This window comes from Venustampulla echinocandica (genome assembly GCF_003357145.1).
Source record: "Venustampulla echinocandica strain BP 5553 chromosome Unknown scaffold_9, whole genome shotgun sequence".
Lineage (NCBI taxonomy): Eukaryota > Fungi > Ascomycota > Leotiomycetes > Helotiales > Pleuroascaceae > Venustampulla > Venustampulla echinocandica.
Window position 1 is genome coordinate 1 of NW_022474214.1, and position 70,240 is coordinate 70,240.

At 46.8% G+C, this 70,240-nt stretch overlaps 16 protein-coding genes across 16 annotated transcripts in view; 12 read left to right on the plus strand and 4 right to left on the minus strand.

Annotated features, from left to right (window-relative positions):
• Positions 1–508: 508 nt before the first annotated feature.
• On the plus strand, positions 509–1,631 carry BP5553_08796 (Uncharacterized protein; the record flags this gene model as incomplete). Its single annotated transcript, XM_032017419.1, has 2 exons — positions 509–774; positions 839–1,631. 2 exons carry the CDS (start codon positions 509–511, stop codon positions 1,629–1,631), a joined length of 1,059 nt encoding a protein of 352 aa, XP_031866062.1.
• A 2,812-nt stretch (positions 1,632–4,443) lies between these two features.
• Positions 4,444–6,075, plus strand: BP5553_08797 (Uncharacterized protein; the record flags this gene model as incomplete). Its single annotated transcript, XM_032017420.1, has 1 exon — positions 4,444–6,075. The coding sequence occupies one exon, from the start codon at positions 4,444–4,446 to the stop codon at positions 6,073–6,075; it is 1,632 nt and encodes a 543-aa protein (XP_031866063.1).
• Positions 6,076–9,507: 3,432 nt separating this feature from the next.
• On the plus strand, positions 9,508–11,660 carry BP5553_08798 (Uncharacterized protein; the record flags this gene model as incomplete). The annotated part of the gene is made up of 3 exons (XM_032017421.1): positions 9,508–9,582; positions 9,627–11,374; positions 11,432–11,660. The coding sequence occupies 3 exons, from the start codon at positions 9,508–9,510 to the stop codon at positions 11,658–11,660; spliced, it is 2,052 nt and encodes a 683-aa protein (XP_031866064.1).
• Positions 11,661–12,050: 390 nt separating this feature from the next.
• Positions 12,051–13,159, minus strand: BP5553_08799 (Clavaminate synthase-like protein; the record flags this gene model as incomplete). Its single annotated transcript, XM_032017422.1, has 3 exons — positions 12,051–12,713; positions 12,774–12,947; positions 12,998–13,159. 3 exons carry the CDS (start codon positions 13,157–13,159, stop codon positions 12,051–12,053), a joined length of 999 nt encoding a protein of 332 aa, XP_031866065.1.
• Positions 13,160–14,061: 902 nt separating this feature from the next.
• Positions 14,062–17,335, plus strand: BP5553_08800 (Acetyl-CoA synthetase-like protein; the record flags this gene model as incomplete). Its single annotated transcript, XM_032017423.1, has 9 exons — positions 14,062–14,317; positions 14,863–14,882; positions 14,929–14,980; positions 15,308–15,588; positions 15,667–16,035; positions 16,095–16,340; positions 16,418–16,580; positions 16,636–16,961; positions 17,024–17,335. 9 exons carry the CDS (start codon positions 14,062–14,064, stop codon positions 17,333–17,335), a joined length of 2,025 nt encoding a protein of 674 aa, XP_031866066.1.
• A 452-nt stretch (positions 17,336–17,787) lies between these two features.
• BP5553_08801 (Clavaminate synthase-like protein) lies at positions 17,788–18,836 on the minus strand (the record flags this gene model as incomplete). Its single annotated transcript, XM_032017424.1, has 2 exons — positions 17,788–18,456; positions 18,519–18,836. 2 exons carry the CDS (start codon positions 18,834–18,836, stop codon positions 17,788–17,790), a joined length of 987 nt encoding a protein of 328 aa, XP_031866067.1.
• Positions 18,837–19,468: 632 nt separating this feature from the next.
• Positions 19,469–20,566, plus strand: BP5553_08802 (Clavaminate synthase-like protein; the record flags this gene model as incomplete). Its single annotated transcript, XM_032017425.1, has 3 exons — positions 19,469–19,630; positions 19,685–19,849; positions 19,907–20,566. The coding sequence occupies 3 exons, from the start codon at positions 19,469–19,471 to the stop codon at positions 20,564–20,566; spliced, it is 987 nt and encodes a 328-aa protein (XP_031866068.1).
• A 685-nt stretch (positions 20,567–21,251) lies between these two features.
• BP5553_08803 (putative branched-chain-amino-acid aminotransferase) lies at positions 21,252–22,525 on the plus strand (the record flags this gene model as incomplete). The annotated part of the gene is made up of 4 exons (XM_032017426.1): positions 21,252–21,294; positions 21,352–21,384; positions 21,459–22,228; positions 22,292–22,525. 4 exons carry the CDS (start codon positions 21,252–21,254, stop codon positions 22,523–22,525), a joined length of 1,080 nt encoding a protein of 359 aa, XP_031866069.1.
• Positions 22,526–23,536: 1,011 nt separating this feature from the next.
• On the plus strand, positions 23,537–25,506 carry BP5553_08804 (putative 2-isopropylmalalate synthase; the record flags this gene model as incomplete). The annotated part of the gene is made up of 3 exons (XM_032017427.1): positions 23,537–23,704; positions 23,799–25,352; positions 25,411–25,506. The coding sequence occupies 3 exons, from the start codon at positions 23,537–23,539 to the stop codon at positions 25,504–25,506; spliced, it is 1,818 nt and encodes a 605-aa protein (XP_031866070.1).
• A 759-nt stretch (positions 25,507–26,265) lies between these two features.
• BP5553_08805 (3-isopropylmalate dehydrogenase) lies at positions 26,266–27,708 on the plus strand (the record flags this gene model as incomplete). Its single annotated transcript, XM_032017428.1, has 5 exons — positions 26,266–26,340; positions 26,412–26,483; positions 26,568–26,663; positions 26,771–27,410; positions 27,473–27,708. The coding sequence occupies 5 exons, from the start codon at positions 26,266–26,268 to the stop codon at positions 27,706–27,708; spliced, it is 1,119 nt and encodes a 372-aa protein (XP_031866071.1).
• Positions 27,709–28,490: 782 nt separating this feature from the next.
• Positions 28,491–29,455, plus strand: BP5553_08806 (uncharacterized protein; the record flags this gene model as incomplete). The annotated part of the gene is made up of 3 exons (XM_032017429.1): positions 28,491–28,629; positions 28,681–28,856; positions 28,943–29,455. 3 exons carry the CDS (start codon positions 28,491–28,493, stop codon positions 29,453–29,455), a joined length of 828 nt encoding a protein of 275 aa, XP_031866072.1.
• A 695-nt stretch (positions 29,456–30,150) lies between these two features.
• Positions 30,151–31,909, minus strand: BP5553_08807 (Cytochrome P450; the record flags this gene model as incomplete). The annotated part of the gene is made up of 3 exons (XM_032017430.1): positions 30,151–30,927; positions 30,984–31,607; positions 31,664–31,909. The coding sequence occupies 3 exons, from the start codon at positions 31,907–31,909 to the stop codon at positions 30,151–30,153; spliced, it is 1,647 nt and encodes a 548-aa protein (XP_031866073.1).
• Positions 31,910–32,912: 1,003 nt separating this feature from the next.
• On the plus strand, positions 32,913–34,596 carry BP5553_08808 (Cytochrome P450; the record flags this gene model as incomplete). Its single annotated transcript, XM_032017431.1, has 3 exons — positions 32,913–33,134; positions 33,188–33,557; positions 33,623–34,596. 3 exons carry the CDS (start codon positions 32,913–32,915, stop codon positions 34,594–34,596), a joined length of 1,566 nt encoding a protein of 521 aa, XP_031866074.1.
• A 784-nt stretch (positions 34,597–35,380) lies between these two features.
• Positions 35,381–36,398, plus strand: BP5553_08809 (uncharacterized protein; the record flags this gene model as incomplete). The annotated part of the gene is made up of 3 exons (XM_032017432.1): positions 35,381–35,651; positions 35,701–36,209; positions 36,264–36,398. 3 exons carry the CDS (start codon positions 35,381–35,383, stop codon positions 36,396–36,398), a joined length of 915 nt encoding a protein of 304 aa, XP_031866075.1.
• Positions 36,399–36,632: 234 nt separating this feature from the next.
• Positions 36,633–37,705, minus strand: BP5553_08810 (putative 2OG-Fe(II) oxygenase family oxidoreductase; the record flags this gene model as incomplete). Its single annotated transcript, XM_032017433.1, has 3 exons — positions 36,633–37,295; positions 37,348–37,414; positions 37,470–37,705. The coding sequence occupies 3 exons, from the start codon at positions 37,703–37,705 to the stop codon at positions 36,633–36,635; spliced, it is 966 nt and encodes a 321-aa protein (XP_031866076.1).
• Positions 37,706–48,638: 10,933 nt separating this feature from the next.
• The window catches only part of BP5553_08811 (putative nonribosomal peptide synthase like protein), a gene marked incomplete at both ends in the record, with an annotated part of 21,693 nt that continues 91 nt past the window's right edge, over positions 48,639–70,240 (plus strand). Inside the window, one exon of the mRNA XM_032017434.1 lies at positions 48,639–70,240. This exon is cut by the window's right edge and continues 91 nt beyond it. Within this exon, the coding sequence (XP_031866077.1) occupies positions 48,639–70,240 (21,602 nt within the window).

The following is a 70,240-nucleotide window of genomic DNA, read 5'->3' on the forward strand; positions in this document are numbered from 1 at the left end:
TTGGTAAGCATTTGAAAAACGTTTTATAAATGTTCTATGTAGAGTCACGTGTGGTCATCGGAGCTCGGATGACCGGTCATATGAGCACTGCCTAGCTGGTCACGACGGTTTATTAGGTAAGCGAGGAACGGCATATGCGGTTCCAGACAGGAACACCATATGCGGTTCCGAGTCTCGTGTACTTGCGATTCAGTTTCAACGACTCCCTCCGGTCTGCTTCGAAATTCCTTCTGAAATCGCGTTGCTGGTTGCAAATCATGTCGCTGGTTGGAAATCACGTCCCTGGTTTCCGCCCGTGATTGCGGCGTCTTCATTCGCATCAGACATGTGTATACATGCCTACTGGTATATAACTACATCATGCCTTCCGTGATTCCTATCATCATCCAGCCAGCAATATCTGACTACCTTACATTGTCTGAACTGCTTTTTTCTTCACGCCACGACATCAATCCGCAAAAGCATTTATCCGTCCGACTTGACACTCCATCTCCCGCCCTTCTCTACTATGGCGGCATCGACGAACCAAGCCGCATGGCTCATCAAGGCCGACACTCCCCTACAGGTGGGCGACGCCCCATTGCCCGCGGCGGGCCCCGGCGAGATCGTCGTGAAGAATGCCGCCATCGCCATCAACCCGCTCGACTGCCATATGCAGGACTCGGGCGTCTTCGTCCAGCAGTGGCCGGCGATCTTCGGCTGCGATGTGGCCGGCGAGGTATATGAAACGGGACCGGACGTGCAGCGCTTTAAGAAAGGAGATCGTGTCATCGGGTAAGTTGGTTGATGTGTTCTCTTCTCTTGGGAAAAGAACCGCGGACTGATATTCCCATTGTAGGCATGCCATCAACCTGGCCAGCGGCCGCCCTCAGGATGGCGCTTTCGCTCTGTACACGGTCATTCCTGTGGACAAAGCAGCAATCCTCCCTGATGCCATCTCCTTCACTGATGGTGTTGTGGTGCCATTTGCGTTGGAGGCGGCGGTCTGCGTGCTTTCCCTCAAGGAGCCCGGCGTGGCCATGCCCGGCGTCGCTACACCGGCCCTCAACTTGCCGTACCCTTCGCTGGAACACCCCGTGCCATCCTTAGGCAAGACGCTCGTCGTGTATGGCGGCTCCTCATCCGTCGGCTCCATGACGACCCAGCTGGCCACCGCCGCCGGAATCCACGTCATCTCCATCGCCGGCGCGCACAACCTTGACTTCAGCAAGAGTTGCGGGGCGGCCGAAGTCTTTGACCACAAGAACCCTTTGATCGTTGACCTAGTCGTTAAAGAGGTTAGCAAGTCTGGAAACGAGTTCATTGGCATCTTTGACGCCATCTCCACCCCCGAGACATATGCCCACGATCTCGCCATCCTCGCCGCGCTAGGTGGAGGCCACCTCGCCTGTGTGCATCCTCCTCCTCCCGCCACCGACGTGCCTGCGAACGTGAAGGCGGGTATGATCTTCGCCATCAACGACGTCGCGGCCCCCGTCTGGAGGGACTACGTTACCCCCGCGTTGCAGGCTGGAAAGCTCAAGTGCCTTCCGCCGCCATCCATCGTTGGCAATGGCTTGGAGCATATCCAAGAGGCACTAAAGAGGTCCAAGGCCGGTGTTAGTGCAACGAAGCTGGTGGTGGGATTGTAGAATCGAGTATTTGCATAGTTCAGTTATATAGTTTGAATATGAAAAATATTTGAAACGGAAGTAGAACGGTATTATAAGCATTCTATATATGAAACGTATGGCCGACGGCTACGCAAGACTTACGAAACCCCCGTTCTAACCCTTCTTCAAAGATGACATCACCCCGATCATGATTCTCAGGAGGATAGAAACTTTGGTCGTTCTCATCGCCTCCTCTTCAGCCCCCGCGCTATGTCTCGCAGCCAGAATGTGCCGTGTATGGGAGCTCGGCGAGGGTGACTTCAGCTCATTCGAAAATTGGAGCGATGAAGGTGGGTAGGAATGAGACCCAGGAGACGGTTGTACCGAGGGATGGGATCATGTTGACGCATAATATCAGTGTTAGGCTTGAGAATTCCAAGGGGATTAGGAAAGACCATGTACGATATAGGTATACAGTATTGATTGAATACCCTGACATTACACCTAGTCAACTGTTCTAGTTTACACTTAGTCTATTAGCTACAAAGGCAGTTTTTAGAGGACTAACGATAAGGGCAAAGTTGAAGAGTAAGTTCTAGAAACAATATTAGTAACTAGCCGTCGCTCTTCTCGAAGTGACTGGTCATTGCCCTCTGACTAGTCGTCACCCTTCCTAACTAGTCTACACCTGGGTGACTGGTCTACATTCGGCAAGTTGTCTTTCCATCTCTCAGGGATAACGAGGACACACGTTGTAACGCGAAGAATCATACGTGTGCTTCTACTTGCTATGTCCGCATTGAAGACCTTTGGAATGTCTCTTTTACCTAATTGTTAATAATTTAATATGGGCACCTTTTCATTTAGGGGTACCTATCCAGAAAAGCACCTACGAAAGAAGTGGCACATTTTGTAGGACTAGAAGGGCATTCGCCCACGTTACGTGGCACAAATTCTTATATTCGGGCTGGATTTTAGGACGAAAATAGAAGTTTGCTTGAAAATTACACGTAGGCCGCGCGGAAAGACTAAAATACCCAAACCTTCGGCCATGATCGACTATCGACGCCTGGATCGGTATTCCTACGTGCATTGTGTCGCGGGTTCCTCACTTCCGAACGAGTTCACTCAAATCAATCGAATATGGGGAGTACTTCTCGGCGAGAAAGACGCAAGTGAGGGGCATCTGATGTCGAAGGAGCTGCAGGGAGTCACAGGGATACTCCACTAGAGGATGATGGTGGTTGTGTCCCCCCATCGATCGGTTTATTAATCATCAAGTCCCATGCCGCACTAACCAGACAGACTAGCATTCAGCTTCCTGCAGATATTAGATAATGGTAGGCCAAAATCACCGGGATGATATCCACGGGCCGGCCTCAATGTAAGCCAGAACAGAGATATAACTGGATACATGAAACTGAACAAGGCCGTTGATTGAGTCCTGAGTGCTTGAGAGGCTTGGAAGAAGGTAACTACTCTGTTCACGAGTACCCAATAATTCGTGAATAGTACTATCCTTTGGTGCCTGTATGCAGCAAGAGTACAGCGTGGACGGGAGGCTGTACCAAGAAGGCTGAACGTCCAATGAGTAGGGGCGCCCTATCGTGGTTAGCGATATTGTTGATAATTGGGACCGAAATCGGTGCATGTAATACAGGCCGGATGCGTAGTCAGAATGGGTCATGGAATAATGTAATTGCATTAAGGAGCCTAATACTCCAGGGTGAGAGGCTCCTATATATATGCAACCTAATGGAATAAGTCAAATGTGCCACTTGAATGGAATGTGCCGCTATCCGAGATGTCCAAGCCTTGCCTGACTGAACCAAACATCTGATACCAATACCAACTACTAGTAAAACAGGTGCTTAGACTAGTTGAAACTAGCTGATCATACGTTTGAGTCTTTGCATTAGATGACGAGTTTTCAGTGGTTTGGCAGGAGGCCTAAGCCAAACTACATCTGGGAGCTCCTATATTCTAACGGATATACAGTATTTGAGTATCTCTGGAGGTGGCCCAGCCAGACCGTATCAAAATGTTGCTACTCCTATGACAGCCGTGGTCGGGACTGAAAAAGAAATTTGGCAACCTCCGGGGCCTCAAAGGACACGACCGAGATAAAATAAAGATCTTATTGGAATTCATCCCAGCTACAAGCCATATTATGCGGGGAAGGTGATAAGGCCCGGATCAACCATAACGAAAAAGGGGAACCGGGCGCAGCCTCAGGAACCAAAGCGAGTCCCCTTTAGGTTTTAACCGGCGTCAATTCGGTTAATGGCGTGATCTTGAACCAGGAGCCCTGCAACCACTACTAAAAGCTCCGAGGCCCAATTGCCATCTGTCCGTCTGTGAAACGTCCGCTTCGTCTTTTGGGGACTCGTGGGACCTTTCAGTTCGATAAACTGACGATTTTGTGCGTACGACTTGAGGCGACTAGACCTGCGGAGAGCGGACGACTCTTCGGATATCGACCAGGGAGCCGGTGGTTTAGTGCCAGCAAGGTGATGTTTTCCCATGATCCCTAGTTCCGCCCGTGTTTTACAGACAGCTGATCGACAGGGCCAATGTTGGTTTTTTCTCAATCTCCTAGCGTCCTCTGTAGAGAGAAGATATGTCGCCCCTACCCATCGTTGGTGATCTATCACGTTCATGCATATGGTAACCTAACTACGATAATTTCTCACATAAATCACGACACCGAGGACCTTACCACAAATAGTAACAACCAACAACCATATATATATGCCTCGCCTTCTAGCAGTCTACCGACCTGAAATACCTCCCCTTAATCGACATCAGCCTCCACTACGCATCGATAGTCCACATAACACGATCTTTCATCATGGGTGAGCACGTCAGTGACCAGGAGGATAAGGTCGACGCTACTACAGGAGATCCTCTGGACAGCGTTGAGTTCACCCTGTGGGACAAGAAGCCGCCGATCAAAGATCCAAACCTTGCTTTATTCCACACCACCTCGACACCCATTCCCCCATACTTTTGGGGCGGTCGTTTCTCGTCTCGGAAGGGCGACTCAGTCTTCCCGACTCACGGAGGATACCACGAGGCGCGCAGTCTCATCGGCGATGGAGGTAATCAACGACTGGACGAACTGACATGCAAGGCCATCCAATACCTCTCCGATGTCTTTGGGGCCATCGATCAACCCGAGGTTGTCGCATCGAAACATCTTGCCCGTCTACGCCTTTCAAACGACCTTCAGCAGTGGAGAGAGGAGCAACACAAACAAAACAGAGTGCTTCCGAGCAAGGGCTACGGTCTGAAGCCCGTCTCCAAGGAGGTCTGCAAGCTTCTAGGCGCAGAGAAGTGGCCGGCAGCCCTCGTGACCCACGGGGCGCTCTTTGGCTGCGCCAACATGAATTTGTTCATGGGAGCATACGACGCACAAACACTAATGTCCAACTACCTGAACGACCTGGGATTCTATTATGAACATGGGTACCACAAAATATTTCCGGAATTTGAGAAACTTATCAAGAGTTCACTCACCGACAACCACGCTTTACAGACCCCCGGTGGTGCCGAGCGGAGAGTTGCGGCGGAGATTGGAATCAGGTATATCAAGGCCAAGGTCGAGCTGGAGGAACAGCACAAGGCCAAGGTCGGCAACCGCTCCGCGATCATGGACCGCCGCACTGCGCAGATCGTGTCACTCTGCGAGAGCAGCTTACTTACTGTGGCCGGAGAGGCCGTTGCACGCGGATATGACCCTGCTGGTGTCATGGCAGACATGGTCTTTAGCTGTCCAGCAACCGACGTCGTCGACGTAGGGTGTGACCTGCACAACTCCGAGATCATGAACTCGTTTTTGAATACCGCCGACTTCACTGACGCCGGGATCGTCACCGAGGAGAAGCTGCGGCGTGTCTACGATGCCTATTCTCACACCGGGGCTCGCACATTCGTCGACCGGTGGGCGGAGCCGTCTGCTCGTATGGATGCGCAGCTGTATAAGTGGCACATCCTTAACGATAGACATAGGTTCTATAGGCTTGCAGTGCTCGGCTACTCGAAGTCGCGCAAGGTCGCCACGGAGCAGCGCGAGGCAGATTTCGATGAGGCTTTCGACGAACGCCTCCACACGACAGGATTCAGTAGGCCTTTGATGTCTGCATGTGATGGTGGCGATCCATGCAACGCCGTTAGACGACTGGCCGAGCAGAGCGAGCTCTCCTCCCTGGTGCACGATGTATGGTGGTACTTGGTGACTGGTCCGATGGAATATGTTACCAGTGGCCAGGTAGACAAGGAACGCGAGGACGAGCTCGTCGACAAGCTGGGATGGATGTTAGCTTTTGCTTACTCCAAGGGCCTTTTCATTGAGTTGACCTGGCTATGTTCTCACGCCAGTCATCACGCATGGCAAGTCAACTATATGTTCGAGGCAGCCATGTTCGGAAGTCTCCTGGACGATGGGGCATTGGGTGGAAAGCTGGACAGAGTTGAGGCGTGATTTCCCGGCCGATCTCCACCGCCGATTCTTTCGTCAGGGAAATAGTGGATCAATCATGTTTTGGCATGTTCATGTCTGACACTGTGCTGTGCCACTTGGAGGAGCCGGCTTTGCTCAGCAATTCAAGAGCAAAATAGCATATGATAAGCACGGTCTAGGTCACGGAGTAGTCCTCCTATTTGTTGTGGTGCTATGCCTAATTTAGCCTAGCCCTTCGCTTATCGTGCTTCTTGTCCACATACGGCCGTATCTTGTGCGAATTTGGATATCGAGCTTTCTATACTATTTCTATACAATCTAGATTTCGGTCAGATATTCACACAACTTGAATATCTCAATTTTGTCTGTGCTGCGCGTTCAGTGGTCCTTCTATAATCGCGCAGCCTGGTATCCCCTTCATTTTCACCTTTTTGTACATATATAGACTAGATATAGACTAGATAGTATTTGAAAGACTCGTTATCAAGGCTTATCAGCTGCAAGCCTCAGTGTTACAACGTTTGAACTTCTGATCTCACTTGATATTGGAGCCACTGTAAGCTATCACCTTCATTACTACAAACGTCTTTCGACCGGATACCGTATTACTAATGATCTTGCTTAACTAGAAAAAAAAGCATACTAACGCGGTTGCCATAGTAGAAGTAGTTTACAACTATCACTCGGATGTCACTGTTTTCCTGCATTGGTCTTGAGGAAGGTTGAGTTCTGTCACGAGTCGCGGAGCTTGGAAAAGATTAACACACCTCTAATTCTGCGTCAATGGCTAGCGGCTAATTTTAGCCACACTAGCCTGTAGAATTTTGTGAAGTAGACGTAGCACTCACTATCTGTAGTTGAAAGAATGGTCTAAGTTTGCTTGCGCTTGCGAAGGTTTGTCTTAATTTCTCTTGCAAGTCACCCTGCTCCATTCTCCATTCTGTGGATGTGGCTGTGGTAGGAGGACTCGACGGGCTGCCTTCGGCTGAAACTGCCATGCTATTCCAGGCCTTCTACACTATATACTAATAAAAAATGCAGCGAATTTCCATATATCACCTTCTTCCCAGGTTTCGCTTTTAAATGTATTTCACTAAGAGACTGCGTTTTCGCGGACAGAAGACATACTAATTCGAGAGAGCGGGCGAGCCAATGTGAAGGACCCGGCGATGATTACTAGAATTGCAACATTCTACAAGGTTAAGATAATATCTAAATGTAATGGATCATCTGCAACCCAAATCTGGCAGGACAATCTGGAAGAGCCTTGCCCTCGTTCACCTCCTTGAGGCTTTTGGAACTGCGACTTGGCTTAAGAGATCTATCTTCAAGGAACGTCGAGAAATATTGTCGAGGAGCTAGGAGGACCTTTAGGAGGATCATGAGGAAGCATGGATAAAACATCCAAATGATCGCACTCAAGGTAGGGGGGTCAATTCAGCGATTGTCGCGTTGCAGGATTATTGTCAGGTGGCCATATATCCGGAGAAGATTAAACCAATAGTTTAGTGTTCTCAGAGAAGGTAAATATTCAGAGCGCACTCAAGCAGTAGTATTCAGGACGACTAATAGTCTCAAGATCCAGTTATTAATATAAGTATTGCAAATTGAGTTGCATTAATAATTAACTAACTAGCCGGCTTCTCCATGGTCTAGCTGTCAAGCTACAAAGTCATGATCTAAGTAGTAATGTGTGAAAGAAAAAAATGGGGCCAGGAGCTTATATACCCAATTAATCCCACTTATCTACGTGCCTATTCTAATATAAATGGGAAGTCAAAAACAGAGTAATAACTGAGTGGGTTGAGTCGCTCTGCCACAATATTTAATAAGTAAATATATAAGGTACTTATAACTTTTCGAAATTATTTTTACCTTTGTACTTATAGTTATCAATTTCCTTTCTCTAGTAGAAGAGGTTCAAGATAATATCTGCGTTTTTGTAAGGCATCATTTTGACCAAATTGACGAATCGCTATTTTGGCTTATGTCCATCATTTTCGCAGCGTCCGATATGAATCTATATCAAATTTGAGGCGTGTCGGCGAATTACATCAAGGTTAATAGTATACGCGCAGATCGCATTAAATTAGCTACTACCTAAGCAAACGCAAGCAAATAGACCAAATAGATCAAATAAAACAGTTTTATAATATAGTACGATTTATTCTAGTACAGTAATAGTATTATACCTACCTACCTGCCTGCCAGCTTGCGCACCTCAATTACCTGTATTCCTATGTGCTAGATCAGTCTCTACCGCTATCATTTGTATAGGAGGAGCCTGCCTTTGTCATAAGTGATTTTTTTAATAATTAGCTCTAGATAAGCCTTATGATTTAATTAATTTAATATCTTTTACTTGTAAATTAATTAAAATACATAATTAGTAGAGACTCCTTTTTTTTTTTTTTTAAATACCTACGAAAACGTATATAAATAAGATACTTAGATATAAAGAAAGTTTATCTGGAGAAATATTATATAAATAACTTCAATTTACGTGTCGTGGGCCGTTGCATTTGTATATATAAGTATAAGGTTTAGTCTGTTTTGGATAATTATACTGTATTCGGTATAATATAAAATTGCATAGTAAGCGAGGTGATTCAGTTTGCCGGGGAAGCCCCGAGACATCTCTTGCATATATGCGGTAGATAGACATCCTCCCCTGTAAGTGTAACCATTTTTTGTTGAGCCGTTGTCTCAAGAAAAGACCCATAGAAATGCTCCATCAAAGGATCAGATTGTGGTCTATACAAGACGGCACAGGCTTACGTCTCCCCTGCCTAGTCCGCTGCTATAGACGCACACTGGCGTGACGCTGACTATCACCGCATCTATGATAGATGCCAAGTACAGGTACAGCAACCGATAACGAACTTCTAATTGGCAATCTTTTACCATCTACAAGCTGCAAAGGTTGTATGCTAGTATGTATGCAAGTAAGATGAGTCAATTTAAGTGCAGGAGCTACTAATCGCGCGTTTCATTCTGTGTCATATGTAGAGCTTTTCCGCTGCAGATAGGATTTGTGTTAAAGGGCTTTATTAGATTTAGAGTATTACCTAGAAAGTGCGCACGTTTAGAGCTAATTCTTTTTTTACGCACGTGGAAATCTTGCGGTTCGCATGTTCTACCAGGTTGTAACGGTTACCGGGTTGCTTGGGGTAATTTACCCGGACTAATCTGAGTCCCGCAATCGTATTACTCTTGGGTTTTACCTCCGCATTGGCGATACTAGGGCTGAGAGAGATACCGATATAATTAGCTTGCTTACTGAATTACCCTGGTATTTAGATAGCAGTTGCATACTTTAATACGTAGTACCAGGTCAACTTTCTAGGGAAAGGGTCTCATATAAAGATTCCTGCAATGCCTATACTTCTACCCTGGGTGAGAATCCTAAAATCGATCGGGGATCTGTAGCCTTTTTGTTGAGGCCTTGTCACAATGGACCTTTCCCGAAGCCCTGGCAGAGCGCTTATACAAAATGAAAATGAAGATGGTGTAGAGATCATCGAAACGGTAGGATTGTCCGAACGGTCGTTAGAGCTGAGCTAACGAAGAAGCTCTGCATTGATTTTCGAGATCGGTTGTTAGTCGCTCTTTCTAGTACATGTCAAAGCGACTTTAGCGAAGCAAAGAAGGTTGTCGAAGAGAGACTCAGAGACATATTGGATGCAGCTTCATCCCTCTCCTCCACAGAAATTGCTTATCACGACGCGAATACGAGCTCTCTGTGCAGCTCAAATGTCCCCGAGGAGGCTATTTCAACAGTCAGCATCGATGTTGGGTTTGATCAACCTATGTTGGACTGCTCACAAAGCCCGCAGAGCACGCCATCAGTTACCGATGGCACTGTACCGACCCAATATGAAGACTTTGGTGGTACTAATCAGATGACTGTGGAGAATCCTGCATGCGTAGATATGTTTGGAGCTGAGACACAAAATACAGGTCATATTTCTGGCTCTTGTTTACAGGCTTCGTCATTTGGAGATGTTTCCATGAACTCTCCTGATCTGATTGATTGGTCTTCACAAAATCCTAATTTCCCAATCACCCAGGATCATGAGAATCTTTTTGCTGAATACTTGGCCCTTTTTGAGGGTGAACCGAATTTCGATGATTGGTTGTCCACGATGCCGTCGTCTAGTTCAGAATCGCAGCCTAGCCCCAGTGATGGCCATTCAGCAGGTGATACTCTCCAACTCAACCAAATGCACCCGGTTTCAAATAGCCATGTTGCTACAAGTGTCACTTCAGTGTCATCGCCGGATACAAATTCAAGAAGCTCGCGGTCTATGAACAGTGACTTACTTGGGCACACCCCATCGAGTCAGTCATCAGTTTTTGAAAGCCCCAGTAGCATTCAAGAGCCTACACCTGCGAAGTGTTCACAAAGAAGCCCCAGAAAGCAAGTTTCAAGACGGACCACAGACACCGCGCCTCGTGACCAACAAATCAGACCGCGGGTCAGTAGAGCGAGCTCACAGCTTAGAGAGAGGTGCAATGTGAGCATGGTTCGGAACGAAGCGAGAGCTAGGCCATACACGTCGCCAAGGAATTTGAGGCGGATAGATCCCCAAGCAAATACTATATCATTAGACTCGAGTTTGGAATACGCCTTCGGTCGCTTTTCACACGCGGAAGAGGTCTTCGAAATTTTCCGACAGCGATTGAGCGAAGATAGGAAGCACTTGGCCTCATTGCTCGTCCGGCTATTCTACGCTGTTGGGAGCCCTGATGCCTTGAGGCAACTCCGAGATGCTCTGGATCTTGCTCGGAAGAATTGCATCATCCCTGCTTACAATGATGCCAACGACCTGGCCTCTACGGTCAGTGTGCTGGATCAGCTAGATTCCACGACGACACTATCACATATCCTTCGACGTTATCATCTCGTACGACTACTAGATCATCGCTCGAAACTAGAATCAAACCACAAAGCCGCCAAACTGGCCTCAAAAGGTACCAAGAGGAGACTGAAGTACGACTGCGCAAGGATAGAGATCATGAAAAGGGGGGCAGAAGCTAATTTCGATGCAAATACAAGATCTACCAAAGATAATCAGATCAAGTACCGATCAAAAACTCATGCTTTAAATGACCTTATGCGGACACTTTACCCGGACCTTAAGCCTGACTCAGAAGGCAGCATAACTGCTGCCGGGGGTGAGTATAACAGAAAGTTGACAAAGCTACGGAACCGATTGTCATGTGCAAGAAATTGGTATCAGTTCGAAGAAGAGTTTCCCGGAGCTATCCTCGCTTTAATACCGTGTGCTACCGGAGACCTCTCCATAAGTATTGACCAGTAAGCCACCGTTATCACCTTGCAGCTCATTGCATGCCGTATTCTGACCTCCTACAGAGTTGAAAAACTGCCTAGCGACGTCGTGAGGATATTGTTAGACTACCTCAAGGAACAACGTGGAGCCTTCTTGTGCAAAATGAGCCAAGTACTATCCAAAGACTTGTTTGATATTTTGACAAGAAGGAATGTCACACAAAAGTACAAGCTCGAAGAAACAGATGAGAACTCGTTGAAAGACTGCTTGTACGACGATGATCAACTGCTCGAGCTCTGCAAAACGATATGAAAGGAAGGGCTTGCATCAAAAAGCCGTGCTGGGATAGCGGAGGGACCCGGCCGTTGACTGGGACGGAATTCTCACAATTCTGTATAATCCTTGGTAAGATAGAAAACGTATCTAAACCGAGCTGGGCCATGTCTAACAAGATTTGTTGTAGTTTCAAGCAAATGCAAGGAAATCTTAAGATTAGACAGACTCTTCGAGCATAGTCCACGGCTATGGTAGTATATACAATGAATTGCTACATAATGAAAGTTATTGCTTTTTTAATTGTGAACCTATTCAGAGAAGCTGGACATTCTAATCAACCACTGATGGTGCCAAGCATCTTTATTGCCCTGATCGCGCCGCGAACCCAACCTCAGTTCATATTCAACATCTTCAATTGACTGTTATTCAGTAAACGATCGCAGTCCTCCTCTGTTGATAAGCCAGGGCGGTTATATCTTCATACTTTGCAGGTGTCTTCTCTGCCACAAACTGAGGTAATGGACCCACCGACATCTGTCTGTGAGCCTTGAGAAAAAAAGCAATGGATCGTCTTGGAAGCAGGTTTTCGTTACTCCGATTCAACATCTCCCGCGGTGCCGTTACCTGGTGTAGTCCTGCCTGCAGAAACCCATTCGTCCACCGTTCGAGGGTATCACCGATGTTGACGATCAACTCAGATAGGTCCTCTCTCGGTACAGGTACAAAGTTTGCTGGGTGATCCTTATCTTGGATTTCGAGTCCTCCCACATCATCTTGGGAGAGCAAAGTGATAATGCCAAAGTCGGTGTGAGGCCAGATACGACTTGTTCTCCCTTCTTCAAGAATCTTGACGGCTATCCCTGGGTAATGATTAAGACGGAGTTCACTGGCATGTCCTTGACACTTTTGGACGAAAGCGCCTTTCGGGAGATGCATAGAGATTTCTAAAGCTTCCATCAATGCGAGAGTGATACACTGGCTCCTGTCGAAGTAGGACTCCAGCCATGATTGGAAGCCAGGAATCAATTTATCGTCCGGCCATTTGTTAGGAAATTCCGTATCTTCTGATGGACCGATGTCAAAGTGTTCCTGAGGATTCAATTAGATTGTTGTGCAATACTAACTCTTGGAGACGTCAGCTAGGTGTACCTTCGCGTCTTGACGGCTTTCAATGTCTGGTTTGGTGAGGTTGGTCTTGCCTCCTGTGTTCAGTAGGCCAGTCTTCTCGGCGCCAAGTGAGCTCCATCCTCTTTGAGGTTTTGGACCATCTTCGTTGGCGATTCGTGCTTTCACTGAATCAGTCAGTTCAAAAAAGCGTCGGTTCTGTTACAGTCAGTGATTCGAATAGGCTACTATTTTGAGTACGATCCTACCTCTTCAAACATCCGTGATATCTCCTCTCGTGAGAACCCATGATTAATGAGCTTCACGAAGCCTGTACTTGCGAAACCTGCCAGTAGTGCCTTTGAGAACTCGTAGCGTTCGGCATCAGTTCCAGCATGAAACTTTGAAAAGTCAAGTGTTTCTATCTGCATGGTGAATATTTCTGTCTTCTAACGCGGAAAAATATAGGATATCTTCTAGATGAGCGACACTGTATCCTCGTATTTTATATCTACGAAGATGGGATATGTCTAGGGTGGAAGGGTCCAAACCAGTGCTGTGGATTTTGTCACGCCCGACGACCACACGCCAATACTGACCTGCTACATATCCACTAGGGTCGTGGTCGAAGTCAACAGTTGGGATAGCGCAGATATATTAGTTAGCTGAGGTGTATGTGTATTACAGGGCCCCAAACCCACGTTATGCTACTTCGTACACAACCTCTACCTCTTTACATTTTCACATTTCTACTTCGTAAGTACAAAAGTACCGTGTCTTGGGGCGTTCCTCCTGGAACACCGCGTTAGAAGTCTAAGCCCGGAACGGCAATATAACCCACTGTAACATACCTGCAAGGAGTACTTCTGTTCTAACTAATATAATCGTTATAATGAAGTCTAATGCGTAATTAAGTCCGAATTTTTTAAGTTCCTAAATAATTTGTCTCATGCTCGGGAGCTTTCAGATCCGCTGCGCTGTGCCTCACGTAATTCTCGATGATCTGCATCTGGAACCCTGGCACCGCCTCCCGTGCGGGAAAACCGAGCCGCACGTCGCGAGTGCGGGAGGGCGGCGCGGGCCCCATTTCACAGGCACAGGTCGGTTAGGGCGCCGCCACGGGCGGGCCGACGAGTTTACCGCCCGATAGCGCACGGGAAGTAAGCAGTGAAAAATATCTGCTCTATCTCTACTATAGGTCCCTATAGGTAGAATTATAAACAGGCATAACTATTATATATGATTTTAGTATATAATTAAGAACGTATATATAATTGTATACATAGGTTTATACCGTATATACATCCCGTGTATAATCACATGATAACGTCACATGCCCTATAGGCACCACTTGAAAAGTCACCCCCCACGGGGCCGCCATGGGTTGGGTCATCAAGGTACGCCTCCAAGCCATCGGAGGGCCGAGTGGCTTGCCATCTCCACACCCACTCATGGAGACCCATGCTGCACCCTTGCCAGTACGGGACAATACTCCGATTCTCTTGACGATCGAGAGAGTACTCGTATCCAGCGGACCAATGCGTGGTACGGAGGACTGTCGACCGCTTACGAGGAAGATCTTTTCGTTGGTTCGTGCAGCGTCGCACTCCGATTTCCAAACTTGCTTATTCAGCCTTACTCCAAGCTCTTTAGACTATAGGTACATTGAATAAGATGACATGACGCTACTGTGTATCAAGCGACCATACGTAAAAAGCCCAAATGCGTAAAAGCGTATTTTTACCAAACTCTCTAACCCTTTTATCTATTGGACATAACCGTACGACTACATTGCATCCTGCTGCGGACTGATCGAGGCGAAGTCTAACTTCCAATGTACAGGCACGTAGGAAGATCGTTAGTATAGCTAATGATCGTGTTCGTCCTAAAACGTCTAGATATAGTACAGGGTTTCTAGTAATATATAAGATTTTAGTAAGAACACAGTCAGCCCTTGGTAGCTCAACCATCTGTAACCTTTGGGACCATTAATTGGTCAACGATGCAGAGCTATGTCTTGTATAAATCCTTGAAAGCTGGTAATGCCGATTTTTGTACCGATTAGACGAGGAACCGATCAAATCGTCAAGACGGAAATAATGTTGCACAAGAATTCGTAATATATGCTTGAAAGGAGCACCTGCATATGGCCAGGTCAGTTCTATTCTGCAAATGGAAATCTGATATTTTAGCTTGATAGGTTTACATCGTATCGCCAGATAAGAACAGTCGCGGATCACATTCTACACTAAGTGAGCCTTCTTTAGTTAGAGACCCCTAAGGCACCTCCCACTAATGAGTGAAGCGCAAGCTGAAGCTTGTCGTGGCCGTACAATACCCTCTCAGGTTTCACTACTAGCGCATATCATAGTTGTCGTAATTATAGTTGCCATTAGTTTGTCACATCCTGCTATTAATCTCTGCATGTCCCCGAGTGATCCTCAATTCATCTGCATTCCAGACATCTACCCGCATCAAAATCCTTCTTTCTAGAGAGAAAACTCACATTATTCGCTTGGTCTGATATACGTTTCAAAACACCAGACAGAAAGTCTCTCCTACTATTGTCACAAAACTAGCGATGGTTTTTACATCGCCATCATGGTGTCGAGACATTCTAATGCCCATTCCAGACAAGGAGCTGGTGGGCGAATTTGCTATGAGAAGAGGGCATGGTCTCAACGACGTGTCTGAAGATAGCCCAAGCGCAATATGTGCTTACACTGGCAGGTCATACTCGATAAAGGATATCAGATACAACGTGAAGTGTCTATCAAAAAGCCTAGGTCAGGTGTTAGGTTGGGATTTCAATGAAGGTAGTCCCGAGGACAAAGTTGTCGCCATCTGTTCTTTGAACTCAGTATGTGAAAACTCCGGCTTGCGAAGAAGCGCACTTGATCCTCTCAAACCCGTGTATTATTGCTAAGATATCGGTCAGATTGATTATGTCCCTCTCACTTGGGCCATTCATCGAATTGGTGGAACCTGTCTGCTTCTTCATCCAACATCGTCGGCGGCTGAGCTTGAGAGTTTGATGAGAAAGGCAAATTGCAAGGCCATGTTTACTTGCAAGCCCTTGTTGGGTCCTTGTCAAACTGCCTTTACCGCGATAAACGGCAATCTTTCCAATCTTTTCTTGCTGGAATTGCCAGAAGAGCCGCCAGTCCCAGTATCCAACAGAACAATTTCCCAGCTGATCGCAGATGGGGAGCAATTGCCTGATCTGCAGCCTCTGAACTTGGAGGGCTTTAAAAGCAAGGAATGCCTGGCCTATCTATGCCCAACCAGTGGTACATCCGGGTTTTTGGTACGTACATATAATATAACTTGCGGATTGAGCTGCCAATGTCTAATATTATATCTTAGAAAATTGCAAAGGTATCGCACGCGAACGTAATGGCGAATATGCTGCAAGCAGTAACCATCGACGCTTATACGTTTGCTAGGCAAACGGATGTCAGCCTGGGAATATTGCCGCTCAGTCATGCTTATGGCCTTATGCTTCAGCATCTTTTGACTTGGAGAGGAGATTGTATCATCTTACATCCAAAATTCGATATGCAATTAGCTTTGAAATCAGTTCAGCAGTATCAAATTCGCAGGATGTACCTGGTAAGACTGACCACATGACCGCTAAGCCTAGATCCCAAGTCTTGCGAAGGTGGAGGTGATGGCTAACGAAGTCATAGGTGCCTACTATTATTGGTGCACTTGTCACGAACCCGATATTGTTCAAATATTTTGATCTATCTTCAGTGAAGCGTGTTATCAGTGGCTCTGCCAGCCTACCCGAACAGGTTTCTAAGGCGATTCTTCAAATATGTCCGGAATGGGAAATAAACCCTGGATATGGTACGCACTACGACGTGATCTTGCCATTATAATCCGTTCAGCTCACATATTTCAGGTTTAACCGAGGCATTTGTTTGCGTGTCATGGACTAGCCCCAATAGCAACTATCCTGGGTCTGCTGGTTGTCTCCTCCCATTAGTGGAAGCCCGACTTCTGGATGCTGATGGCACAGACATCACTGCTCATGGCCAAGCAGGAGATCTCCTCGTGCGATCTCCCAGTGTTATGCATAATTATCTTTGGGAGGACTCGACAGATACCGGAACTTTCGATTCTGATGGATGGCTGAGAACTGGTGATGTGGCAACCTTCCAAGAGAACGCCAAAGGCGACAGTCATCTCTTTATTGTGGATAGAAAGAAAGATATTATGAAGGTGAAAGTACAGCACTTGTCTACATACCTATCGGAACAGATCCATTCGCTAACGAATACCTTTTACAGGGCATTCAAGTTCCTCCTGTTGAGATCGAGGGACACCTTCTAGCTCACCCCGCTATAGATGATGCAGCGGTGGTGGCCATACCAGACGAAGATGCTGGAGAACGTCCATTTGCCTTCGTTGTACGTTCTCTGAAGGTCATGACAGACGTTGACGAGAAGACTCTCAAGCTGGCTGTAGCCAAACACATTCAAAACTCGCTGAGCGAGCCTTACTGGCTGCGTCAAAACATTAAATTCATCGAGGCTATCCCTAAGAGCCACAACGGGAAAGCTTTAAAGTTCAAGTTGAAGGAGCAACTCGTCACTGCTTAGATAAGGTTCTCCTATACTTTACAATCTGGATGTATGGGAAAATTCTTTGTACTAGAGTTCACGTATTAAATATAGCTCGAGTAGTACAGTTGCTTCAGGGTACGTGATCCGGATTAGAGGAAGCTGCAGTGCAACAAAAAATGCGTCTTATCACTCCTCGGTTCCTGGTGTCGTCCACATCAGACACCACTCTAAGGCTTCCCAAGTTGAAAGTGATTTAAATTCACCCCTTTCTTGAGAATTGTAAATGTCCCAAATAAGGTTTATGTGTAAGCTTGTCAAGCACTTGCACTCTGTTTTTAATAGCAAATCACTACACTAAAATAATCGTCCTCAACCACATGATCCAAGAGGACAGGATTATGAAGCTTCAAACTGACACCAAGCACAAAGATATACTCAATTGTTATCGCAACAGCATTATGGGGTGTTATTACTGCTAAAGTCTGGATCTAAGCCTGGAACTTATACTGTAAGAACTTCTGATTATCCTCCATACCCCCCATCAAGATGGAGTCATTCTTCTGTTGGTCGTGGGATTCTCTGAAATGGTCGAACTTGCGATCATGCCATGATCTTGCACTGATCAAATTCCCATGACAGTCCTCGAACACTGCCTCATCTTCAGGGCGCAAGAAATATGCCAGTGTGTATCTGTCTTCAGTTTGATGTGGGCCGACTGGCAGTACTCTGTGTATGATAGACGACAGTACACGGCCCGAAAGAAACCTCAACGAGTCACCAACATTGACAACTGCAAAACCTGGACGGGGCTCTACGTGACACCAACTCTCTGATGTGAGTCTTTGCAGACCAGACTGCCCACTGAGAAGAAATGTCAAGGTGCCAACGTCCGTATGCCTGTTGTGGCCTACGCCGTGTTCTGTTGTATCCTGCTTTGGGTATTTGAGAAAAGTGAGGTTCGTCCTGGTAACACTGCTATCTCTATGACAAGCTTCAAAGCGTTTGTTACCATGGCGACCCATCGCGTCCGACAGACGTGATAATATCATCAGAAGCATACTGTGGACATACTTCGCAAAGCGATCGAACACATCGACATTAGTTTCGACAACGGCGGGGATGTCTGGAGCGCCATCTCTGAGTTGATTCCACGAGACCTGAAAGTCATCAGTATCCGACAATGTGTAAATATCAACCCTGCAGTGGAATAATTTGGTACCTTGAAAGTCTCGTAGTAATCTGGTAATCCATCTAGTACTCCGGCAGAGGTTGCGACGGGTTCATAGCCGACAGTATCACTTTTGCGATCGTCGTTCATCTTTTGATCCAGAGGTTGGTCAAAGTAGGTTTTCATGATTTCAAGCAGTGCGTCATAGTCGTCCAGTAATTGTTTGTGATTCCGTAGATCCAAATAGAAGAAGCCATCATTCACACATGCTTCAAAAAGTCGTTTCGATTCTTCTGGATTATTGTCCTCGAGTCGAGATAAGGACAATGAAGATAGCTGTGAGTGTTCCGACTGCTTGATGCAATCCATTGTGTCCGCCGATATGAGTGAAGATGAACTTAGTCAAAGGAAGTCATACATCAAAGTAGTATTTGTATTAAAGGCAGATAGCTATCTGTCAACCTGAGCTACTGTTATCAATGGCATAAAGGCTTTGTGTAGCTAAGCTGGACTACCTTACGGATATCATCCCAGGCGAGCGTGGGTCAACTATGCATTTTCACAATTCGCACTATTAAAATCCAAAATAACTGTAAGATTTCACACATTCAAGCCACGTAGCTTCCTCGTCGTATCACTCAATTGACTATCGAAGAATCCTGTGCACCACTCAAATTGTAGCGTTTGACTAAGACTGCTGCAAGTGCGACATCGGTGGGTGCAATTGGATGATATAGGCATACTTTAACTTAATTTAGAGCCCCATACTAACATCATACTTGGCACCTGGTTCATAGAGTAGTGTAGCCCGGAGAAAATTCGAGACCTTCCCTATTTTGGATATCAGGGGGCGGGCTCATGGTCTTACTCCAGACGAAGTATCTTACCAGCCCTTGAGATATAAATTGGGAGCGCTGATACAATCTTCGCATGATCACTCTCATGCCTAATTCAAGTCCATCATTAGGAATTACCGAGTAAGAGTTATCATTATCATTACCATGGCAATTCAAACACTCGACTATCGAGACTTCCAGCATGGCAGTCCGGAGCAATACAAAAAGTTTTGTCACAACCTTTGTGACACTTTGTCAACCTGGGGCTTTGCTAAGATACGAAACACATCTATTCCAAACGCTGTCATAGACGAGCTCTTTTCATATGTGAGTCTAGCACGATCACAATTTCATGAGACCGGCACTCTAACTTATCTTTAGAACAAACGCTTCTTTGCCTTGCCCGACGAGATCAAACAGAAGGCGCGTCACCCTGCAGCACCCAATCCGCATCGAGGTTGGAGTGCTGTCGGGCAAGAGCAACTCTCGAGAATCGCTGGTTTTGAGAAAGACGAAGAGAGCGAGGGTTTCGTTCCAGAGTTCCGGGTAGGTCAATGATCGATAATTGGTTCATGGACCGATGAGTGCTGACTTTGGGTGCAGGAATCTTTTGATCAGGGTGCAGTTAATGATGAGCTTTTCCTCAATCGTTGGATCGATGAGGGTGACTTGCCAGGGTTTCGAAAATTTATGGAGAATTACTATGATATGTGCTGCAACTTCCACACCCAGCTCCTTCGAGCAATCTCGGCCGGGTTAAATCTTCCTGAAGATCTCCTTCTATCAAAACATCAGACCGATGCTAGTGAGCTTCGCCTAAATCACTACCCTTCTATACCTTGCGAGGACCTGAAATCCGGTATGAGGATTGGTGAGCACTCAGACTTTGGAACCCTTACACTCTTATTGCAGGACTCTGTTGGTGGTCTACAGGTTGAGGATCAGGAAAATCTAGGCACGTTTATCCCAGTGGAATCGAACAGTATGTACGAAGTTATTATTAATGTCGGCGACTGTTTACAACGATGGACAAACAGGCAATTACGATCGGCCAACCACCAAGTTCATTTGCCTGAAGGCAAAAGCGCCAAATCGGGTGAGATGTTGGCTGATCGCTATTCGGTGGCATATTTTGGCAAACCAGACAGAAGCGTGCTGGTTGACTCACTCCCGGAGTTCTGCAATGGCGGGGAGAGCAAGTACAACGATCATATGAATGCGCTAGAGTACAACCAGACAAAACTACTACGTACATACGCGTAGAAATAGGACGGAATATATCTTATATACCGCATTTTGCTGCACATGTTTCAATATATACCACATATTTTGTTGCTTTATTTTTATATATTATAGTTTGTGTGAGTGAAGTGTATTATAGTATAAGATAGGGTCTAATAGAAAACTCTACTATTTTAGATATAAAACCAGCTTTTATACATCGTATATAATAAATAAGTTAACAAAGCGTCTTGTATATAAGATTATAAGATATATTAAAAGTAAGGTGTGGTATTTGAGATATATGCAGAACTCTATAGTTAATAAATATGCGATGATCTGTTAGACTCAACGAATGCTGTAAACGTTCAACAAGGGCCATTAAGCCTTGTCGGAACAAACACATGTTCCTTGAAGTTTTATACTTATTACTTCAAGTATATTACACGAGTAATTCATACCAAATATGGCGTCATCCATAGCAGCGCTTCTGTCCGCCCCATATTATTTTCGTATGCCACGCGATTAGAAACAGTTCAAAAGACATACTAATTACCAAGGCTTTGAAATCAGTTTTGATTCAATAATACCTGGGCTATATTGTAGAATGCGAAAGTCTACTCAAATTTCTTATACATAACACACACATCCATAACTGTACATCAAAATTCACCCAGCCAGAGTGAACAGAGAACACCCAAGGACGATTGAGCAAAGCCCACAAACTATGAAGGCAGCAAATTTCCCTCTCCCACCACTTCAGGGGGTAGGTGAGTTACTCGCCTCACATACGTTGATTGACACTTCTAAATTGACGTACCTTTCAGATTGGGATCACCTAGGATTTGAACCTGTTGAAGGTAAGAAGATGCTCATAAGCCTATGCTATAATATGTGTCTTTGTACTAATTGAATTGCATTTTGACTCTGACAGTCAATGGCCATGTCGAATGCACCTTTTCAAGCAAGACAGGCAGCTGGACAGAACCAGTATTCGTTGCCAATCCATATCTTCCAATCCATGGCCTTGCACCAGGCTTGAACTATGGGCAACAAATCTTCGAAGGAATGAAGGCCTTTCGAAATCCGTCTGGAGAAGTTCAATTATTTCGACCTGATCAAAATGCTCTGCGGTTTGCACGCTCTGCCCGTTGTGTCTCCATTCCACCGGTACCTACCGATTTGTTTCAGCGAGCTGTAAACATCGCAGTTGGCATGAATACAGAGTACGTACCGCCTCACAGCACAGGAGCGTCATTGTACATACGACCCATAGCATTCGCCTCAAGCCCGACTGTGGGGCTGTTCCTAGCGACTCAATTCATGTTCTGCGTGTACGTACTGCCTGTGGCGCCTCTTCACGGCAAGGGCATCGACAAAGGGGCCGACGTGCTCGTGATCGAGGATTTTGACCGTGCAGCTCCCCTAGGCACAGGAAGCGTGAAAGTGGGAGGCAATTACGGACCTGTGCTAGGATTGATTGACGATGCAAAAAAGCAAGGGTTCAATCTTACCTTACATCTTGACTCTCTCAGCCACAGTTTGATCGATGAGTTCTCCACGAGCGGATTCATCGGCGTATTGAACGATGGTGAAGTTCCAATACTTGTGGTATCAGACAGCCAGCAGGTCGTGCCAAGTATAACCGTCGACAGTATCTGCGAGGTGGCGAGAGCGTTCGACTGGCATGTTGAAAGGCGACCTGTGAGTAGCATTTACCCAATAAATCTGTCTGCAGACTATTACACCCCACTGACAATCTCATAGATCTCTTTTTCGGAAGTGGCTCGGTTCTCGGAGGTGTATGCCGCTGGCACCGCCGCGGTTCTGGTACCCATAGGATCGATACTTCAGCGGTCAACTGGCGAACATATCATATATCCCGTTGAGTACTCATCCTCGAAATCTTGCTTTTCACGATTGTCCAAAGCGCTCCGAGACATACAGCAAGGCCTGGTATCCGACGATAGAGGCTGGATAAAGTTGGTCAGCAAGCCATAGAAGTCGTTCTCAAAGCTAGCAATCGACAGCATTATAATAAAACGATGGGAGTTTTGTATAGGCTCAAAGAATCGTCATTGTACAGAAGGCTTCGAGTACTGATGTTGTGTGTGAAAGAAGCTCGAGTTGACTAAGCGCTTGCTTGGCTGTGCATAGTCTACATCAAAAAGCGACTGAGCTTATTCATCACAATGATACCAAATGGGGTTGTAATCTGAAAAAAGTTGCGTACTCTTGGAGGCTACTCGCTGCATCTTTGTAGGTACTGTAGTCACAATTCAACAGAGACCGATCATATATTTAACCCCTGCGCCATAAATTTGACATGTGACAAACTCAGCGGGCCGTCGGCTCCTGTCAGACCATGTGACCTCTAACTGCTTACTCAACACCGCCCTGGCCTAAATCTCTGCTCTCTAACAGTCTTCTCCTGTTCAGGCTTCTACCATCACATACTTGATCTTACCAGCTCCACTATGGCGCCTCAACGGACCCCGTAGGACCGCTGATGATCTCACGCCCACAGGTTGGACGTTCTACAGACGCCACGCCTATGACCGCCCTGGAAATGTCACGTTCCCTAATTGAAGGGATGGGCTCCATATCTGGCCGGGTGGCCCACTCCGTGAATAGTATATGTAATCACCTATCGTTTCAGACAACACTTGATCCTCTGCTTAGTAGTACCCTCCCAGAGTTTGAAGACCATGCTTGTTTAAGATCAGACTTACTTAGTGCCTTGCTTAACAAAAGCTGTAAAACAGCTACATATCTGAGGTATTGACCTGGTAGTAGTAAATCATACCCACCAACAAGACTAAGAAGGTCCATTCGAAATTCTAAAGATTACTTGGATTTTGCTAAGGTATCACAATGTCAAGACCATCGATGTGAAGTGACATCTTGCCTCGATCACAGCCATTCTACTAGCCCTTTTTTGTTTTGGAAATTACATTTAAGCCCTAATCCATATTGTGGAGTAATATGAAGTCCGCAGACGGAAGATACAGTATGGCGACTTGCTGTGCAGGTGGACAGAGTCTTTATAGCAAATATGGCGAACGAGCGCCCGACATTCAGCTTCCAGACCGACAGTGGCCATCGAAAAAACTGACCAAGTCTCCAATCTGGATGTCTACAGATCTCAGAGATGGAAATCAAGCGCTTCCAAATCCGATGGTTCGTACCTTCCCTAATAATACCTGCAATACGGATCCATTCGTTCTTTACCGTTTAGAAACACATCATACTGACTGACCGTCCGACAACTTAGACATTGCAGCAGAAATGGCGAATGTTCCAACTTCTGGTATCAATAGGATTCAAACAAATCGAAGTTTCCTTTCCTTGCGCGTCACAAACCGAATTCGACTTCACTCGCCAGCTCATAGAAACACCAGGCGCGGTGCCAGACGATGTGATACTTGAGGTCCTTTCACCATGTCGAGAAGAAGCTATTGCGACTACAGTGCGAAGTCTAGCGGGCGCCAAACGAGCAATCCTGTTCCTCTATTTGGCCACCAGCGATAATTACCGCGAGACTGTACTTCAACTAAGCGAAGCAGAATGGTTGGAACAGGCAAGAAGATGCGTGGAATATGCTCGTTCAATCACGAAAGATGACCCCGACAACCGCACACTGTGGTCTTTTGGTTTCGGGTTTGAGGATTTTGCCAATGCCCGTCCAGAAGCAGCACTACGCCTGGGAGAGATAATCAAGACCGCCTGGGGGCCATCAAACGACAATCCTGTGATATTGGGTCTCGCTACAAGTGTAGAAGCAGCGACACCAAACGTCTTTGCAGATCAAGTCGAGTACTTCTCGCGGAACATTACCGAGCGAGAGAAAGTGTGTATCTCTATCCATACTCATAATGATCGTGGTGGAGCTATCGCTTCTGCAGAGCTGGCTTGTTTGGCCGGTGGCGACCGTGTTGAAGGGTGTCTTTTTGGTAATGGAGAGCGTGCTGGCAATCTTGATCTCGTCACCTGCGCTATGAATATGTTCACTCTAGGCATTGAGACCGGCCTTGACTTTTCTGACTTACTCGAGATCCGTCGGGTCTACGAGGAGGTCACAAATCTTCCTGTTCATCCACGCCAGCCGTATGCCGGGGACTTCTACTTCAGAGCTTTCGCTGGGGCCCATCAAGATGCGATTCGAAAAGGCCTAGCAAGACGTGGTCGCTTAGCAGCGATGCCATCTCAGACCACAGAAGGCATGATCAGCAACAGGACATCAAAATGGCTAAAAGCCAGTGGTACCTGGCGAGTGCCTTACTTACCTCTGGACCCAGCAGACCTGGGAATTTCCTTTGACTGCGTCATTGGAGTGAACAACCAAAGTGGCAAGGGTGGCGTAGCTTGGCTGATCCAGCAAGGATTAGGCTTCAACATACCCAACGAATTAGCTGCTCATTACAGTCGAATGGTTAAGAGCAAATCAGGCTCGCTTGAACGTGGCTTGGCAACAGAAGAGATCTGCGATTTGTTCCTGGAAGTCTACGATCTGAAAAGCTCATACAGTACTCAAATGCTCGAACGTCTTCACAGCAACTTCAGCCAGATTCCTGGTTTGCAACAAGAGCTCGAAGATGCTACAGCACTTGCCAACAACGCAGCCATGGTTCTGTCCGAGACATTGGGCATTGACGTCCGTTGCACCGTGGCATTATCACATGTCATACCATCTCATGATGGAGGACAACCCTGGAATGTAGCTTTTGTGCAGTGTGAGATTGGGAAGACTGCCCACGGTCTATGGGGCGTCGGTGTCGGCCTCAATAGAGACGCAGCCGTGAATGGGTCTCTCGTCTCAGCGGCGCGAGTAAGTCGAATCTTTCGCTTGATCTAGGGCTAAACGTTTGCTGATGATCATCACAAAGTCATATTCCAACATGGATGAGGCCACGACTAGGTATATAGAGACTAGGGACACTAAAACAAGTGTTAAAGCTATGGTGCAACCGCTTTTACTTTAGGTGGTTGTGGTCAGAAAGCATCAAGTCTTTTCAAGAAAGGCGTTAATACCATGAAATCGCTATAACGCTAGCATGATAGGCGCACAAGTATACCGCAATATTGTAGATTTATATTGGTTGTGGGCGTGAATTCAGTGATTATTGTCTAAAAATGAATGTAGCCTAATTACCGTGGTTTCTAACCTGTTCATGTGCGGAGTTTATATAATCTCCAAGCAACAGAGGTACAACCCGCTACGCTTTATAGATGGGGCATGTCATAGTAAATAACTAGCAATGTCTATAATATATAAAGTCAAATATTGATGATAATATTTACAGCTATTTACTAAGGCCCCTAACTAAATACGACCAATACAATAACCTTTATAAACTATATTTAATTACTAGAACACGCTAACTATACTTTTTAACATCTTAATTCACTCCATACTTTACTTGAACCTAACCATACATGGGGTGCGTGGCACAGACTTCTCACGTATTGCAGCTTGAAGAATATCACGATGGTAGTACATAAATGTGATTACTAATTTAAATTCTAAACTTTGTAGGTCCGGGTGTCATAAAGTGGAGCTCCGTCTACCTGCAGGGTCAAAAAAAGGATTAACAACCATATACCTATCCTATCCACAGAGGATTATACATTACATATATTTATTACATTGTCGAGTATCTGACCACTTCCATCTATACACATAGCAAGATTTAGGACGAATTCCCACTCGAAACTTCTCTTCTAAATCGATATCATCGACAATGACAAAGGAATTTGACATTGTTGTCTTCCCAGGAGATTATGGAGGTCCTGAGGTTATGGCAGAGGGTCTCAAGGTACTGAATTCTCTTTCCGATGCGGATGACAAAATACTGTTGATGAAGCATCACTCACTGATATTTGCTAGGTATTAAGCGAGATTGAACGCCAGTATCACTTAGATGTGTCCTTCAACCTCAAATATCATTTGATTGGCGGAGTAAGTCTACCAATGTGGGAGCCATTTGTCTCGCCATAGCGCTTTGCTTCCCACTCGACTCCAGTCGACGCTAACGCAAGATAGGCTTCATTTGATACTCATGGCACTCCAATCACAACAGACGCTCTTGACGATGCAAAAGCGGCCTCGGCTGTTCTCCTGGGTGCTGTGGGTGGTCCAGTAAGTTCTTCTTCGCAACCAACCAGCACCTACAAATTCATATATATTCATATATGAGTGAGATGTATGTTGCTGTCGACATGTGTTGACTTGTCGTCGAAACATAGAAGTGGGATGGAACACTAGTCCCAGTTGAATCTGGGCTCGGTAGACTTCGAAAGTTTTTGGATGCCTTCGGAAACATCCGCCCAGTGAATTTCATTGCGCCCTCCCTAGTACATTGTTCTTCGTTCAAAGAGCACATCGTCAGTGGTGCAGATATCACCATTGTGCGTGAGCTCACCGGCGGTATCTATTTCGGTGAACGCCAAGAGCATGATGGCTCATTCAATTCAGCATCCGATCTCGATCACTATGATCGTGACTCGATTGTACGAGCGGCACGTCTAGCGGGAAAGCTGGCGATGTCGAAAGAGCCGCCCTTGCCAGTGATAAGCTTAGACAAAGCGAACCTGCTCGCAGCCTGTGGCAGGTTGTGGCGAGGCGTGGTGAAGGAAGTGTTCGAAACTGAATTTCCGACAGTCAAACTGAGCCATATGTTGATTGATACTGCTGCAATGAATATGGCGCGTCGTCCAACAAGTTTGAATGGCATAATATTGACCAGCAATATGTTTGGAGACATCATTAGCGATGAGGCGAGTGCTATTCCAGGGAGTATGGGTCTTCTTCCAAGTGCTAGTCTATGCGCGATTCCGACTATGCTTGATGGCAGCAAGGTCCATGGCATCTACGAGCCCATCCATGGTAAGTACATGTAGTACCTGTCACACAGTTGATATGTGGACACGATGCTTATCGTGATCTAGGGTCGGCACCTGACATAGCAGGTCATGGAATAATAAATCCGACAGGTATGATACTGTCTACGGCTATGATGTTACGGTACTCGTTGGCGATGCCGGAAGCGGCTGATTCTATCGAAGCCGCGGTTAGCAAGGTAATCGAAGAGGGCTGCCGAACTTCTGATATAGGTGGGAATGCCTCCACGGCAGACTTTGGAGATGCTGTGGTTGCTGCTCTGAAGAGTTACACTTATAAGTAACATTGTTTTCAAGCAAAGTCCTACTGGCAAGTCTGATTATATAGCGACTTGTTAAGGCTAGGGATCGAATTTTATATTTTATATAGTTATATAGTAACGTCAAACCTATATTGTTATTATATAGAAATGACTTTATATAATTATATATAATTCAGTATAGTTCTTATGTAGCTATATATAAAAAGAATAAAGGTTAGAGTAAAATTGGAGTAAAACTATATAACTATATACTTTTAATACTTTGTGATTTTTAGCTATCTAAAGTAATACTTCTTTTTAATTATTAAGATATCTTTATAATTTAATTCATACGTTTTATATTCTTAAGAATAATAATTTCCTATTTGTAAATGGTCGAATAGCCTGTCGAATAATTGGGTAGTGTATACTAAGTGGGTTGTAAAGTAGCTTGCGCAGGTCAAAATTAGATGGATTCTAATGCCCGGAATAGAGTTACATTTGACCGGTGGCGTATACTACGAGCTTGGCTTGTATGCCCAGCGTTTCAATTTATCGCGATATGTTTAAAGATTGAAACCTGGCTATGAGTAAGACAGTGTCTCGCGAACGTGCGCAGCTGGGGACCCGGCTAATGGCCTAGGCTGAGTGAGCCGCACGGTAGCATTCCGAAATTAATATTATAGTTGTAGCATCACGACATTGACAGGGTCCTGTGATTGGAATGGATTAAGAACCTGTCCTTCCTCTCGATCTTAAATTCTTTTATTTACCCAACATGATCCCTTAATACAATATCACAACTTCCACCATAATTATCTATGATGGCTTCAGACCTTCAGAATGGGCAGCTCACGACTATGGGACTTTTAAGACCGAAGACGAATATAGATCGCCGATCATGCAAAAGAGTTGTCCCTATGAAAGTTATCTGTCTAGGTCTCTGTCGAACTGGCACTTCCTGTTCGTACCAAACACTGACTTCACTCCGATTCCCTCGCTGAACACTTACAGCATTACGCGCTGCTCTCTTTGAGCTGGGCCTTAACGATGTCTACCATATGTTTAGTGTGACCACAGAGAACCCCCTCGACGCGGAGCTGTGGAAAGAGGCCTACGATGCAAAATACAAGGGGATTGGTAAACCCTACGGAAAGGAGGAATTTGACGCACTCTTGGGCCATTGCATGGTATGAGCCACCTGATTCTAACTACTATTTATAATGCACAATTTACAATGCACAAAATTTCTTCATTACTAAGACAATGCACATAGGCAACTACAGATTTCCCCGGCATCTCCTTCGCCCCAGAACTCCTAGCCGCTTACCCCGACGCAAAAGTGATTCTCACAGTACGGGATAACGGTGATGTCTGGTACGACTCCGTCTTCAACACAATCTGGACAGTCTCCAACTTCCTTCGCGCCCCCCCAAAAACTCTAACCCAGCGACTCGTCCAAGCCATTCTTCCCAAGCCTCATTTCAATGTATTCGAGCACACTCCTCTTGGAAACTTTCCCGTCGAAGGCCGCCAATGGTACGATGACTGGAATGAAGATATAAGAACTCGAGCCAAAGGGAGAGAGTTCTTAGAGTTCAATGTCAAGCAGGGATGGGGTCCACTCTGCGAATTTTTAGGGGTGGAGCAGCCGAAGGCGAAATTTCCGAGGGTCAATGATTCAGCTTCATTTAAGGAAACTCACAACAATGACCTGCTGCGTGTAGGAGCTAAGGTTGTCGCAGCTCTTAGTGTGCTAGGTTTGGCTGTTTGGTTGGCCAAGAAATAGATGTACCAGGCGATTTAGTTAGGATTTGAACTCATCGCTACTGTGGGCGCAGAATAATACAGATATGTCTATTAGCCCGAAGGCTACAGAATAATAACATTCAGATATTATTTAAAGAGTTTTAAGTAGCTTGAGAAGGAATATACAACGAGATCTAAGCTACATAAGAATAAGATGAAGCAGTTGCTAGTAGTTTTACAGCTTCATAGTACTGGTATGTACACTTATGTCTTACCTTCGCGATCTAATTGTACGCTCCTCTAGACTCGCCTACATTACAGGCTATATAGTTTGTGGTGAGGCAAGTGTTCTGACATTTTATGCGGGCTTTAAAGCTGTGTAATGGCTTGAGTTTTTAATATCCGCAGACAGGATTAGAGGTATACCAATTTTTTCTAATAAGTAAAGGGTTCCGATATAATTTATTGTCGGGTCACTTAAAGCGAAAAGGGGTTGGTATAATTTGTAAAAAGGGGAAATGAATACCATAGAATGTGAATGGAATCAGCCACATCTCACCTATCTCAATATATTTAGAAAATAATTAGGGCCAAGGATGAAATAATCCTGAGTTCAAGCTGATGGATGATGGAGCCACACTCAGTAAAGTTATATATAAAACCTCGGGATTTAACTTAATATGATTCCATCGTACGATGAGCTTCGCCCGAAACACAAACGGTAGACCTATAGATTCATGCGTAGCCCTTCCGTCTTTTCACCCTGACCTTCAATTTGGCATCAGGCGTCGCGGTCCCCACCATGACTTTGTTTTCGACTTTCGTGGATAACTTCTCCACATCGTAATTTTGCACCAAGTACGCCAGCATTAGCTTCATCTGTTGTGCGGCAAAGAAGCGACCAGGACATGCGTGACGGCCATGGCCGAAGGGCAGAAACTTGTCTGTTGTGGTGACGATGGATACCTTGGGCTCGGAAAGTTTTGTTTCTCTTTGCCCATCCTTCTCACGAGACTTGGCAAAGCGGAAGGCTTGAAATTCGTGAGGTGAAGGGTTGAGTGTAGCATCTCGGTGGATTGCATGCGCCGGCACACAGACTCGAATGCCAGGAGGTACGGTCAATGGACTGCTGCTATTTATGCCATTGACACTGAATTGAGTTCCATGGGGATCGACAACCATACGGGTCAATGCTATGTATCCAAGGTCCGAGTATCTCATCGACTCGCGGATTGTTGAGTCAACGCATACAAGGTCATCGAGTCCACTCTTGGTCCACTGGCCATCATTTGCTTCAAGCACAGAATCACATTCTTGGCGAAGACCAGCTACAAATTCGTCGGAGTTGGGCGAGCGGTAAAGGTCGAGAATAGTATGGGCCATGGACATGTGGGTGGTCTCGACGGCGACAAAGTTCAGCTTGAGTAATCGTTGGGTGATCATGTGAGCATCAAGCTCTTTAGGGTCATTACGCTCAAAGCATTCGTCGATAATCCATTGAAGTACATCGACCTGAATCCCGTGTCAGTCTACGTTTCCTGTTGACCAATACGGAACACACGACTTACTGGTGGCTCCCACAGATATCCAGCATCGGCTCGCTTCGCAGCCGTATGCTGCAGCCTATCTATTATCACTGGGAGGCAGACTCTCATGCAAATATCGTGGTGTTTGCGGTTCGAGTAGGTGATAAGTGGTGCGAGTAGCGGTTGTAGCGGCCGTGGAAGCATGCGCACAATAATTGCACTACTGCCGACCCCTTCGGAGTACAGTTTGGAGTGTTTCAAGAAGTCCTCATCCCGACAGATCTCCTGGCCTGCAAAGATCCGGTTCAAGGCTTGAGTGATGATTTTCCCACAGGTCGCCGAGACTCCTACCTCCGTATAAGACATGTCAGTACCCCAGTGTTGTCTGAAGCTATGATCAAGCTCATCGTAAAAGGCATCTATCAAAAGAGGAAGCTTTCGATTCACTTGACGATGGAGAATATCATATTGTATGGGCACATCGACAACGTGACGGCCGAGGGAACCTGTTGTATACTTATGTAGGAGTTGCTCCTCGTGGATAATTTTCATGTCGACCTCTGAATCCGACTTCGCGAGAAGCTCAGGAATGCTAGAAGGAGGTAACACGAGCCATGGTTCCTCGGCGATCATTGGCAAAACAAACGCTTTCTTCTGCTTTGAAAACTTTTGACTTGTTAGCTGGGATACTACTAACAGCTCCATGTGTCTCAAATTCTTACACCCTCATAGCCGTCGCTTAACATCTGGCGTATGCCGCCGATGGAGCGGAATTTTGCTCTTATCTTGGGAAGCCATTCCTTACGAACACCTGTCCATGCTTGAGCATTCCAGAATCGGCCATGGACTGTGAAGTGTGCAAGAACAAGCTGAGCGATGAGACTTATGAATAAAAGATTGAGTGCGCCGCTGAATAAAGTCTGTTCACCGATGACACGCTCTATGTGAGAAATCGTGTCTGAAAGCATTTTGAAATGTATATGAACCAGTAAGCGCCAAAATTGAGTCGCTGATTCAAATAGTGCTGAGTATAATAGACTGCAAAGTCGTCGATAGTCAGATAGGCCGCTAGAGTCCTATGGCGTTTGGCGGCGACGGGACGGAGCACTTCTGAGGTCAGATTTATGCAGGTGAGAACGTAAAATGATCTGCCAGGCGGATACTAAACTTGGTGACTTGAAGTTTGCGGCAACTGCTGTTAGAGCGTTCGACATATGATATCTATGGCGTATTTTTGGTAGGGTTTGGTTGTTCTTTTTTCATTCTTTCATTCATTCTCGAAGGTTGCGCTATAGTCGGTGGTTGGCGTAGGCTACAGGGCCTGGAGGCCCGGAGGCCTGGGGGGAAGAACTGGGGAGGGGATGTGGCTAACCGCGCCGCTGAGTTAGATGGCTGCAGTTCCCCAGGCCCTGGATACAGTGTACCAAGGCCTATAGCGAGGCCCTGTAGTAGTGCCTATCCCCTCGTCTAGCTATATAGAACGAATAGGTTGATCTTAAATCTGTATTTTTGACATAGCTCTTAACTAAACATCTAATACTACTACTAATTCCTAGTAAAATATATATTTAGACTGGTCAAAACGTACAAATCATACGTTTTGAGTCAATTGTTAAATACAATCTATCCGGGCCTTGGTAGGGGGTGCGGAAGTGGCTTGGTGTGAAACGGATGAATGGCCGCCTTATCGATGCCGTACTTACATAATCCCGACAAAGCCACAAGATAGACTATCTTATAGGTGAGCTGCTGACCTAACCTGCCCCCCTTAACGTGTCTCCAAGGTCGCCCAGAAAAACGGTCTTCTAGATCTACGGCACCTTTTGGATGCTCACTACAAGTACCGGTCTTGCTATATCTCGGCTCTGTAAACAGCCGTTTCCTGAACTCATTGCAAAACCACCTCGAGATTCTTCTCAACTCTCTCACATTGTCTCGCTCAATTTTTATCTTTGCAGTCTGCTGCAAAGAATGGTTTCAGTACTCGCTTCCACAAATCTCCAGTACGGCGCAATTGGGTTTGTCCTATTTGTTCTTTTCGCCTATGTGCTTAACAAATTGACAACCTGGGAATACTCAATCCCAAATGAAGTGCAATGGATTGATCGTCGCAAACAGCCTTTATCCTATCTTCGCGCAAAAATTCGGTCCCTAGGGAGAAACAAAGAAAATGTACTTGAAGCGTATTTTAAGGTATGCTCAAACTACAGACCTGCCTCAAAGTTATTGTACTTACTTGCCTACAGTTCAATAAACTTGGTAAAGCTGCAGCATTGGCGGTTCCTTTCGGACGTCCCTTGTTGCTTCTGCCACCCAAATTCATCCGCTGGATTGTCGACCAACCTGAATCCACCATCAGTTTGGATCCGATACACGACGAATTTCATGTCTTTGTCGGAGGCGATCTTACCGGTGATCACACCGTGCAGGAGCTATTACGACGAGAGCTAACTCTCAACCTGGAAATCTTAACCCCTGTGATCAACGAAGAAATTGTTTGCGCTTTAGATGATGTACTGGGAACCTCGCCTGAATGGAAAACCACTTCTCTTGCGGATGATTTGAAGACAATCATTGCGCGGACGTCCAACAGAGTATTTGTGGGCAAAGAGTTATGTAAGTCGATCCTATACTGCACCCAAGCCTGTTCTTATTGCAATATCTGACAAGCCTTACCCCAGGTCGAAATGAAGACTACATACGCACTGCCAAGGGGTTATCAATGGTGATTATGCCAGAAACTGTGATTCAGGATCTCATACCGAAAGTTTTGAAAGGACCGCTTTCAAGGGTAACCAAAGCGTTCAACGACATCTATGGGATGAAAAGATTCTCATCACACCTGCGTCGAGTAATAAGGCAGCGATATATTGATGTGCAGAACGTGTTCGAGGGTGCTGGCGAAAAAACAGAACTGCCTGATGACTTGCTAACATGGATGGTGCAAAAGTCGATTCGTCGAGGAGAATCTTCAGCAAACATCGACAAATTATTAGTTGCACGTGTTGCGATGCTTAATCTGGCCGCCATCGAAACTTCTACTGCTGCAATGACTAGGAGCATCTTGGACCTAGTCACCATGGGCGGTGAGGGAGGTTTCCTAAAAGCTGTCCAGGAAGAGGTATCGGCCATGTTGGAAGGATGCAACTATCAACCCAGCAAGAGCGATGTCCTAAAACTGACTCTCACTGAAAACGCCATTAAGGAGTCTCTCCGCCTCCAAGTCGCCTTTCCAGGTCTCATGCGCCAAGTGGTCTTCCCAAAAGGTGTTACACTAGAAAACGGCATGCATGTGCCTTGCGGTACTCGACTGGGCGTATCGGCAGCTGGCATTCATGTTGACAACTCAATCTATGAAGACGCCACGACTTACAATCCGGGCAGATTCATGGTCATAGAACTGGATCCTCGAGGTAAACCCAATCCAATGTGGAAAGGGAATGAGAAATACCTAGCTTTTGGCCTCGGCAGGCGCTCGTGTCCCGGCAGATGGTATGTGACCGATCAGCTGAAACTCACCCTTGCCCATCTCTTCTCCAAGTATGAGATCAAATTTGAGAAGGCTGCGGAGAAGACAAGCGCGCTCAGAAAGATCCTACCTGGTGCCCCTCAAGATCATGTCATGATCAGACGTAGGTCAAAGGCAGCTTTGTGATGCTATCGAAATATGGTAAAAGCTAGGTAGCATCTGCTTCGGAGTATCAAATTACAAAGTACCAATCTACTATTTATGTTAGAAAAGTCACTACGAATCAAACGCGAGGTGACCTTATCAGTTGCTAAATACTACCATAACTCATATCGTCGCATCCAAATATTGCCTCACCCATTACTCTAAAAGCTTACCGTGATCATATGCATGCATGTTGTCCTCAAGTCGAAGCATTTTATATACGTTTGGTTAAACCTCCTTGCATTTACAAAATTTGTAAATGTAAATCAGATCAAGGAATATAAATCTAATAAAAGTGTAGGCTTTTAAAGGCAGATTATTACGAGAACAGCCGCTACTCATAGCATCACTATGATAGGATCAAAGCCTATGCGTGGCTCTAGATCCACAAAAAGAATGGTCATGCTGCAGGCTGTTCAAACAGTTTGGTCAGGAGCCCATATAGTGCCCACTAACAAACAACACTTCTGATGCAGTTATAATAATTATCACTCCGTTACTGTAGGATGCGCTGGCAATAACAAGCATAGGTCGAACTAAGCCTGTCGCCAAAAGCATTACTCTGACGGTGCAACAGATACAGAGGTATACAGGTTTAAGTATAATTTCCTGTTAGCACGTGCGTCCCACTCGACCAAACCTATTATAGCCTTGGCCATAGAGCCTGTTTCTAGACTCAACTAAATTATATTGTTCCTTGGACCACGAGCAGAGGGGTTTTCTCGTTATTGAGCTCTCTACGCATTCACTCCACAAGACCGCCCAAATGAATCAAAATCCAATACTCATACAGAGACATCACCATCGCAAAACTTTTGCACAGAAGGCACCTCCAGTGCCCTTGTTTCTGATACATGATGGAGGTGGAACGGTTTTCTCTTACTTCCATCTACGGCCCCTCGGGCGTACTGTCTACGGAATCTCCAACCCTAATTTCGGAACTGAGTTGACTTGGGAAAATGGCATCGCAAGCATGGCGGAACACTACGCCAAGTTGATCAAAACGACTTATCCTTCAGGCGATATACTCCTAGGTGGTAGGTTAAAGTCATGTCCGGGCTTTGCATAATTTGACCTTATTTCTAGGCTGGTCTCTCGGCGGCCTTATTGCTATACAGATTGCACAGCTTCTATCCAGTGATCCTGAGCTAGACGTGACTGGTATCGTCATGATTGATAGCACATTTCCTGTAGAAGGAGAGCCCACCAAGGTGCGCAGAATTGCCTTCTTGGAAGAAACGTCTACAAGGCCAGACATGGCAGAGAAGACACGAAAGTGTATGAACGAGGCTCGACTACAAAGCAGGCAATGGAAGCCTCCGGTCTGGCGGAGTTCCGCAACTCAGTTGCTGGATGGTCAAACCCAGACGACAAAAGTGCAGATCAATGATACTACATCACCTCTATGCCCTCCCGCAATCCTAATTCGGGCCACCGACCTCCAGAGCAGTCCGGATTCGAGTAGGGCATCTGACAGTGAGGCATCCGAGGACGGTGGAACTCGAGCGTTAGGGTTTGACAAATATGAGAACTTCAACCTTCGACATGCGGTAGATACTTCTGGTGACCACTTCAGTATCTTCAACAACGAGAATGTAAGTATGAATCTTATCACGTTGGTATAGCCACGAGATCTAATACCATCCCAGATCGATGGGCTGAGCCAAAAGCTCAAAAAGGCATGCGACACGCTGGCAATGAAGTCCCAGAATATTTATATAAAGAAAGGTTTAGCAATAATTTCTACACGAGTACTGGAGACGCCTGGCTTAGGCAACGTGTAGATGATCACAACATAGATAAATTCAAGATAGTATGAAATATGATATGAAATGTAGATAGTATTGAACACATTTATTTCTTTGACCTTTCAACACAAACAAGAGAAGCCGAGACTTATTATTCTGAGAGGTACTCCGGGCATGAGAGGCTAATAATATAGGCTAGAGTACAGATGGCAGTGACTGATGATTTTATAACAGATCAAATTCATGGGAGCTTCCAAAGAACAGCAGAGCCTATTCCATTCGTTCGTAGTCACGCAATGAAATCAGTGACTCTTCTCCGTCTGGTCTATAGCCCAATGGTCGTGCAAAGGCATCAAACTTTCTACAGTGATAATCCTTATAAAGCCATACTTTTCCATCATCAGAAGTGATTTCAGCCTCCTCGTTTGCGCGTACAAAGTACGCAACTGTATACTTCGTTGCCTGAGGTGCGACATCACTAGGCACGACCCTATGAAGCGAGGGCAGGATTTTGCCTCGAGAAAGGAATTTTAGTGAATCTCCCAGCTGTACAAACAAGCATTGATCGTTGGGATCAACCCATATCCATTTCTTAGTGTTGTTGTCGAGAGTCTGTAGTCCTCTCTCGGTTGCCGACAGGATGGTCAAGCTTCCAACATCCGTATGAGCAATATGCCCAAAATTCCCAGACTCCTTGGGTTGAGGTGGATACTTGATGAACCCCATATTCGTGACTGAAGGTAAAGAAGGGTCATGTGCGTTTAACAGTTCATTACCAAGTCCGAGGCCCTCTGTAAGTCGCTTCAATATCATCTGAGCTGCTCGTTCGTAGTCTATGAGGCAGTTGGTGAGTGTGTCAACATTTGACATAACCAAAGGGGGACAATTGAGTTCCTCTCTGAACTTCGGAAGTAGAAGTTCCTTTTGAGGTAACTACACGTTCAATGTGAGCAATCACAAATAATATGCATGGCGTTGAACTTACCATGAAGAGTTCGAATCCATCCGGTCTTCCTTGCTTGGCTCCTTCCTCAATCCCGAGAGGCTTGAACCTGGTTTGAACGTTAGCATAAACTTGAGTTTGTTTGATTTTTTAATTCGTCTTACCCTGTGGTTCGGAAGCGCCCTGTCCGGTGAAAATGGTAAGCTGCCTTCACACTCTCGGGGCTGTCGAGAATGTCCTTTGCAAATGATTCAAGAAACTTCACATTTTTTTGCAGTACTTTTGCGTCCCTACAATCGAGCTCCAAGTTGAAGAATCCCTGAGTAGCTGCCGCTTCTGCCAGAGCTTGCACATCTTTGGCGTTGCCATTGAGAATTCCAGCGAAAGATATGCTATTCATATTGAAGACTTTCCTGATCATTCAATGAGCAATGGCGTTGTCAGCTCACGAGCTCTTTGAGAATCTTCGATAGAATGTGAGGCAAGAAGGGGACAAGCTGACTTTATGCTCCCGTTGGGACTAATTCCTAAGGCTCTCAAGCATCTTGTCACGTATTACTTGGGTACTATAATCCTCGTACGTTTTCGAAGTCTATAAAATGGGCCCTTTATTAAGATCTAATGCATACGAAGGGCAAGCTAGTTTCTCAAGCGACTACCGGTGGGTGGGTGTCTGAATTCGCGAGTCACCGATATTATCAAAATCAAGGTAAGTATCACCCCACTTCAATTATTAATTGAACTACAAAACCTACCACGCTACATTATTGATTGGAGCTCCATTTGTCTCTACTAATAGTCGAAAATAGTTTGGGATGTCTAAAATCGGACCGTGTGCCCTTGTATTGTGATCTTACTCCATTCTTCGTCTAAGAACTCTTTTAACTCGTCAAGGGAATTCCATCCTCGACAATGGATTTTTTGCTTTAGAATATTCCAGTATGCCCCAACTAGGTTTAGGTCCGGGGATTGGGCTACGTAGTAATTTCGTTGTACTGCTTTGATTGCTGTGCAAAGTCGAATTTCGGCTTGAGAAGAGCCGCCATCTGGCTAGAAAAATAACAATGGGTATTTATTCGGAACATCCAAGGCAAGTTGAGATATGGTTTAGTTTCAAAGATAATGAATGGCACTAAGATAGATAGGCAAATGGAGGTTAGCATCGTATTTTTGGTTCATCCAGCTAGCCATTGTCTTAACCTCCTTTCATGGGGTGTAAAATCCTCCCATTATGCTATCTTTTGTGCAAACTATTCATCTATTTGATATCTCATCTTCTGTAACTTCCACGGCTGTTTTGATCATGATTGGTATATCCTAACCTTTTCATCGCGATAAAATTCAAGTCTTCAGCCTCTGCATCACAATCAACCCACGCTACCATATCAAACACAACGCCCTTTAATAGCGGCCGAACTTGGATGTACTCTGCATCATATCGATGGCCTTGCTCCGTGAAATCTAAGGTGCTTTCATGAGCAAATATGTATCTCCAGTCTCCCTGATCTCCTTGTCACCGTCCCTTATCTCAAACTTCCTCTTCAATCCCTCAATTGTGAGCAAACCGAGCGCCTCGATAGTTCCCGCATTTAATATCTCCAAGGTGCTAAACTCGAGCCCTCCAAAACTTCGCTTCATCCAGTTTCTGATCTCAATTGTTACGAGAGAGTCGACACCCAGTGCCGCGAGAGACTGCGATACATCGAGCTCGTCGATTGAGTGTAGCATGAATGTGTAAATGCGAACACCGATCTCATTCGTTACAAGATCAAGAGAAGCTGGACTGTTGAGAATAAAGGAATCCGCCTCGACCGCAGACATGAAGCCCTTCAGTTGGTCTGTTGCATTGGAAGTATTGGCTGACGCCGCACTTCCAGTGTTGAGATACGCACCCATACGTGCATCTCTCTTCCACGACACACGGTTGCTGGGATCAGATAGTGGTTTATTAGACCGGACACCTATCGAAAGTTGACTCTTACCAGGGAGACTCGATTCTACTGCAGATTTGACAACTGCCCAGTGGAGAGAGTCAAGAAAATCCTGCTCCTGAAGAAAGTAAGTTCCAGCTGCACGGAGTGATTCTTGGATGGCTGCGTTCTGGCTAACATAGCCAATGTCGCCCATGACACCAATGTCGACAACAGACGCAGGAAGACCGATACTATGACGGTACTGCACGAACGCATCGAGAAACGTGTTCGCAGCTGCATAGTTAGCTTGGCCAGCATTCCCAAAGGAGCCACTGAGGGAGCTAGTCGCTATAAAGAAGTCAAGATCCTTCGGAAGCGCGTGGTGCAAGTTCCAGGTTCCTTCAACTTTGGGGAGTACAGAAGCTTCCCAATCAGAGATACTCATGTCTAGGAATGGCTTATCTCTCAAAATCATCGACATCTGTAAAACACCCTTGATTGGTTTCGATGCACCCTGGACTGCATTTTGAACATCCTGAAATGTTGCTACGCTTCCTGCAATAGCCTGCACAGTACAGTCTTGACTTTCAAGCTCTCGAAAGAAGGATTGATCCTGATCGGATTTTCCGGCTGATCGTGATAGAAAGATTAAATGTCGTGCTCCTTTCTCTATCATCCAAGTTGAGATAGCACGACCTAGACCACCTAATCCACCCACAAGTAGATAACTGACATCTGGATTCAGTTTCAGCTCAGGAACAACGAGGGCGAGCGGTAGCTCTGTGTTTCGTTCTGGGATTGTCACTACAATCTTGCCGATGTGAGATCCCTTCTGCATGTACCCTAGAATGATGTCAGAATTTTGTAAGAGTAATGAGTTTGAGTTTACGAACGAAAACTATCTTCGACTTTCGCTCCTTCGAATATCTTCATGGGTGCAATAGCTTTAATCTGCCCATTTGCATAAAAGTCCATGATCTGGGCAAGTAATCTACAGATTGTTAGTATATTGTTTCGGAGATTGGACGTGGCAAAACCCACAGCTGACATCTGGAATCGTTGAATTTAGCAAGATCAACTCCAAAGAAGCACCGGTTGCCCTCGAATAGGTCCATATTTAGCTGTGCCTTGCCAATGAAATCGCGCTTCCCAATCTCTACCATGCTTCCATACTCAGCTACACACTCCCATGAGGCATGTAGAAGCTCGCCGGAAGTACTATTGAGTACTAGGTCAACGCCCCGGCCATTGGTGGCAGCCTTAATAGCTGGTAGGAATGAAGTGTCGCGGGAATTAAAGATGTGATCGCGAGAAATACCGAATGTGTCCATCAGGTACTGGGCCTTTTCTTCATTGCCGACGGTTACATATATCTGTCTGCGTTAGTAATCCTTCTACATGGCAATAGTGCGATGCTTCATGTGAGTGACAATTCATACCTCTGCACGAACTATGGTCTGGCAAATCTGGATCGCTGCTAGACCTATTCCACCACAAGCTGAGTGTATCAGGATACTCTGACCCCTTTGTAACCTTCCAAGATTTAAAAGAGAATGGATAACGGTAGCATAGACGCAGGGCATAGTAGCTGCTTCTTCCCAGGAGAGCGTCGGCGGTATCTTTGCGCATCGCTGTGCCGAAATTGCCGTTCGTGTGGAAAAGCAATTCTGATCGATGTACAAGACGCGATCTCCAACTTGGAAATCTGTCACCTCAGATCCAACCTCCACCACTCTTCCCGAGCCCTCGAGGCCAAGTGAATCCCCATCCACGATACCCATCGATACAAGAACATCCTAGTGCAAAACGTTAGAATTCATGACTTTTACAAGAGGTCTATGAAACTCAACGTACCTTGAAGTTCAGACCTGCACATCTAGGCTCCACGATAATCTGATCATGGCCAACCCTGGGTTGAAGATAGGGTACCCATCTCAAAGTTTGCAACAGTCCAAACCTTCCAATCTCCAACTTTACCGCCTGGGATTGTGAAGCTGAAACGGCAAGTTCTTGCTCTACTGACACAGGATGATATCTCCCAATATTGACAACTTTCTTCGATAGGATGAACTCATAATCAGGGTTGTTATCTGATATGGAAGAGCTGTCTTTGAGTTTCTCCAAAATATTTGCAATGGCGGTATATGTGACCTCGTCGACTGCGTCTATTTCAAGGGTGGCAATAGATATTGACAATTCCGAACGAAGAGTTCTTGCTAAACCGAGGACCATACCAAAACGGGGATCAGAAGACTCAATCTGAGCTGATCTGGTTACCCATAGTAGGTGATTTGTTCCAAGTCTTTTGACAATATTTTGAAATGCTACCAAGTCTGGAACTGAAATCTTCTCAAACATAGAAGTCTCAAGTTCGAGAAGAGATATAATATCTTGCCCAGCAGGGGGGTCCTGATCAATTGTGCAAAGGTCGACCGAATAACCCTTATTAGCCAATGAAGTTTTGATTCCCTCAATGTCTGAATTTTGCTCGTAAAGTAGAGTAACTCGCTGAGCAACACGGCCCACCTTGCTGGGACGGGAAATTATGTTGGCATTAAACTGGTACGGCTGCTCGGCATCATAGATTGTAGCATCAACGCCGGATAATCCAACTTTTCGGAGTTCTACATCCCATCGCTCAGGAGAGATATATGGTTCATTGGATCGACCATCTGCCTCTCCAAGCCACCAGCCTGGCAAGACACCCATAATTCTATCAAAAAAATATTAGCGTAATTCCCTAAATCCTTGTAAAACTTACAAGTTGGCAAATTGAGCCTGTGGTGAAAGTTCTTGTAAGAACAGACGACCATCTTCAGCAAGCAATTTCCGGACGTGGCTCAGCGTGGTATTCAGGCTTGGTGTTGCGTGCAAGACATTCGCCGCAATAATCAAATCATACGATCCGTCCTGAAAACCTTGTTGTCTAGGATCTTTAGATATATCCAGTACCTTGTATTCCAGTCCCGGATAGTCTTTAAACCGCTCTTGGGCTTCAACAAAGAAGCCAGAAGATATATCTGTGTATGTGTAGGTTGAATACATCCTTTGGGTTGTCGAAGTCAGCCCTCTAAGGACAACAGCTGAGGTTCCTCCTGTTCCAGAGCCAATTTCTAGGACCCGTAGATTTGGTTTTGAGTGCCCAGCCGCTGTAAAGAAATTGATGCAATCGGTTCTATATTCTAGGCTATCATAGAAATTCGTGAGTCCATTTTCGGGAAGCAAAATTTCTATACCGTCAACCCTTCCCTCCATGATATCCGAGCAGTTCTGAAGAACTCGAGAAATTAGCTCCCCACTTGCCGCTACTTCCGAAGTCGATATAGCTTTTAACAGCTCAGAGATAAGCTTTTGCTGGTCTTCAACACTAAGGGCTAATAGAGTTTGTGCATCGTCGACTAAATCATATCTGTTCTCGGATGCTTTTTGAATTTGTGCATTAATCCAAGACCGGAACTTCTCCAAGTACTCAGACTTCGTGACAAGCCCTGAGATACGACGACCTATTTCAATAATGGAAAGTATAGTGAGTCTTTCGAGGGATTTCGTGGCCGCCACGGACTGCTGTTGTGGTCGGATCAGGCTGTCTATCTGAACAAAGTCGAGATCTGGTCTCCAGTCAAGTCTTGCTCCTGCGATCGTGTCAGGACTTTCATCTGATGAGTTTTCCTCGATAGGTGAAAATTGCCCTCCAACTAACGATAGAATAACTTCGTCACCGGAAACGGCCATCACGTCCCCAGATATGGCGCCAGTAGAGTTTTGAGCACCATCAGCTTCAGCCTTGACCCCACTTGTACTTTTGCCACCGCATATGTAGAGCTGATCAATGCTTGTAGGGACACATAGCTTATTGATATTTCGTAGAGTGCCCTCGCATGTCGAAATAATGAAGAGTTGTAGGCAATGGTCTATAGTCGTTGGATGAATAGCATAATGTGATTCTGACGGCTCCGGTGTAGACAACGTTGCCGAAGCAGTCATCTTCTTTGGCAGTGCGGAAAGTCGCTCTAACCCCTGAAAAGCTGGGCCATAATTGAGGCCGATTTTCTTCATTGCTGGGTAAGGCAATGGAACTAAGCGTGGATGGTCCTCAATCCGGTGAGGTAGTTTGACTTTAGGGTTGTCAGTTCCAGCTCGAACCTGGCCACTGCAATGCTTCATCCAAATACTCCCATTGAATGATGAGATAGAAAACTCCCACCAGACGGAGTTCAAAGTGTTGGTCAGTCTTACCGGACGGAAGCTTGTTATCATCTCAACAGACTTCGATTCCAACAGAACTAAGGCTGTCTGTATAAGAACGTTTCGGAAAGTGAAGTCTTCCATGGTTGATATTTGTCTCATCGCTTCACACGCCATAGAGAGATACCCAGCACACGGAAAGACTATATCGTTGATGACCTGATGGTCCCGAAGCCAAGGAACGTTGTCGAGACGTAGTAAATTTCTCCACTCCGGTTGAAGGTCATTCCCTTCCACCGTACGAGATCCGAGGATTTCATGCTGGGGATGTTTCCGAAGTCTCCATTCTCTGCTCACTCTGCTCTCATTCCAATACTCCTGATCGTGGCACCATTGATATAGTGGCAGATTGGTCAAGACGGTCCCAGAGGGTGCAACTTCCCTAAAGTTGATGGGTATATTTTGAAGGTACAACTCGCCAACCATCTTGAGCACGCTTTCGCCACAGTCCTTCCCCCGTTCCAGGGCCGTAACGTACGTATCATTCTTTCTTGAGTTCGCCTTCAGAATCTGTCTAATAGGCCCGGCTAGGGCTGAGTGGGGACCAATCTCTAAGAACAAGTAGTCTTGAGCCTGACTATCGAGTATGAGCTTGATAGCCGAATTGAAGAGAACTGGGCTCTCCAAGTTTGCCCTCCAGTATGCAGAATCGAATGCTCCAGATTTTGTAAGGACTTTTCCAACGACGCTAGAGAAAAATGGTACATCTGGGGCCGTGCTCTTCAAGTGGGGTTGAAGCAAAGCTTCGTATTCTTCTCCTAACTCCCTCATGTGATCTATAGTTTCTAGAATAAGCACAAAACACAAATAGGGTATAGGCATTTGCCTCAATAGCAAACTTACGTGAATGATATGCCATTTCAACCTTCAGAGGCCGTAAGAAGATATCTGGGAGAGCAGTCTTGATATTTTGGCAAGTAGCGTTCAGTGCATCTTCATCGCCAGAAAGTGTCACACTGCTCGGACTATTCTCACAGGCAATTACAACACCCGTGGTCAGATAGGGGAGAACATCTTCTCGTCCCAGACCTACTGCCGCCATTCCACCACGTCGGGAAAAGCCTTTCGTAACATGGCCTCGGTAATAGGCAATAATAATTGCTTCACTTGCCGTAATTGCGTTTGCAGCATATGCAGCGCCAATTTCACCACTAGAGTGGCCAACTACAGCCGCTGATTTAACACCAAATCGGTTTAGAAGGTTGACAAGAGCTACCTGGACTGCAGTAACCAGTGGCTGGGCATATTCTGCTTTGCTGAGGTAACTTAGCGAATCATGCTTCATTAACTCTTCCTTGATGTTCCATGATGGCGGATGGTTCAGTTTCGAAAGAGTATTGTTCATGGAGTCAATGTCTTCGCTAAAAGATTCAAAGTCCGCTATAAGTTCTTTTCCCATCTCAGCCCACTGGGCTCCCTGGCCAGTAAATACCATTACCACTGCTGGTGTCTTCTTTGGCTTATTAAGAGGCGAAAATTCCAGGGTTGATAATCCATCTGTGACACAAAATGCACGATTTGATAAGTGCTCTCTGCGGTTGCATAAGTTGTACTCGATATCTTTCAGCTTCTCAGGGTTTGTCTCAACATATTGCTGGTGCTTTACTACGTTTGCTCTCAAAGAGTCTGTATTGGTTGCGGAAAGCACTAACAGAGCCGGTCTAGTTTTGGAGTGGCCGTTAATTGAGTGCCCATTGATTGAGTGTCCATTGGTTGAGTGTCCGTTGGTTGAGTGTCCATTGGTTGAGTGTCCATTGGTTGAGTGTCCNTTGGTTGAGTGTCCATTGGTTGAGTGTCCATTGGTTGAGTGTCCGTTGGTTGAGTGTCCATTGCGATGGCCGTTTGTGATGTGTGTTTTCGTATTACTAATACCCATGGACGCAGGGCTATCGAGGATGACATGTGCATTTGCTCCCCCGATACCGAAGGAATTGACACTAGCTCTCACGGCTTGACGCTTTGGCCACGGTGTTGGTTCAATGGGCACCTTCATATTTGCCATCTCAAAGGGAATTTTTGGATTAGGAGTCGAAAAGTTGATATTTGGCGGGATGATGCTGTTCTCAAGAGCTATCACAGTCTTCAGAATCGAGGTCACTCCGGAGGCGCCTTCGCTATGGCCAAGGTTTGGCTTGACACTCCCGATATAAACACCCTTCTCACCACCAAAGACTCTAGCGATAGCAGTGGCTTCTAGCGGGTCACCGATGTTTGTGCCTGTTCCATGTGCCTCCACAAATGCTGTCTGGGTAGGGTCAAGACACGCTTCTTTGTAGGCTCTTCGCATCATAGACTCATGACTTTCCGAACTTGGCAAAGTCATACCGGGTGTCTTTCCATCACAATTGCTTGCCGTAGCTCGAATTATGCTCCGAATATTATCACCATCCCGGATGGCGTCGCTTAGTCGTTTGATATAAATCGCATTTATAGCTTCTCCTCTAGCATAACCATCGGCCGATATATCAAAGGATTTGCAATTACCATCGGGAGCAAGGACACCTTGCTCTGTCATGGCGATTGACATGGTTGGCGATATAATCAGGTTTGTTCCTGCAATTATAGCACTCGTGCAATCACCAGCGTGGATGGCTCTGGCAGCTTCGTGCAGTCCAATCATAGATGACGAGCATCCACTTTTGATCGTGAATGAAGGGCCTTTCAGATCGTATTCATAGCTTATTCTATTGGAAATAGCAAAATCTTGCCCCCCAGCTATACGATACATCCCCTACCAATATCAGCTTCTGAAAGATTTCAATTGCTTATGGAATATACATACCGCATCTTGACTATCCTTTGCATGAATATCCACCCAGTCCTGTAGATCTAGTCAGAATTGTAGTGTAATCTATAATGGTAATATATACTTCTCCCCAAACTCCCACGTAGCATCCTATATTCCCCCCTCTCCAGTTTGATTGCCCTGCATTTTGCATGCACTCGTACACGACTTCTAACAGCATCCGTTGCTGAGGATCCAAAATTTCCACCTCTTTTCTACTCATAGAGAAAAAGGTGGTGTCCAGGTGTTGTAGATCATCGGTTGCCGCTAAGAAGTGGCCATGTTGCATTTTTACCGATCCAACTCTCCCCGATGGACTGTAAAAAGCTGAAATATTAAATCTATCACTGGGAACTTTGCATCGCGTTGATCTTTTTTCGACCAACAAACTCCACAAGTCTTCAGCTGTGTGGATTCCACCTGGCAGTCTCATCCCCATGCCGACAATAGCGAGAGGCTCGTACGCCATGTTTGGTGGGTCAACGCTACCATTGATATCACCCATCTTTCGGGATTGCTATGTGGAGTGTTGGGACAAGATTGATCACAGAGAATGAGAAGAATGTGGGGAAAAACATTAGCAGGGCGTGATTGTTATATGATACCGAAATCCGCTTTGGACTGAACAGCTTGGACGTACTCGTAGTCTATGGATGCTTTGTTACGCACACCAATCACAGTGAAGGGCGCAAAAGATATGTAGATAGCTAGTTCCTTGCCAGTCAGATTGGAAACAACTTGGCAACAGGCGTGAGATCCTGCAGTGATACTGTAACATGGCACGGTAACCCTTGTGCATAAATCGATCGGGATCCTTGAACCATGGCACTCATACAATGCTGACTGTATCTCGAGGGACAGTCATAATCAAGATTGGGAATCTCCAATGATTTAACTCATATTTGAAACTAGGATTCAATAAAGGTTGATCTCTTAAATAGCATAACCCTATTAGCATTTCCCCACTTGAATTCCATGGTAGGGGCATATATACGTTGCCATGAGCATTCTCTAAGCATTGTTAGTATAGGATCCTGTTACAGAGCTGAAGGCTATCATTTGACTAAATTTCCTTTGGAGCGAACTGCAGCTCTATATTGCGGTAAACGATAAGTCAAGGTATTTTAACTGGATAATAGTATATAGCAAGGAATACATAGATAAGACACAAAACAAGTAATAATAGTAATTTAAGTTAAACTATTCAAGTTACAATAGAAATATAAAGTAATTATATATATTTATTTATTTTATTTTTAAAGTAGAAAGATCTTAAATATATGAAGGTATAATTTAGTTAAGCTTATAACTAACTTAGAGTTGTAGGCTAATGTTTAGCTAGTTCAACATTTTATAACTTGAATAGCTTATTATATCTACTATATATACTCTCTTACTACTACCCGAGGTAGGTCTAGCCTGAGGCTCATAGTAATATTTATAACCTTAACCACCTCCGAGTCCAGAGCGCTCTTAACGTCCTGTAGATAGTTATATAGAGCAAGCTTACGCCGAGCCTAACCTAGCAAACGCTCCTCCTTATTCTCATAATGCATCCGTCAAAGGCATATTCACGTGACTCGGGTGACTAAGTGCCAACTCCGACAAGTGTAGGCTAAAGTTCGAAAAACGCAGCTGACTAAGTTCTAACAATGCTCGCAATACCACGACAATCGTCCTCGGTCACTACAACCAAAGGTAAGCAACCGATTGCACCAGTACCGAGATGAGAAAGGTGACTTAGTGAAGGGCAGAGGGCAGCTGCTTATTTATATTATCAACGTGGGATCTATAGTTGATATCCGACTATGACGCGACGACGTTGCATGCCTGCCCGAATGCGGCGCGAATCCATTTCTTCCTGCTCTCCATGTCTAATGTCAAGGGAGCTTCCTCAAAAAATTTCCGAGAAAACGCGTCTTCTGGATGATGGAATTCGGAAAGATGCTCTTCATACTGCGGCTTATAACATCAAGCACCAATCCAGGATGGCAATGAAGCTACATAAAAGTGTCTATTTAGACTCGGTATGAAAGTAGACGGCCCACAGTGCCAGGCACCGGTTGGCCCTATCGGACAATATTGAGCTGACCTACACTTTTCAGATCTTGGTCATACTATAATCATAGTGGCTGTGGCGTAGGTATACTGTATCCGGCAAGCAGGCCCGAAGTCTTCATACATAATAACATGTTGCCCTGGCACTAGGGTAGGTATGCAAAGCTAGGGATACTATTTTGCAGCATTTAGGAAATTTTGGTAACAGAAATTCACCTTACTTGTACTTCAATCGCAAAAACTTGCCAACGCCCAGAGACAGAGGTAAAGAGACACTGACTTCCGAGACCTTCAGATTCTGCTAAATGATTAGGGATTTTTCTTGTACAACTATGACTACATCGGATTGCGTGGGAAACTCAGAGAAGATGGATGGGAACGGGGCACTTCAGACTGGAAGTTCAAAACAAATTTTTCGCGAATCGAACAGCAATGGCAATCATGTCAATGGAAACAGCACGCATATCAACGGAAATGGCATTCATGTCAATGGCAGCGAAGCGCACATCCATAGAAACGGCACGCATATCAACGGAAATGGCGTTCATGTCAATGGAAAGGAGACACACATTAATACAAATGGCACGCATATCAACGGAAATGGCATTCATGCCAATGGAAATGAGACGCACATCAATGGAAATGGGACATTGCTCGAATTCGACACGTCGTCCTCGAAGGTCCATACAACAAGCGACTTCAAGGAGGAGTTCAGCATCATCTGTGCAAAGGTTTTGAAAATTAATATTGAGGAGTTAGATGATACTTACTCTTTTGTTTCTTTAGGAGGCGATTCTATATCAGCCATCAGGCTTGTAACGGCATGCGAGGAGCGGGGAATAGAGTTGAAGACTGCTGATGTTATCAGCACAGAGAGCATTTTAGAGCTGTTCTCTACCGCACGACATCGGCCTTCCGCAGAGGATAGCAACGGTGAAGCGAGTATTTTCAACAACGGTGACCAGGAAGACATTGACCCTGCGCCATTCGCGCTGTGGGCCTCTCATCGAGATTCAGATTTGACCGAACAACGGCGGCGGCTGGAGGAGATTGCGCTGTTGTGCGATGTTGAAGCTGAGCAGATTGAGGATGTTTACCCCTGTACACCTTTGCAGGAAGGTTTGATAGCCATAACGACACGACAGCCGGCAGCGTATATGGAGCGCCGCGCATTCTCTCTTACGGAAGACATCGACTTGGAACGATTTTGGGCTGCATGGGAGACGCTGGTTGCAACAGTGGCCAGTCTACGAACCCGCGTAGTCATGGGGCCTGGGGGTCAATCACTGCAGGTGGTGATCCGCGAACGCTTGTTATGGCGGCGAGGATCGAGTTTGAAGAGCTATCTAGCACAGGATCGTGCCGAGGGAATGACGCTCGGCCAGCCGCTGGCACGGTTTGGTCAGATTGAAGAGGAATCCGGACGATGCATCTTTGTCTGGACAGCACATCACAGTATTTACGATGGGTGGAGCGCCTTATTGCTTTACCGACAACTTGCAGCCATTTACCAGCAAAGTTGCGTTCCTCGTCAGATACCTTACTCCCGGTTCCTTCGTTACCTTGCCGACCAAGATTTTACAGTTGCAGCAGGTTACTGGCGCGACCAGCTTCATGGCGATGCAATGGCCGACTGGCCCCCATTACCGAGTGCAAACTATCAGCCACACCCGAAACATGTATATCGAAGCAGTATCAATCTTCCCGAAGGTTATGATTCTGGAACGATCATGATGTCTAATGTCCTGCGAGCGGCTTGGGCTCTGGTTGTGGCACAATATTCTGGGAACGACGATGTGATATTTGCAGTTACCGTATCAGGCAGAAATGCACCAATATCACAAATAGGAGACATTATCGCTCTTACCATTACTACTGTCCCTGTCCGAATATGCATAGACCGCACTATGACTGTTGCAGAGTTTTTATTACAGGTTCAGAGCCAAGCGGTCAAGATGATCGAATACGAGCACACTGGGCTTCAAACGATTAAAAGGTTACTTCCTGAATTTAGCAATGCGCTAGAGCTACAGAATTTGCTCATCATACAACCTGGAGCCGAGAGTGATGCTTATAAGGAGTTCCCTGGGCTTGAAGCGATACCGGTGGCGATGGATGGCTTTGATAGCTACAGTCTCAATGTAGAATGCATACTCGGCAGCCAGGCAATTGAAGTTCATGTCAACTACGACGACCAAGTCCTCGACAATATGCAATTACAACATGTTATGGAACAATTCTCATCCACAGTCCAACGATTGTGCAGTCCATCGGTCGGCAAACTCTTAGTTCACGAGGTAGCTATGATCAAGACATCAGATCAACGACAGATCCTTGACTGGAATGAGTTTGTTCCTCCGGGTGTGAACAGGTGTATTCACCATTTGGTACAAGATCAGGTCAATGCACAACCAGCTACGAGCGCAGTCGATGCGTGGGACGGAGAATATACGTATGCGGACTTAGCGAGCGAAAGTATACGCTTAGCCCACCACCTAGTTCGCCTCCAGGTGGGACCTGAACAATCTGTCGGTCTTTGTATGAGCAAATCTAGATTCAGCATTGTCGCTATGCTAGCTATTTTATATGCAGGTGGCTCGGTCCTGCCATTGGGCGTAACACACCCTTTTGCTAGGACGAGTAGCATTGTTCAAGAAACTAAGACTAGGATCGTTTTGGTTGATGAGCAGCAGCGAACTGAATTGGGGGCGCTGGCGGCAACCCTGATCGTTGTAGATTCGACACTCATTGAAGGGTTGCCCTCTGAAGAGAACCCCCCTGAGACTGGAGTAACGCCTGATAATGCTGCCTGGATTCTTTACACCTCAGGAAGCACTGGAACCCCCAAAGGAGTGGTATTGCAACACGCATCACTCTGTACTAGTCTGACAGGTCACGCAAAGTCTGTGGGAATCAACAACTACACCCGAACTTTCCAATTTGCTGCTTTCACGTTCGATGTCAGTATCTGTGACATCTTTAGCACCCTCCAAGCTGGTGGATGCGTCTGCATGCCATCTGAAGATGAGCGCATGAACTCATTGGCAGAGGCCGCGAGTCGAATGGACGTCAATTATGCTGAACTCACGTCGACAGTGACGGAGACAATAACTCCATCCCAAGTCCCCTCATTATCCACTTTGCTCCTGAGTGGTGAGCCCCTAAAGCCTTCAGTTCTGTCCACCTGGGGAAGGCGATCTAGTGTGTTTAACTCATACGGGCCAACAGAATGCTCCATAGTGGCGTCTAACAGTAGGCGATTATTTAATATTGAGGAGGCACAAAATATTGGAAGACCAATGAAGTCACTGTTCTGGGTCGTGCAGGCAGGCAACTACCATCAGCTATGTCCAATTGGGGCACCCGGCGAGCTCCTTATCGAAGGTCCACTTCTAGCAAGAGGGTACCTGAACGATGAGAAGAAGACGCAAGCAGCATTCATCATCGACCCTGACTTTACGAAGCAGCTGGACCTAGGGCCTGGACGTCGTATGTATCGCACTGGTGATCTGGTCCGTCAAAATCAAGATGGATCACTCATGTACTTGGGTCGATGCGATAGTACACAGGTCAAGATTCGCGGACAGAGGGTGGAAATTTCTGAGATTGAGTATCAAATCGTGCGCCACCTCCCGGAGATTCGAACTGTGGCCGTCGAGTTGTTACGACGAGGCGCGCAGACCAGCCTTGTGGCGGTGATGAATTTTGCCATGGATTCCGAATATACCACTCCAGCTGCTTTCAACACAACGACAACAACGATAGGAACGGTAGCTTCAGCAGATGTGCTACGTGAAGTCTTCCAGGGCTTGCAGCTGGCACTATCTCAGGTGCTCCCTGCTTATATGATTCCCGCATTGTATGTGCCTATGTCTAATATACCGATGAATGCATCTGGCAAACTTGACCGACGGGCCTTGCGGACACAGCTAGATGCGATGCCATTCAACGAATTACAACTCTACATGTCCGACGAGGGACCAAAGACGGCCCCGTCTACCGCCTCAGAGCAGCAGGTCCAGAGTCTGTGGTCAGAGGTGCTGGCTATAAATCCTCAGGATATAGGAAAAAGCGACAACTTTTTTCGCATAGGCGGTGATTCTATTGCGGCAATGCGGATGGTGGCGTTGAAGGATTCTCGCTACTTACGGCTGACCGTTGCGGACGTTTTTCAGCACCCACGATTATCGGATTTGGCCCGCGTGATTGATGGACGCATGGTTGACGATGGAGTTGAAGAAGAAGATGCGGCTCCGCTTGATCTGTGGGAGAAGTCTGGAATCTATGACCGTGATACGAGTAAGCGAGCACAAGCCCTTGCAATCATCGCTACACGGTGCAACATTAAAGTGGAGGACATTGAAGACATCTACCCTTGCACCTCTCTGCAGGAAGGCCTAATTGCGATTACTGCACATCAGCCAACAGCATATGTGAGCCGTCAGGTCTACAAACTAGCGCCTACTCTTGATATCGCTCGCTTCCAGGAAGCATGGCAAACCTTGGCTCAAGCAACCCCCATCCTCCGCACTCGGATTCTGGCAGGCGTGGATACTAGTGATGTATCACTGCAAGTCGTTGTGCGTGGTAGTATCTCATGGCAGTCCGGTGCAGACTTGAGTGACTATGTTGCTGAAGATAAAGATGCTGGTATGAAGCTTGGCCAGCCGTTGGTGCGATTTGGCCTTGTCCAGAACACTGGCGAGGGTTTCTTTATCTGGACCGCCCACCACAGCGTGTACGATGGCTGGAGCGTGTCGCTGATGTTTCGGCGTCTTTATGATATCTACTTTGACCAGCGGATGCCTTCCACAGTACCATACTCTCGCTTCATCCGTTATCTCACCCGCCATGATGACGACGCAAGTAGAAGATATTGGCTAAATCAGCTTCAAGGAGATGTTTTGGCAAATTGGCCGTCATTACCGCGTGCTGATTATCAACCGAAGCCGCCGCAGCGTTATACATACGATATTACTCTGTCGGATCTCGCAATGCACAATCGAGAAAACTCAGATTTGCCGAACGTGCTTCGAGCTGCATGGGCCCTGACAATGGGCAAGTATACTGGTCAAGGTGATGTAGTCTTCGGAGTTACTCTGTCAGGGCGCAATGCGCCGGTCTGGCAAATAGCGGAAATGACGGGACCAACGATTACCACTGTACCCGTAAGAATCCATTTAGACGGTGCACAGCCTCTCACTGTCAACCAATTCCTCCAGAACGTACAGCAGCAGGCAGCGGATATGATCAATTACGAACACTCAGGCTTGCAAGTAATCAAGAAGCTCGTTCCAGAGCTTGGTTCAAGTCTAGAGCTACGAAACCTACTTGTCATTCAGCCCACTTCCGATATAGACAGCACCACTTTTCCAGGGCTGGACCCAATGCCGGTCGACCTAGAAGGTTTCGACAGCTACGGACTCACAGTGGAGTGCTCCCATCTATCTGGATTAATAAAGGTTGAAGCCCGCTACGACGAAAAAGTTATCGCCACTCCACAGCTTAAGAGGACAATCAGGACATTCGAGCATGTTGTGAGGCAGTTATTTGATGTTCGTAACGGTGTACATCGCCTCGAGGAGATATGTTGCCTGAGTGCATACGATGAGGAAGCTATCTTGAACTGGTCGAAGACCTCCCCTGTTCGAATCGAACGATGTATACACGAACTGGTACAAGAGCAAGCTAAAGTTCGCCCTAATGCTACAGCTATTTGTGCGTGGGATGGTAATCTCACGTATAACGAGCTTGATATACAAACTACATGGTTAGCCCGATACTTGACACGCCCTGGAACACGGTCACAGCGGATGGTTGGCGTTTGCATGGACAAATCCAAATGGGCAGGAATCTCAATGCTTGCCGTGCTGAAGGCTGGTGCAGTAGTGGTACCTCTCGGTGTTAATCATCCAGAAGCACGTATAAAAGGCATGGTTCATGATACCGAAATCGACACAATTCTGGTGGATGAGAAGCAGCGAGATCGGCTCTCCATTCCAGGCGTCAGGCTGATCACAGTCGACGCTGATCTGCTGAAGGAACTGCCTGTTCTTGCTGAGAAGCAAGTACTGCTAAATAGCACCAGTCCACACAGTGCCGCATGGGTAATTTATACTTCCGGTAGTACTGGCAAGCCGAAGGGAGTTGTACTACAGCACGTCGCCCTTTGCAGTAGTATACAAGCCCACGGTGCTAGATTTGGCATGGACACAAACACAAGGATGTTGCAATTCGCTGCGCATACATTTGATGCTTGCATTCAAGATTATTTTACTACATTGTCCTGGGGGGGCGTGGTTTGCGTCCCAAGCGAGAACGACCGAATGAGTGACCTGACAGCCGCTATGCGCCAAATGAGAGTTACTTTTGCCACCCTTACCTCGACTGTTGCGCGTCTAATCGACCCCCGTGAGGTGCCGTCGATGCAACAAATTGCTCTGGTGGGCGAACCTGTTAAGGCAGACGTCGTGGAGCAGTGGCTAGGCCATGTCATAGTCCTCAATGCGTACGGACCCTCAGAATGCTCTATTCATTCCTCCTGTGGGGAACCTCTGAAAGATGCAACCCAGTCGGCAGTCATTGGCACAGGAATGGGCACAAGACTATGGGTCGCCGATGTGGACTACAACCAACTATGCCCAATTGGGGCTCCTGGAGAATTGCTTATTGAGGGTCCATTATTAGCACGAGAATATCTCAATGACGCTAGGAAGACGAGAGCTGCCTTTGTTTCGGATCCTAGATTTGCTCAGAGGTTTGACTTGCCATCCGGTACCCGCATGTACCGGACTGGAGACCTTGTTAAACAGAACGAGGACTCATCTATCACGCACCTTGGGCGACGTGATACGCAAATCAAGATTCGAGGACAGCGTGTGGAGATTGGCGAAATTGAATATCAAATTGCACAACATCCTCAAATTCGGACTGTGGCTGTAGAACTACTTGAGCAAGACAGCACCGGGTCACAGGTAATCCTCACAGCGGTGATAGAATTTACTGAGGATAGTGAGCACCGTCATGGGGCAGTGGCTCCGTCAGGGTTATTGATGCTTACCCCTTCCCTGTCGCTTGCATTCGAAATGCTACGAGGATCGCTATTCCAAGTTTTGCCGACGTACATGCTGCCGAGCATGTACGTTCCAATTGCAGACATGCCGTTGAATGTAAATGGCAAACTCGACCGCCGTGCAGTCCGCGACCTTTTAGGGGCCATGACGCCTGATAGCCGACAGCAATACTTGTCAGCCAGCAATGATAAAGCGGCACCTTCCACTAGAGCAGAATGCCTAGTCCACTCCCTTTGGACTGAAGCATTGGGCCTCTCCTTCGGCCAAGTGGGTATCTACGATAATTTCTTCCAAATTGGTGGAGATTCGGTGGTTGCCATGCGCATGGTAGCTACAGAATCGGCTCGCGAATTACAATTGACAGTAGCGGATTTGTTCCAACACCCGCGGTTGATTGAGCTAGCAGAACTTCTTGCTAAGCGTTCCGTCAATAAAGAAGTAGAACAAGACCCTGAACCGTTCTCGCTTTGGTTACAGGAGAAAGTCGGATCAGAACAGCAACAAGAAAAACTGGATGTGATTGCTAAGCAATGTGGCATCCCCGTCAACGATATCGAGGATGTATATCCGTGCACACCGTTACAAGAAGGGCTTATGGCCATCACAGCACGACAGCCATTGGCATATATCGACCGCCAGGTTTACAAGCTTGCCGATACGATTGACTTAGATCGCTTTCAGGCAGCTTGGCGAGCTCTTTCAGAGGCAACTCCGATCCTGCGAACACGCATCCTCACAAGTCAAGGACTGCAATCATTTCTCCAAGTCGTGGTGCGTGGAAGTGACCCATGGAGAGCTAGCGACAATCTAGAGGACTATATAGCTTCGGATCGAGACGAGGGAATTGCTCTCGGAAAGCCCCTTGTGAGATCTGGCTTGGTCCGAGCGCGAGGTTCCAATGAGCGTTACTTTGTATGGACGGCTCATCATAGCGTGTACGACGGCATAAGTGCGCTTCTGATGTATCGACAGCTTGCCAATATATATTTCCAGGGCAGTCTACTACCCACGCAGCCCTTTACTCGATTCATTCGCTATCTTGCTCGAAAAGAGGTAGCAACGGCGGACAATGCAGCCTTTTGGGCTGATCAGCTTCAAGGAGACGTGATGGCGAATTGGCCTCCGCTCCCTCGCATCGACTACCAGCCAAAGCCACAGCATGAAATGACACAAATTCTTCCACTTCCTCAGTGTGAGTCTCGGAGCGCCGTTACCACTTCCAATGTGATTCGTGCTGCTTGGGCTCTTATAATGGCACAACACACAGGTTATAGTGATATAGTCTTTGCGGTTACGGTATCTGGTCGAAACGCACCTATTCCGCAAGTGGATAGTATTATTGCCCCTACTATTACTACTGTACCAGTACGTATCCAAGTCGATTGGACGCAGGATGTAGCTGGATTTCTCCTCGCTATACAAAAGCAGGCTGCGCAAATGATAGATTATGAGCATACTGGCTTGAGGGCTATCAAGGCTCTAGTTCCTGAGCTCGGTCCGACATTAGACCTTCGAAATGTTCTAGTAGTGCAAACAGCTGAAGAACAAGGAGCAGCTGACCACTTCCCCGGTATCGAAGCACTTCCGCTTGGAAAAGAGAACTTTGACAGCTATGGACTTCTTACTGAGTGCACACTCGGTATGGACGAAGTGAGCATCGCCCTCCGCTATGATGACAATGTCATACCGTCGTCATCGATCAAAAGAATCCTCGCCCAATTTGCACATCTTGTACGACAGCTAAGCGGTACTGCCACATCCAAACCCTGTCGCTTAAATGATATTGTCCTTGTCGGTCCTGAAGATCACGAACAGATCCTGCAGTGGAACGGCACACTACCACGTCGGGTAGACACTTGCATTCACGAGCTGTTCTATAAGCAAGTGATGTCCCAACCTCAAGCAAAAGCAGTATGCGCATGGGACGGCGAGCTTTCATACAGCGACCTAGCTGATCAGGCCCTACGTCTGGCCCATCAGCTTGCTAGTCTCGGCATTGGTCCGGAGAAGAAGATAGGGCTATGTATGAACAAATCCAAATGGGCTATTGTTGCGATTCTGTCAATTCTTTTTGCCGGCGGAGTGGTAGTCCCACTTGGCGTTACACATCCTCTGCCTCGACTTGACGTTGTTATTGAGGATGCTTCTATCGACGTGATCCTCGTCGACCTACATCACAAGAGTCGTCTTGCTGATCTCAGCCGAAATGTTAAACTAATTACAGTAAATCCCTCCTTGCTAAAGACATTGCCGATGAACACGGAACCTCCTCTGACTGGAGTGACATCTCGCAACGCTGCGTGGATTATCTACACTTCAGGTAGTACCGGTACTCCTAAGGGCGTCGTGCTAGAACATGGGGGTTGTTGCACGAGCATGAGAACCCAGGGTGAGAAAATGGGATTATCATCCGAGACCCGAGCTTTACAATTTACACCCTTTACATTCGATGTAAGCATCTCTGATGTATCAGCGACCTTGATCTATGGTGGATGTATTTGCGTTATATCCGAGAGCGACCGCCTCAACAACCTACCGGGAGTTATACGGGCGATGAAGGTCAATTTTGCTAGTCTTACTCCAACTGTAGCACAAATGCTTTCGCCCGCTGAAGTGCCATCATTAGCCACATTGGCATTGACCGGTGAAGCAGTCAAACCAGAAGTTGTCGAGTTATGGATGAATTCAGTCGCACTTTACGACACATACGGACCATCCGAGGGCTCGGTCTGTACATGCAATGGGCCACTTTCAAGTCCTGATCAAGCAGACAATATTGGATTTCCGATGTCTACCTTACATTGGGTAACGCAACTACACAATTATAATCAGCTTTGCCCTATTGGTGCCCCAGGCGAACTTCTGATCGAAGGACCGCTATTGGCTAGAGGTTACCTCAACAGTGCGAAGACCAAAGAATCGTTCGTCGTGGATCCTACATTTACAGAGCAACAAACAGGTCTATCTTCAACCCGTTACATATATCGCACAGGGGACCTAGTACGTCAGAATGAGGACGGATCGTTTATATACCTCGGTCGGCGCGACAATCAGATCAAGATACGAGGCCAACGAGTGGAAGTTGGCGAGATTGAATATCAGATCGTCCGTCACTTGGCAGGAGCTCATGCAGCAGTAGTAGCAATGCTAGAGGATGGTGCCAACATTAGTCTGGTTGCAACTGTAGACTTCAAGAGTGACAGCGAGCACTACCCGGGGGAGGTAGAATCACTGGGAACCCTAGCTCCAACTCCTCAACTAAGAAACGCTTTCAACGAGCTTCGCCAGTCGCTGACTGAAATCCTACCATCCTATATGGTGCCTGCAACTTTTCTGCCGTTGGCACAGATGCCTACAAATCTCTCCGGCAAACTCGATCGACTAGAAGTCCATGCTTTGCTCCAAGCGATACCACCTAGCGACCTGGCACGATATATGATTGACGAAACGTTATCCCAGGAGGCACCTTCAACAGAGATGGAGAAAGTCATTCAGTGTCTATGGGCTGAAGCTCTGGATATTGCCATGGACAAGATCGGCGCTCATGATAACTTTTTCCAGATTGGAGGCGATTCAGTCACAGCAATGCGAATAGTATCGGCGACGACACAAACCAACCAGCTGCAATTAACTGTCTCAGACATCTTCCAAAACCCACGGTTATCCGACCTAGCATGTGTGATGGCTGAACGTGGAAGAAACGACCTCGACGTCATGGGCGAAGATCCGGAGCCATTCTCATTATGGGAAGGTGCCGTTAGTGGCGGTTTAAACGAGCAAAGACGACAAATCGAAGTTATTGCAGAGCAGTGCGATGTTTCCATCGAAGATATCGAAGACATTTATCCATGTACGCCACTACAAGAGGGTCTACTAGCTGTTACAGCACGTCAGCCATCTGCGTACGTAAGCCGTCAAGCATATGTTCTGTCTAATCAAATCGACGTACCTCGCTTCCAAAAGGCATGGCACAAGTTAGTGGCAAGCACTCCTATCTTACGAACACGCGCCGTTGTGGGACCAGGTGCTTCGTTACAGGTAGTAGTACGTGACGAGATTACTTGGCGATGCAGCTCAAGTCTAGAGGACTACATCCAGCAGGATAAGGACGAAGGTATAAGACCAGGTCAGCCGCTCTCACGCTACGGTCTTGTCGAACTACCCTCTGGCGAGCAGATTTTTGTTTGGACAGCCCACCACAGTATATATGATGGCTGGACTATTCGCTTGTTATGCAGTCAGCTCATAAGTCTTTACCAACAAGATGAAGATATACCTATATCTATTCCGTATTCACGCTTCATCCAATACCTCACCCAAACGAATAGTGCGGAGAGCATCGAATACTGGCGTGAACAGCTCAAGGGAGATTCAGTAACCGCAGATTGGCCTTTGCTTCCTCAACCCAATTATGAACCCCGACCACGGCACTCGCTCAAAAAGCGTATATCTTTGCCTCATGCTGAGCGTCAGGATATCGTGATGTCCAACATATTGCGAGCCGCCTGGGGCCTAGTGATGGCACAATACTCTGGTCAGAACGACGTAGTATATGCAGCTAACGTCTCTGGTCGCAGTGCACCAGTCAGAGACGTGACCGATATTGCTGCCCCAACAATCACCACAGTACCTATACGAATGCGCTTCGACCACACTGGCACTGTGTATGACTTCTTGCACCATATTCAACAACAAGCTATTGAAATGATCAACCACGAACATACAGGTCTGCAAGTGATCAAGTCGCTTGCCCCAGAACTGAGTGATTCGGTGTTGAAGCTTCGAAACCTTCTCGTCATCCAGCCAGCTGCTGAGAGCGATACGCATCTTGATTTTCCTGGAATTACGCTTGTTCCAGCGGACGTCGAGGACTTTGACGCCTATGCAGTGAACATTGAGTGCACGTTGGGGCAAGAGGTTGGTGTTGAAGCACGTTACGACGAGGGTGTTGTCCCAACACCCCATATGAACAGGGTTCTGGACCAGTTCGTATACATTGTTGAACGACTATGTGATCCGTCTATTAGAACACATCAGCTAAGGGATGTCAATCTGATCAACCCCGAAGACAAAATGCAGATCTCAACATGGAATGCAACTGGACCTCAGCGTGTAACTAAATGCATACATGAGCTCGTACAAGAGCAGGCCCTCGCGCGCCCACTGGCTCTGGCAGTTCTGGCTTGGGATGGACAGCTCACTTATAGCGAACTAGACCATCTAGCCAATAGCCTCGCACACCAACTCGTGTCTTTCGGCGTTGGGTCTGCCCTGGATCAGATGGTGGGTGTGTGTATGGAAAAGTCCCTGTTTGCAGTGGTGGCAATGCTAGCAGTACTCAAAGCGGGAGGCGTAGTTGTTCCATTGGGAGTTACTCATCCAACAACGCGGCTCAATACTATCATCCAGGACACGGGGATGAGCATGGTACTTGTAGACGCCGTCCAAGACGAGCGCCTTGCTGGACTAAGTCCTAGACGACTGTTGGTCAATTCAAGCTATCTAAACCAACACCTGCCCGCTCAAATAGCGGGCCCAAAGACCCCGGTCACTCATATCGACGCCGCATGGGTTATCTACACTTCAGGAACGACGGGCACACCTAAAGGAGCAGTCTTGGAGCACGGTGCTCTGAGCACGAGTATCAAAGCGCATGGAGCTAGGTATGGATTTGGCTATCATACACGCAAAATCAATTACGCAGCGCATACCTTCGACGGCACGATTGAAGACTTCTTTACAACTCTTTCTTGGGGAGGTATATGCTGTGTTCCATCTGAAGAGGATCGGATGGACACGCATAAGCTGACGGAGTTCATGCGTTTGACAGGAGTCAATTCTGCTGCCATGACATATACGGTCGCTCGTTTGTTCTCTCCGAAGGATGTACCAAGTCTACATACCCTAGTACTAGGAGGGGAGCCAGCAACAATCGATGTGGTGAAGATATGGATGACGGAAGTCAATCTTTTTAACTGTTATGGTCCATCGGAATGTTCGATTTTTTCTACTGCCGCGGGGCCAACCAAGAACGTGAACGAGCTCCATAACATTGGGTTTCCTATTGGGACGCGCCTATGGGTAGTTGATATAGAAGACTATAACAAGTTGTGCCCTATTGGAGCTCCGGGTGAGCTTCTGATTGAAGGCCCTCAACTGGCCCGAGGTTACTTGAATGATGAAAGCAAGACTGGTGCTGCTTTCATTGTCGACCCGGCTTTTACAGCCCACTTCAATCTACCGCGTGGGCTTCGAATGTATCGTTCTGGCGATATTGTGCGTCAGAAGAACGACGGCTCACTAGTTTACGTCGCACGGCGTGACATGCAGGTTAAGATACACGGTCAGCGGGTTGAGATCGGAGAAATCGAGACCCAGATTTCGCAGCATCTACCAGAGGCTCGTACTGTAGCTGTAGAGTTACTGAAGCTGGGCACACAAGGCCAGCCTGTTCTAGTTGCAGCCTTGGACTTTGCGGATGAAAGTCAGTATCACACTAGCGATATCACGTCCTTCGGTATGCTTGCTCCAACCGAAGAAATACGGGAAGTCTTTATCAAGCTTAGTGGGACCTTGTTTCAAGTACTCCCCGGATACATGGTGCCATCAGCTTATGTATCTGTCGCTGAAATGCCGCGAAATATCTCGGGTAAGCTTGATCGTAAGACTCTGAGGAATATGCTAGAAGCTTTACCCGCCGACACATTTCAACAATATCTGGATGGAGAAGCTAAAGCATCACCATCAACTGATATGGAACTTCGATTACAAGCCCTTTGGGCTGAAGCTCTAGGTATAAGCACGGACAGAGTAGGTGCTCACGACAACTTCTTCCAGCTCGGGGGTGACTCGGTAGCTGGGATGCGTATTGTAGCTATGAGCCAAGCTCGTGAACTAAGATTGAACGTCGCAGACATCTTTTCTCACCCACGCTTGTCGGACCTGGCGGGAATCTTGGCTGAACGAACAAACAACGATGAGGTATTCCACTCAGATCCTCAACCATTTGCTCTCTGGTCAAGCACAACAAGCAAAGTGTTAGATGAGGGTGAACTCCTGGAAGACATTGCATCCAAATGCGATGTCACTGTGAACCAGATCGAAGACATTTACCCTTGCACGCCGCTCCAAGAAGGTATGATAGCGATTACAGCAAGACAATCTGCTGCCTACGTGAGTCGCCAAATATACGCATTCGACGCCACGGTGATCGAACTGGACAGATTTCAAAGAGCCTGGCAGATGCTGGCCAATGCTACCCCTATTCTCCGGACTCGATTGGTGATCACGCAGAACGGCCAGTCGATGCAGGTGGTGCTTTACGACGCTATCGAGTGGCGACTAAGTACAGACCTCGTTACGTATGTGAACCAGGACATCGACGAGGGCATCACCCTAGGCCAGCCGCTGTTGAGGTACAGTCTTGTCAAGCAAACCACCGGCGAATGCTTCTTTGTCTGGACAGCTCACCACTGTATATATGATGGCTGGACTATGCGTTCAATCTGCCAGCGCCTTGTTGAGACATACAATAACATTAACAATGCCGGCTACCAAATGCCTCCTCCCGTACCATACTCACGTTTCATCTACTATCTCACTCAAAGTGATGAGTCGGCTGCGGCAACTTACTGGCGTCAGCAACTACAGGGCGACGTAATGGCTGACTGGCCACCACTGCCAAGTGTCGATTACCAGCCAAAGCCACGACATCGGGCAAAGAAGACGATCAGAGTTTCAGGAGGTCCTAGCAAAGAGATTCTGACTTCCAACATACTTCGGGCTGCCTGGGCCTTAGTGATGGCGCAGTATACAGGACATCGGGACGTTGTGTTTGCGGCCGCTGTCTCTGGCCGCAATGCTCCCGTCTGGCAAATTGGTGAAATTGTGGGTCCTACTCTGACTACTGTGCCTGTTAGAGTGCAAGTAGACCGTACCATTACGGTGAGACAGTTCATTCAAGCAGTTCAGGAACAATCAACCTCCATGATTCGCTACGAGCACACCGGATTACAAAAGATTAAAGCCCTTGTGCCTGAAGCAGTCACGGCCTTGGAGCTACGTAATGTTCTTGTGGTGCAAATTGCAGCGGAAAGCGATAACGGCATTGAATTCCCAGGACTAACGGCCCTCCCAGTGCCATTTGAGGATTTTGATAGCTTCGGCATCCATCTCGAGTGCACGCTAGGATCAGATATCATCGAAGTCGAGGCTCGCTATGATGTCAACGTCGCGTCGACCTCGTATACGGAGAGAGTACTCGACCAGTTCGAGTACGTGGTCCAACAATTCCATGACCCGACCTACAGTGAATGCTCCTTGCAGAGTATTCAGCTCAATGCACACGACGAGCGCCAAATATTGGCGTGGAACACGACGGTGCCATCGCACACAGAGATATGTGTGCATGATTTAGTGGATATCCATGTCGCCGCTCGACCCACGGCACCTGCGATCTGCGGATGGGATGGTGATCTCACTTACGGGGAGCTTTCCCAACTAGCCACTTCCCTCGCTCTTTATCTCCAAAGCCAGCTAGGTGTGGGACCGGAGCAAATGGTCGGAGTGTGCATGGAAAAGTCAAAATGGGCCGTGGTTGCTATGCTAGCCGTAATGTACGCTGGCGGTGTCGTTGTACCTCTGGGCGTCGCTCACCCCTTGACTCGAATCAGGAGCATTTTAGCAGACTCGGCGTCTAGCGTGATGCTGGTCGATGCCACGCAAAGGGAGAGGCTAGCCGATGTGCATGCCACACTAATCAATGTCGATGCAAAGCTCATAGAGCGTCTATCAAGCCAGAATCAGGATCAGACACAAGTGTTGCAGACAGAGGTGACACCTCGCAATTTGGCCTGGGTAGTCTATACCTCTGGAAGCACGGGCAACCCTAAAGGGGTCATGTTGGAGCATAGAGCACTAAGCACCAGTCTTTTGGCCCATGGATATGCCTTTGGGATGGATATCAACACCCGCACGATTCAGTTTGCGGCCCATACATTCGACGCTGCCATCCAGGATATCTTTACGACCTTTTGCAAAGGTGGTTGTGTCTGTATTCCCTCGGAGCATGATCGAGTCAACAGTCTTACTACGGCAATGGTCTCCATGAACATCAACTTTGCAAACTTTACCTCGACTGTTGCGTCAATGCTTATACCGGAAGAAGTTCCGTCATTACGGACCATGATCCTAGCTGGTGAAGCCGTTACTCCAACTGCAGTAGGGCTTTGGTCGCAGCATGTTACTATTTTTAACTCTTATGGTCCGTCCGAGTGCTCCATCAACTCGTCATGCAGTAAGCCAGTTAAAGAGGTCAGTCAGGCATCGAACGTAGGTTTGCCATTATCCTGCTGCTTTTGGGTTACGGATGCCGCCAACTGCAACTACCTCTGCCCTATCGGCGCGCCTGGGGAGCTTCTAATCGAAGGTCCAATTCAGGCCCGAGGCTATCTAAACGACAAGGAAAAAACAAACGCATCCTTCGTGACGGACCCTGGCTTTACTAGGAGACTCGGCCTATCCGGACGTCGTATGTATCGAACTGGTGATTTAGTGCGACAAAATACGGATGGCACACTGACGTATCTTGGTCGCCAGGATCTTCAGGTCAAGATCCGTGGTCAACGAGTGGAAATCGGAGAGATTGAATATTATATTAAGAAGCAGCTAGCTGGTGCTCGCACAGTCTCGGTCGAGAAAATGGAGCAAGGTCTTCAGAGAGAGCAGATACGACTTGTAGCTGTGATGGACTTCAATGATACGAGTGAGCATTCTCGTAACACCAATGTTCTTCTAGATTCTGGAGCATTACAGCCGACGCCAATTCTTCAAAATGCATTCGAGAAGCTACGCAAGTCACTTAGCGACGTCCTGCCATCATACATGGTTCCCACTTTCTACCTACCGCTAGCTCAAATGCCGATCAACGGCTCAAATAAACTTGATCGACGAGCTGTTCAAGCCGTTCTTGCCGGTCTAACACCAGATACTTTGCAACAATACCTACCCAGTAGCACAAATGCAATACAAGCTCCAGAAACTGAGTTGGGACGACGACTTCAAGGTCTTTGGGCCGATGCACTTGGCATTAGCGTTGATTCTGTGGGGATGAATGACAACATTTTCCACTTAGGTGGAGACTCGGTGACAGCAATGCGCATAGTGGCAGCGGCGTACTCTCGTGAGCTTCAACTCACCGTTGCAGACATATTTCAGCACCCTCAGCTTGCCGATTTAGTTGATGCGCTCAGCAACCGCTCGCTCGACCTCAGCACCAAGGTAGAAGAGAACCCACTGCCCTTTGAACTTTGGGAGGAGGCAGCTAGCTGTAACTTCGAGGAGCAGCAGAGGCTTTTAACTGAAGTTGCAGCTCAATGTGGTGTCGCTGTCAGCCAGATTGAGGATGTCTATCCCGCAACACCCCTACAGGAAGGTCTCATAGCTATTACGGCAAGACAGCCTGCCGCTTACGTCAGTCGACAGGTGTATACCTTGGACGACACGGTAGACCAGGCCAGGTTCAAAGCAGCCTGGCAGGCTTTGTCCGACGAAGCTCATATCCTTCGCACTCGACTCTTGGTTGCGCCTCACGGGCTCCAAGTCGTGGTCAACGACAGGGCTACTTGGCAATATGGCACGGATTTGGATAGATATCTGCAAGCTGATCGCAGAGCCGGCATGTCTCCTGGGGAGCCATTAGTGCGGTATGGCTTCGTCAAACAACCATCTGGGGAAACATTTTTCATTTGGACATCTCACCATTCCTTGTACGACGGCTGGACGCTCCGATCTCTTGGGAAACGACTCATTGATCTCTACAATGGTGGCGATCCGCAGTCTTTTGTTCCATTCTCACGCTTCATCCGGTACCTTCAGTTCGGTCGCCCTGACAAGAACGATGCCGTATCGTACTGGAGAAACGAATTACAAGGCGATGTTGTGACAGACTGGCCGTCCCTACCACGCCCTGACTATCAACCCTTACCGCAAAACAATTTCAGTCATGCTATCACTCTACCAGATAGTCATTATTCAGGCACTGTGGTGATATCCAATGTTATCCGTGCAGCTTGGGCCTTGGTTATGAGCCAATATTCAGGCCATAACGACGTAGTGTTCGCTGCGACAGTTTCAGGTCGGAATGCTCCAGTGTGGCAAATTGCTGATATACCAGCACCAACTATCACCACAGTGCCATTACGGATATCTGTAGAGCCGACACAAACAGTTGCCGAGTTCTTAGATACAGTCCAACAACAAGCGGTGAATATGATTGACTATGAACACACCGGGCTACAGGGAATCAAGGCGCTAGCACCAGACCTCGGACCTGCCATAGACTTACGCAATCTTTTGGTGGTCCAGCCAACTGCTGACAGCGATAGCACTGTCCAACTAGGCTTCCCAGGGCTTGGTTCGGTACCAATGCCCATCGAGCCCTTTAACAGCTACGGCCTCACCGTCGAATGTAAGCTCGCGTCGCATGAGGTCGTGGTAGACGTCCATTATGACAAGGACGTTATCTCTTCTTCACAATTGAGACGTGTGATAGATTTCTTTGCCTGTGTAGTCGAGCGACTTTGCACCCAGTCTGCTAGATCATGTCGAGTCGAGGACATCGTGGCGATTGGGAAAGAAGACTTGCAACAGGTCTTAGCATGGAATTCGACTATTCCGCCGCACGTGAACAAATGTATCCACGAAATGGTACAAGCCCAAGTCGAGAGAAGTCCAACTGCTTCTGCGATAAATGCATGGGACGGTAATCTTACCTACGGCGAATTTTTCAACAACTCTGCACGCCTTGCACACCACCTTGTTGCTCTTGGAGTAGGTAGAGGGGGCACTGTAGGAATCTGTATGGACAAGTCGAAGTGGGGACCTGTTGCAATGCTTTCCATCATGCAAGCAGGAGCTGCCATAATGCCGTTAGGAACATCGCACCCGCTCATGCGTATCGAGACTATCGTAAACAACTCCGAAGCAGCTATCATCATTGTCGATGAGGAGCAAAAACAGCGACTTGCTCAACTATGCACAAAGTCAACTTTAACTCTAGTGAATATGGATGCAGAACTGTTTAAACAGCTCCCAGCTCAGACTGGGATCCCAGAGACTGGAGTGCGACCGAATGACGCGTCTTGGTTGATACACACTTCAGGCAGCACAGGAATTCCCAAGGGTGTGATCATTGACCATGTTACAATGTCGACTAGTCTCCAAGCACAGGGGTCCTGGCTAGGATTGAATCCAAAGTCAAGATTCCTGCAATTCTCTAACTACACATTTGACAACGTTATTACCGATACATTTGCGACGACAATATTTGGTGGATGTGTTTGCGTTCCATCAGAGGAAGCTCGCATGAATAACTTGACCGAATTCATAGCCACAACGAATATCAACGTCGCTATGCTCACGTCCACTGTGGCCCGACAAATCTCACCTCCACAGGTACCGCTACTACATACCCTAATTCTGACAGGTGAGCCTGTACGCGCCGACGTGGTCAACACTTGGTTAGGCCATGCGGATATCTACAACGCTTACGGACCTACGGAAGGCTCTATGAGCACTTGTACCAAGCCAATAACGAGTTCCGACCAGGTCACAAATATAGGCTACCCATTAGCTACGTGTGCCTGGATCACACAACCTGATTGTAGTCAGCTGTCCCCAATTGGAGCACCCGGGGAACTCTTTATTGAAGGCCCCCTTCTAGCGCGAGGATATCTCAAAGACCCAGCGAAGACCCGTGATTTATTTATCATTGATCCTGAGTTCACCAAGCGTCTAGGCTTAGAGAATCGTCGAGTGTACCGTACTGGAGATCTTGTCCGTCAAAATGAGGACGGGTCTCTGATTTATCTTGGTCGACGGGATTTACAAGTCAAGATTCGAGGCCAACGGGTTGAGGTTGGTGAGATCGAACATCAAATTATAAGACACATGCCAGGAGCAGAATTGGTAGCTGTGGAATTGACACAGCAGCAAGATACGGAAGCAGAGCAATTGAACTTGATCGCAGCAATTGAGTTTGCGAAAGATAGTGATCATTGCCGTGGCTTGGAGAACATCTCAGGTCCTCGGATACTCGCGCCGACGGATGCATTACGTGACGACTTCGAACGTTTGCGGGGGGCTCTGTACCAAGTTTTACCGTCTTATATGATACCGTCAGCTTTTGTACCCACTGCCAATCTAGATCGAAACTTATCCGGCAAGCTCGATCGAAGGCTACTGCGCGGGTTATTAGGAGCTCTATCAAGGCAAGAGCTGCAGCAATATCTCGATCGTGAAGGATCTAAAGTGGCGCCATCTACTAGCATGGAACGGCAATTACAGACCCTCTGGGCGGAAGCACTTGATGTGCCTCCAGAACAGGTCGGGGCACACGATAACTTCTTTCAGATTGGCGGTGATTCGGTAGTTTCCATGCGTGTTGTTGCGGCATCCCACTTGCACAATCTCAATCTGAGGGTCAGCGATATATTCCAGCATCCGTGCCTGTCAGATCTAGCCGCAGGATTGACCGACCGACTAATTCACCAAGTCATTGGTAGCGAAGATGGTCCCGCTCCTTTCGCCTTGATCGAGACGGACGACATTGACGAGTTCATTCAGCGATTAGCAAATTCAGTCAGCGGATGCGCCATTGAGGACATTGTTGACATCCTCCCAACTACGGATTTTCAGTCATCAACCGTGACTACAGCTTTGACGGCACCTGAATCGGGAACCACCCACTTTCTCCTTGATGGCAATGGCCCATGTGACACACAGGCGCTCAAAAAGAGCTGTCTTGACCTGATTCAGATCACTGACACATTACGTACAGCTTATGTGTTCGATCAAGGTCAACTCTTCCAGGTTGTTCAAGCTGCTTTTGAGCCGGAAATCAAGGTCTACGAGACCGATTCAACTGTGGAGGCCGTCACAGAGGATATAGTCTCCAAGAACATGTTCCAACCCATTGGTTTGGGTCAGCCATTCACTCAAATTGCAATTATTCAGGAGACTGGGACATTGAAACATAGGGTTCTCCTTCGTCTTACTCATGCAGAATACGATGCTCATTCAATGGGCACCATCTGGCAGAATCTTCGATCATTATATGAGGGTACATCAATCCAGCCACAAGCTACATTCTCGGATTTTTTGTACAGTCAGATGCAAAGCATAGGTGATGATACCTATGACTATTGGCGAGACCTTCTGAAGGGATCATGTATGCCTGCAATCAGCCCATCAACGTCGACGATCGGCCAGTATCCCTTGAAGGTCAATCAAGATTTGTCACGTACTATCGAGATGACCGAATCCATGGTCGAGGGCACAACTAGCGCGATTCTCATGAAGACAGCGTGGTCCCTCGTTCTGTCTCAATTTCTGAGCATTACCGACATCGTGTTTGCGGACACTGTATCAACACGAACGGCAGCTGATCCATCTCTGATGGACGCCATGGGCTGCTGCGTCACTCTTCTTCCATTTCGAGTCACACTAGAGCAACAATGGACAATTAAGGATCTGCTACAAAACGTGCGTAACCAGCAGATCCAAAGTATGCAGCATTCCCAACTAGGATTTCGCGAAATCCTGCACAAGTGTAGCGACTGGCCAACCTCAACCCGCTTCACATCTGCCATCAACCACATATCTGGCCAGGACTCCGCTTTCTCAATGCGTGATACTGAGTACAGTATCTCTGCCTTGGAGATCAAAGATCCTTTGTGGATAATTGACGTTGGGATTACAACAATCCAGCGTGGTAATGAGCTCGAAATACGATTGTCTTACCTGCCTGCCAATATATCTGAAATCGTTGCAGCTGGATTATTAGACGCGCTTCGGGACACTGT